Source organism: Staurois parvus, unplaced genomic scaffold (genome assembly GCF_062004578.1).
Source record: "Staurois parvus isolate SC_StPar_1 unplaced genomic scaffold, SC_StPar_1.0 ptg000051l, whole genome shotgun sequence".
NCBI lineage: Eukaryota > Metazoa > Chordata > Amphibia > Anura > Ranidae > Staurois > Staurois parvus.
In genome coordinates, this window is record NW_028317847.1 from 6,014,162 (window position 1) to 6,086,250 (window position 72,089).

The 72,089-nt window shown below is 42.1% G+C and overlaps 1 protein-coding gene across 2 annotated transcripts; it reads left to right on the forward strand.

The window, feature by feature from the left end:
• The first annotated feature begins 20,022 nt into the window (after positions 1 to 20,022).
• On the forward strand, positions 20,023 to 43,959 carry LOC149470207 (metalloreductase STEAP4-like). 2 transcript variants are annotated; one of them, XM_089666379.1, is made up of 7 exons: positions 20,023 to 20,157; positions 20,301 to 20,460; positions 30,139 to 30,269; positions 35,668 to 36,129; positions 37,150 to 37,677; positions 38,368 to 38,532; positions 42,030 to 43,959. In XM_089666379.1, the coding sequence occupies exons 3-7, from the start codon at positions 30,213 to 30,215 to the stop codon at positions 42,297 to 42,299; spliced, it is 1,482 nt and encodes a 493-aa protein (XP_089522505.1). In that variant the 5' UTR covers positions 20,023 to 20,157; positions 20,301 to 20,460; positions 30,139 to 30,212; the 3' UTR covers positions 42,300 to 43,959. The 2 variants fall into 2 exon arrangements, with proteins under 2 accessions (XP_089522505.1, XP_089522512.1); XM_089666386.1 differs by lacking the exon at positions 20,023 to 20,157 and having other exon boundaries at positions 20,276 to 20,460.
• Positions 43,960 to 72,089: the final 28,130 nt, after the last annotated feature.

A 72,089-nucleotide genomic window follows, 5' to 3' on the forward strand; every position in this document is an offset into this window, starting at 1 on the left:
GAAGTATGAGGTTTTCTTATTGTAGAGCTATAGGTCTGACTTAGCAGAGGGCATTTTGCATCTCTGCAGAGAGGCCACTGCTTTCACACAGAGAGCAAGGGTCCTTTTTCTGAATCTGCTGGCAGGGGATAGGCGTTTCTGGTCAGGTTGTGGCTGCTTTCTAAAGAAAACAAACTGCAAGAATTTGCACACCTTTTGCTTTGATGCACTTTGAAGTATTTAGATTATCTATACTCATTTATGCAGTTGTGGTGACCTGCATTTTTCCTCACTGGATTTTACTGAAATAGGGAGGTTGAACCTGTTTCCAATGCCATCCAAAATAAAAAAAATTGGTTTTCTTTTTGGATGCGCTTTTAGCAAGCCAGTATCCACCAAAACGGAAATATCAATAACACTTATTATGTATCTATATTGTATTCATGAAACATGTAATATTGTCAGATTTACACAGTACATGACATTTAATACATCATTTTCCAACATAAATGCAGACTAGGCTAAAGTGTTAATAAGTGTTAATAAACCCAGGACCCTGCATTCACTCTATCTGGTCTCCCACAGTACACAGAACATGGAAATGCAATTATTTTAGTAAATATAAACTGCTAAATACCTTTTCTCATCAGCAGTATATAGCAGTTTTATTACTTCTATCAGTGTCCAGCTGAGCACTAGCTAAAGCTTGTAGGGGGGGGTTTTCTTTCTGCTCTAGGATGATGGAAATCCCCTGACCTCTGTCTGGACAGTGCTGATTGGCCTTGTGCTAATCACATGCACTCTCCCAAGAAAAAAAAAACATCTCTAGCAATACACACCAAACTGAGCATGTGCATGCCTACGGTTCAGTCTGGAGATAAGAGGCGGTCACTTGAAAAAGGGGAGAAACAGGGAAGAAAGGATCAAACAGCCTTTTTACACAATGCAGAGGATTAACCCCTTAGGTTCCATAGTGAGTATAACAAGCATGCTTTACTGCATATACAGACTGATTTTACTGTTGTGGGTTTAGTAACACTTTAAGGGCCAGTTCGCACTACAAAAATGCACTCCAGATGCATTCCAGATACGTTTTTTCTAACAGTTCACACCACGCGCAGTTCCGGTGCAGTTTGGATGCAGTTTGCCATGTTCCAGATCGGTTCTGTGCAGAAAAAATGCAGCCTGTTCTACTTTTTTTTATACACCGGAAACTGACTGGAACTGACTGCAAAAGCAAAGAAAAGGTGGAAGTATTTTAAAAGCGTACTTGGAGTGTTTTTCTTTTCCATAAATTCATTCAAATTAGTTCACTTTAAAGTGTAACTAAACCCACAACAGTAAAATCAGTCTGTACATGCAGCACAGCATGCTTGTTATTAGTGGTGCACCAAAATTAAAATTCTGGTGCCGAAACCGAAACCGGAAATTCAGGATGCACTTTGCTGAAAACAAAAACCAAAATGGACAATTTTTTAAAATTAATATCATTTTCAAACACAATTTTTTGGGAAAAAAATACACTTTAATAAATAATAAAAAACAAATAATATATACCCCAATTTTTTTGTAAAATATGAAAGATGATGTTACGCCAAGTAAATAGATACCCAACATGTCATACTTTAAAATTGCGCACGCTCGTGGAATGGCATCAAACTACGGTACTTAAAAATCTCCATGAGTGACGCTTTTCTACAGGTTACCAGTATTAAAGTTACAGAGGTGGTCCAGTGCTAGAATTATTGCTCTTCCTCTGACGTTTGTGCTGTGTGGGACGGGGGCACTTTAAATTTTTTTATTATTTTTTTTCTTTACACTGTCCCTTTAAAGAAAAAATGTAATCACTTTTATTCCTATAACAAGGAATGCATGCATCCCTTGTGATAGAAATAAGTAGTGACAGGTCCTCTTTATGGAGAGATATTGGGTCAATAAGACCCCACATCTCTCTTCTACTATGTAAGAATTAGATTTAAAAAAACATTGATCTAGTGCTTTAAAAAAAAAAAGGCCTTGTTTACAAGGCGCTGGAACCGGAAGTGATGCCGCTACGGTCCTCCAAGGGCATAGAGATGAGTGGGGGGCATCTTTCCTTCACTTACCTCTATGCTCAGTACCGTTGTTCGGTGGTCTCTCAGTTAAGACTGAGAACTACCAAGCGGCGGGAGGTGGCGACAGCAGCGGGCAGGAGGCGTCGAGGGATGGCAGAGGCAGGCGGGAGGTGGCGAGGGACAGCGAGCAGGCGGGGTTGTTATTGGTGCTTATTTTCATATTGGCCAATGGCCAATAGGGGTGTTTTCGGACGAAAAGTTTCGGCCACCGAAATTTCGGTGTATCCCTAGTTCTAACCCCTCACCACTCTTTCAGGATCTAAAACAAAAGTTTCATCCTATATTTTATACTTTAAAATGGTTCTAAAGCCAGGAAATTCTCTACATTAAAGTAAAAAATGTCCCAGTATTTGTATTGCTCCCTCACCCCCCTTATACTTACCTTACTTGAGTCCTCACTCAATCCAATGCATTGCTCATCTCTAGCAGCACTCTCCTCTCTCTCACTCTTTGCATTCACAGGACAGAGAGGGAGCAGTGGAAGTCATGCTATCAATCAAATCCTGTGAGAAAAGAGTGGAGGGCAGTATTGTGCTGTCTGTGCCTATGGACTCACACAGCCGAGCTCAGGAATGAGACTGCAGGCACACCTTCATAGGAAGCAGCATGCTATGGGGACACATGGTGAAGATGAGGGGCCAAGAGCACTGACGGGGGAACCCTGCAGAGGAGGTTCTGGGCCGCAGTGATTCTAAGCCCCCCCCCCAAGCTCCAGTCAGCCAGACGACATGCATTTTTCACACTTGCATCTGTCACGATCGCACGGTCGCCGACACCAACATGCAACAATCGCACGACCGCGACTAACAGTAATACGTCACGCCTGCGGCGTCAGACCCCAGACCTTCTCACCAACTCGTGACCGAAGGACCTGCCGATCTAAAACCGCAGTGTGACGCGCGTAACAAGGCCCCACCCAGCTGCACCCTGCACAGCGATTGTCCAGCTAATGGGCTACAATCGGTGCCTGCAGCCTGAATGCGCTTGTTACTGGGTCGGGTTAATTACGCAACTAACCCTCTACTGCCACCACCACTTTTGTCGGAGACTGGGAAACTCCCGTTATCAAATATACACTATAATGATTGAAAAGTCGCCTTTCTAATACGGTCACCGCAGGCCGATTGGGCAGAGGATTAAACAAACACAGTAGCGTCTCTTCAAAGGCAGGAATTTGTGAATTGCAAGTAAACGCTTAGAAACAGTTTAACATTTTCAGAAAGAAAGATTTATTACTAAAAGAGTCAAACAGGTGCAATAAAATATTTACAAAGAAAATGTAACTATATATATATATATATATATGCATATAAAGGTACAGCAAAGAGATAATAGGAAGGAAGTTAAAGGGTTACGTTACTTGCCAATATACCTTGGTTTGTAAGCAGATCCAAGTGCAGAGCAGGAAGGGTCTTTGATCTCCTCTGTTACGATGTTAAACTCAGGAGATGTGCTTTTCCTCTTAGCTTACCTCCAGGCTTGCAGCCTGTCCACTACGCTGTTTTGGGAGGAGTCAGGAGAACTCTGAATTAGAACCAACATCTGTCATAATCCATGACATGAAACATAGGGGAAAAAAAACCCGACTTGAGGAATGTTCATTTCATTCTGACATCTTTACTGTTAGGTTCTGTGAGGTTTCAACTTCTTTCAAGTCCGGGGAGAAGCTGCCTTATCTGTTTTATGATGGGTGAGCATACACAAGGTCTGGGATCAGTGCTTCCCAATGCTCTGATGAGCTGGCCTTATCATGATTTTAGGTGAGAAAGGTTACACTTTCGCAGACTGCCTGGCACCGGACTGAGGATGCCTTAACTTGGGTTGACCCCCCCCCCCCCCATCTGTCAGGATATAACGTTTGCCTCTCAGGAAGGGAGGGGGTAGGGACTGTAGGACTGAGGAATACTTCCAATAAAAAGAAAAGGAAAAGGGGAACTCCGCGTCCAACTCTGATGGGCTAGTTTGCTACAGCATCCACAGTCAGTGAACAGTCTATGAGCTTGGTTTTGTTATTTTATTAGGGGAAATAACATGGATAGAGTATTATGGATTATGGGATTCCCAACTTGACCTCAACAACTTCCTTCCTATTTACAGAAATAGATCCTGGACTATTTTCCTCCCTGGATACAGTCGGTCTTTACGGATCAGTAGCAAAAGCCACTTACAGGCTAGGGACTGTCAGCCCCTCTCAAAGTTAGCTTAGATACATGTAGAGATGTCTCCTCTCTCCTGTAGAATTGCTCCCAGCTCCACAGCCTGCAGACACTACCAGCCCTGCTGGCTGCTCTGAAAATCTCCCAGGACAAGGATAAAGGGTTAGCCACAACTGTCCTTTGAAAGCTTGCTACACATGGCAGTCTTTCCCCTTGTGAATCCCTGGGTGTGCTGATGTACTCATGCTGTCTGTGATGGAACGCCGAGTCAGTGACTCCGTCAGAGAATCGCTTCCTCGCCATTGGGACACAGGACCAAGGTATTATAGCTGGGCATTGCACCCAAAGACTAGCTTAGATGCCAAACAGAAACTCTTTATTGAACAGAAAGCACAAGTTTTTATACACTCCAGAAATAGGGGCATTGCCCACAGGAACAATAAACACAAATCGTATACATTAGGATAAACATCTCGCATTGATTAGGTAAGAGCTTGATCACATTATTAAACAATGCAAATGGTAAACAGTACAGCCAACAGCTATCAGTGATCTAACTACATTAAACTAATCAACAGCCAGGTATACAGACAATGCTTTGATAATCAGGGAGACCACCCCAGACTGACTGGCAAAAAGCCCACACCCTGAATACACAAAGTCTATTACACAAGCTGACTTTCAGGTGTTTGCTTTCACTTTTATAATCTGTCCATCATAGGGCAAAACTCATACAATATTGAAAAAGGGGAATTATTTTATCTTCTTAGATTTCTTGAGGGAGATTGTTAATAAATATTTCTGTCCCAAATGGAGGAGCTTTATCAACCCAGTACGCATAAGGGTCACCATATTTCCTGTGAGCATTAACCTGTACAAGATTAATATGACATCTTTCCATCCACTCCATAATAGAAGATTTACTGTCTTTATGCAGATGATTAATCCAATCCTCGCACTCAGCATTCATCACGTTGTTGTCCATCATTAGAGAATGATCTTCTCTCTCCATGGGCCCTAATCAGTGGGTAGAAGGCTAGCCCCTAGTCCCCTCCAAAAGACCCTGTCAAAGTTGGGTCTGTCAGACTGCCCTCCTTGCTCCCACTGCTCCCAGGCCTTGATTCTGTTCATACCATGATGCTGAATAGATCCTCCTGAGTCAGCCCGAGCCCAGCCTTGACGCCAGCCCACGTAGACCTAGGGGACACCTCTCATGCCACCAACAGCCTCCTCACCTCTATCTTCCATTCCACTCCCCTGCCAGCCCATATTAATAGGTTGGCTTCACCACTCTACCAGGATCTCCAAACCTGGGATTGGTTAGACTCCCATAAACATGCAGATTTAGGTCTCCACCCCTTCCGCCCACCGGTTTCTGTAAGCTTCCATGGCCATCCAGAACCAGGTGGAGGTCATAGAGTCCCAACCTGTTAAGTCATTCAGCCTGACCTGCAGTAACTCGACCTAATTACAGACACACACAATTACCATGAGTCATACACAATACATTTACCTAAACTAACTCTAGTAGCACACTAGTGGATGCTACACATTTTGTTATTTTAAAAAAATATCTTAACCTTTACAATCACTTTAATTCCCTGGCACATCCCCCTTCTCCATGCTCTCTCAATCAACATTTACTATTTTTAATCTTTATGCTGCTAGCATTAGTAAAAAGATATGAAATTATATCATATTTGCTTGCATTTTCCTGTATTTCTTTCCTAACTGCAAAATATAATCAGCAAAATCTGCTGATATAACAATATCACATTAGTGCAACTTTTATTTAACCGTAGTGGAATGGTAATGTTTAAAGTGAAAAAAACATTTGTGTAAATTGTTAGGGTAACATTAAGCAACAGCAACTTTCTGTCAAGTTTGTGATGGCTACAAATTTTAATAGCATTGCGTTAACTGGCGTGAGAATTTAATGCTTGCTCAGTAATTGCAAACACAATAAATTTATATATTTAGGAGACCTATTCCAGACTTCCCACATCTGTGTAGCAACAGATCATATCTAAGGCCTTATGCTCAGGGGCAGTTTGAGGCATCCAGCATAAATTCAAGGCATATTTCCAGACCCAGGAGAGACAGCTTAGTTGACTTTTATTGTTCAAGTTACTTTGCAGTAAAGCAAGGAAACAGTAACCCCTGTAGTATATTCATGTGTTTTTACTAAACAAGAATGCTGTACATAGCAACTACTTACAATTGTAGGAAAACAATATACAACATTACATTATACAACAGAGTATAACAAATATGCATATAACACACATGCACACGTTACCTAACCTTCCTAGCCAATGAGCATTGACAATGATCCATAACAAACAGCGACCACAGGAAACTGTACCTTTGTCATGTCGATTTAGTGTCATCCACAGGTGAAGTTCCTTCTTTGGTCTTGTGAAGTCCCCTCTGGCACAGACCTTCTTTGGTGTTATGGAGCCCCTTTCCTTCTACCTAGGTCTTCTTTTTATGGAGTCCTTTCCTTCCATCCAGGTCTTCTTCTTGTTATGGAGTCCTTTCCTTCCACCCCAGTCTTCTTCTTGTTATGGAGTCCTTTCCTTCCACCCCGGTCTTCTGCTTGTTATGGAGTCCTTTCCTTCCACCCCGGTCTTTTTCTTGTTATGGAGTCCTTTCCTTCCACCCCGGTCTTCTTCTTGTTATGGTGTCCTTTCCTTCCATCCAGGTCTTCTTCTTGTTATGGAGTCCTTTCCTTCCATCCAGGTCTTCTTGTTATGGAGTCCTTTCCTCCCTCCCAGGTCTTCTTCTTGTTATGGAGTCCTTTCCTTCCACCCCGGTCTTCTTCTTGTTATGGAGTCCTTTCCTTCCACCCAGGTCTTCTTCCAGATTCCCACCTTGTGTTCTGCATATGGCTGTGTTATCTAATTTCTTGCCTCCCACCATTTCCTGCCAACATTTCTTCCTTTTTTAACTAGCCTTTAGACAAGTTAATTAGCATTTGAATAAAGAAACCCTTCTTGATAGTAGCTAAAATGTATTATTCCATATCAGTATTTATGCTAAAAAATAAAATCACCAAAATAGTCATGGCAACACATAGCCAACCACAGTAATGAACGGCTGTACACAGGTATATGTTCTGCTTGTGTGAATTCATATTCGCTTACAGGCATAAATCTCAGAAAGCAATACAACGACAGAAGGCGACAACAGATGCCTCAACCTGCCTGTGTGCTCAAGACCTAACAGTGATCTAATGCTTGCTGCAATCAGCCAGCAATAGATCATTATAGCAGTGATCTACTGCAGCAAGGAGTCCTTGTGCCATTTGAAAACAGCCCCTGGCCCCCAAATGTTTAAAAGAAAATGACTCGAGTTTTGCTTGAAATAACTAAATTGTTTAGGTTTTCTTGTAGTTATTTGTCACGTAGATGGACATCCATGTTAAAAAACCATTCCAGACCTCCCTGAGTGCATTGCTTCTGTCTTGAGGTTCTTGTAGGCCGCACTGTATTGCATTGTACACAACTGGCAATTAGTAAAAGTAGACAGGGCCAAGGAAGGACAGATTGGGAAGGGTGTAATTAGGTGTAAATGGAAAAATAAAGGATGCTGCGCAAATAACATTACAAGTGTAAAGTGTTAGAAAGGAAAGCTTACAAATGATGAACTATATAATCAGACACCTGTATTACTCCGGCTGTATAGGATACCTTTCACAGGAGCGCAGAATTAATGGGCGTTGATGGATTTAACAAACAGCCCTGAAAGAGAAACCTGTTTTATCTCAAGTGCCACATTGTATAACCAATGAAGACAGAGGCTCTTAGTACAGACATAATCCATGCAAGGAACAGATTGGCAGCGCTCCCAAGTATCTGCTTTGCCCTCCAATACTTTGTACTTTGCTGCCAAACAGATAACACCAGTGACAGGTATGCCAAGCAGGCAGATAATGATATCCTCTTTACCTATCTATCAGGACCTACAATAAGTAGGATAAAGGAAAACATAAGAGCCCTCTTTATTAAAAATGAATTCCAGGCAGATATAAATCCCACACTGGATACCATATATATTTTTTATAAAGCACTGTGTATCATAAATCTTTTTTTATCCTTTTTTTGCATTTTGATGCACCTGATCTCCTGCTGCCTCTTTGTAACCACTCCTTGTATACACAACATGGTATTTCTCAGGCGAAGAAAAAGATATCCAAGAGGCACTGGGATATTCATCTTAGTTCATACAAGGTAGTGAAAGGGAAAACAAATATTCAGAGAGCTTTATATATTTAGCTCAATGTCTAAAGTTTGGCTGCTCACAACAGAAAGAGATACCTTCCAGTGTGTATAAGCAGGTTACCAGAAAATGACATGTACCCGGAGGAGGAGCACCAGACCAAATGATAGAAGAATTCAAATTGATGTATTAGTTTGTGCTAAAAGACATCCGACATGTTTCAGGGGTTCATAAAACATTCCCCCATCATCAGAGTTTCAGTTATTATTATTATAATACTGGATTTATATAGTGCCAACAGTTTGCTCAGCGCTTTACAATATAACGGGAGACAATACAGCAACAATACAGTTCAATACAAGAGGGTTAGGAGGGCCTGATCCTGGGAGCTTACAATCTAGTTAAAATCAGAGACTTGAATTTACTCAAAGCAGGGCTTCCCCGTGGAAATTTATTTAAGAAAGTTGATTGTTGGACCAGAAGAGTTACTAGCCAGCAGCATCTGCATGAACAGCAGTAAAGGTTACATAGGAAAGCCCTATTTTGAGTCCATTCACTTTATGACATTAACTGAAGCCCCAATGAAGCGGGAGAGTTTTTTGGTCACAGAAACATGTTGGATGCTTTTACTGCAAACCAAAAAAATCAGTTTGAACTTCTCTATCATTTGGTCTTGCGTTCCTTCTGTTGGTACATGTTTTCCCGCTGCCACTTGAACCCGCAAGCCGAGTCGTCCACTCTTATTAACTAGAAGCAAAAAGGAAAGCCGCTACACATCAGATTCTTCACAAAAGTCCTTGTTTATTGTCTGAATCATCCCTAAACGGGGCAATGACAGTCCCCACCCTAGGACTACCCCTACTGACGTGTTTCATTAATTTAGAGCTAGAGGATAGTCCTAGGGCGGGAACTGTCATGCCTTGTTTTATGCCTTGTATACTCTTATTCAGTGTCCAATCAGCAAGCTAGGGGTAGGGCACTGACACCGCTGTATTATTTAAAGTGATTTTACACTCTTAGTTTTCAAGCAGTTTCAGAAGCTGGTTAATAACGTACTCAGTATGCAGCTTCTGGCTGTTGCCACTAGCACCAGTGGTACCACCCACAAGAAATAAAAATATATTTGAAATATATTTCTTAAATATTCTTCCCAAATATACTGCCATATATTTGAAATGCTACAATTTCGGTCATATTTAATATATATATATATATATATGTATATATATATACTGCATTTTGAAATGCATTTTCATTACAAAATATATGAAAAATATTTTTAAATATACATTTCAAATATACTGTATGTCTTTAAAAATACAGATCTACATTTTTGGAATGTATTTACAAATATATGTAAAAATATATGTTAGATTTTTTAAATATATTCTTCAGATTTTTTTAACATATAATAAAGTCATTTTAACATATATTTTACACACACACACATATATATACTGTATATATATATATATATATATATATATATATAAAGTATTTATTTATATATATATATATTTATTAAAATATATTTTGAAATTGAATACGGCCAAAATTGTAGCATTTCAAATATATGGCAATATATTTAGGAAGATTATTTTTAAAACATATTTCAAATATATTTTTCTTCCATATGGGCAGCAGCTCTCCATGCTACTTTTCAAGTTCTTCACCATCTTTCAGCAGTCCTTTTCCAGGTTGAATGCCTAGTGAGGTGGAGGAAATTACAGGTATAAACACAGACAAACCGAGTATTTTGAATGCTTACTTGCAGTATTTTTCCTTTCCATAAACAATATATTGTTCACTTGCAATGTGTATTTGAACTTGAATCTTGACTATTCCAAAAGATTCAATTCCCCAGAATAGCTCCCTTCCCTCTTGCACCTCAGAGCCCTCCTCTCTTCTGGGAGCGTCTAATTCCTGTCTGTGCTGGCCTAGCTCCTCTGCCCCTCTCCTCACCTCCCTAATAACCTTTTATGTAGCTACTGGGTGAAGAGAGAAGGAAAACACTATCGAGTCACTTGAGTGACAGATCTTAGTCTGCTGGGGCTGCTGACACCACATCCAGGATGATGCCACTTAGAAGCAGGCTCAGGGTTTTTAGAAGTCTACACAAGGGGTGTTTTTATGGGTAACATGCATAAAGTACATTATATACATGTATAATCTTACAGTAAGATTTTTTGCTCAAATATATGGTAGGGCATCAAGGTCTTTTTAAGGGTGTAAAGCCAAAATATGAGCAGTGGTTCCAACATTACTCATTATGAAGTGGGTACTATTTGTAGATAGAAAAGATATCCAAATTGGCAGTAACGATGTATTGTGCAATAAATGTAACTGCAAATATGATGTAATATTTCTTTGTTATTGGAAGATTAAGTGTACTTTTAGAAGCACTGCTTTAACCAACGCCCTTGCTCTTATCGTCTAAAATCTAATTAATCCTGTAGACTCACATAATCCTCTCCTACCTGTTCCTTGTCATTGGGAATACCAGTAACACACATTTATTATGCAAATTTGATACATGCTTTTAAAATAAGGGCTCATGCTCACAGGGTGTTTGCATTTTTCGTCTGAATGCCTTTTACTCCTGGCAGGAAAAAGCAGCTTGAAATGCATACTTAACCAGTTGCCGCCTGGCCCATAGCCAGCTGGCGGCCGGGCGAACAGCTCGTCCCTCCAGGTGGACGCCATATGGTGTCCTGTCCAGAACGAGCATTGCTCATGCCCACAGGGCCGCGCTGTGGCGCGATCTGTTACCGACCGTGTACCTCGGACATGGCTGATGACAGATCTGTGTACCAGCCCTGTTGCCAGTACCATGTGACCTGATGTGACCAATCACATCAGGTCACATGACAGTTGTATACAATGGATGACTTTCTTTCATTGTATACAAAAAAATACTGATCACTTTCCCAAAGTAGTACAATGTTACCATGGTAACATTGTACTACTTTGGTCATAGTGCAATATGAAAAAAAATCTAAAAAAAAATTTAAAAAAATGTAATAAAATATTAGAAACAATAAAAAAATTAAAAAAAATGAAAATTAATTATCAATTAATAATGTCCCTGATCACCGCCATGCCAGTTATATGATGACGCTGTACTGCACTGGTGACAGTATGTAAAAAAAATAATAATAATTTTTTTAATTTCTTCATTTTCTGAAAAATGACAAAAAAACTACAACTTCAAAAAACTCGCCATGCCTGTTATGAAATACGTCAGACTGTCTACTTTGCAAAAAGGGGTTATTTGGGGGATATCTGTACTGTTCTGACATTCTTGGACCTCAAGAAATTAGATTGGCTGTCAGTACTTCAGGACTTATCAATTTTCAGATATATCCCATAGTTTGTGAACTTTATAACTTTCCTACAGACTAAATAATAAATACGGATTTGGGTTATTTTCACCAAAGAAATGTAGTAGAATACATCTTGGCCTAAATTTATGAAAAACAATTATTTATATGCAAACTTTTATAACAGAAAAAAAGAAAAACGTGTTTTTTTTCAAAATTTTCGGTCTTTTTTTGTTAATTTAGCAAAAAATAAAAACCCCAGTGGTGATTAAATACCACCAAAAGAAAGCTCTAGTTGTGTGAAGAAAATGATAACATTTTAATTTAGGTACAATGTTGTATGACCGCGCAATTGTCATTCAAAATGTGAGAGCGCTGAAACCTAAAAATTGGCCTGGGCAGGAAGGGGGTAAAAGTGCCCTGTATGGAAGTGGTTAAAGCCGCGTATTGCACATGTTTAGGCACGTTTAGGCATGTTTAGGCGTAACAATGATTTGGCAGTGTATGTATTCCATTGCCCAGAAAAATAATTTATTCTGGTCATTGGAATGAATGAATGCTCAAGTGCTAAATGCACCTAGTGTATCAATTGTTTCTTGTGCCCAAAAACTCCTCTCCTGAATGTGCTGGTGATATTTTTTTTTTCAGCCTGTAAATGCTCCTCTTTTAATATGCCTGTGCATACCAGTGTGTGGATGGACACATAGGCTAACATAGGTGCATTTATGGGCTGGAAAAAATATCAAATGCTTGTAAAAAGAGGGGTTTTAAAGCTCCGTGTGCATGATGAGCCCTTACAAAAATGAACCAACTGTGCAACATTGTGCATGCATTCATACAAAACACCTCTATTGTTAATAAAATCGCTTAAAAACATTAGAAACTGTCCTATCCAGGCAAACAAATGGGGTACCACAATATAAGATACCAAGACTATTTTATTAATATGACTTGGGAGTTATTATAGTGGAGGTAATGTTCCATCCTATCACTCATGAACAGCATATGCTGAAATAGCAGTATGATCCCTTATGTACAGTGCTCAGCAGAAATGAGTACACGGGTTTTGAAAAGTAAGATTTTAATCAATATCTCAATGAACACAAGAACAATTTCCAAAATGTTGACAAAACTAGGTTTTATAGAACATTTGTTTAGTTCGTTATATGAAAGTAAGGTTAATAATATAACTTAGATTACAAAATCTTCAGTTTTACTCAAATAAGTTGATGCAAAAATGAATACACCCCACAACAAAAATTACTACATCTAGTATTTGGTATGACCTCTGTGATTTGTAAGGACAGCACCAAGTCTTCTAGGCATGGAATGAACAAGTTGACGACATATTGCAACATTGATTGTTTTCCATTTTTCAAGAACGACCTCTTTTAGAGCCTGGATGCTGGATGGAGAGCGATGCTCAACTTGTCTCTTCAGAATTCCCCATAGGTGTTTAAATGGGTTAAAATCAGGAGACATACTTGGCCAACAGTGGCCTTAGATGTGTGTTTTGGATCATTGTCATGTTGGAAAAGTGCACTACAACCAAGGGCACGGAGTGATGGTAGCATCTTCTCTTTCAATACTTCATCTGTGAATTCATGATACCATCAATAAAATACAGCTCCCTGACACAAGCAGCACTCATGCAGCCCCACAAAAGGACACTGCCACCACCATGTTTCACTGTAGGCACCATGCATTTTTCTTTGATGCCATACAGTTTTGAAGCCATCAGTCCCAAAAACATTTACCTTGGTCTCATCACTCCAGAGTAGTCCCAGTAGTCTTCTTAATTTTTTCATCATGGGCCCTGGCAAATTCTAGGCTGGCTTTTTTGTTCATGGGATTTAGGAGAGGCTTCTCCATGCATGCCATTTCTCTGCACTGTACGCCGTGTTGTGTCATGGGAAACAATCACCCTAGTTTGGCTTTCTACTTCTTTAGCTAACTGCAGTGAAGTTGCATGGCAATTTTCTTCAACCCTTCTCATCAGAAGACACTCCTGTTGAGGTGTTAACCTCTGTGTTTGGCCTGGACGTCTCTGTGAGATGATTGCAGTTCCATCTTTGTTACATTTTTGTATCACTTTTGCTACAGTATTCTGACTGATAAGCAAAGCTTTGCTCATCTTCTTGTGACCTTCACCTTTCTTTTGTAAAGCAATGTTTTTCTTTCTCAAGCCTTGTGACATTTCTCTTCCATGTGCTGACATTGCTGACAGCATGAAATGGGGTTTTCTTTGTTAAGTAATGCCCTTTTACAATCAACTGTCTGCTGGACACCTGTTTAATGAATAATTAGACTCACCTGTAGTTGAATTCTTGTTAATTAGCATTTTGTTGTCTAAAATTTAGCTTTGCTTCTAATGCAGGCCATAGATGGGTCAAAAATCGGCCGATTTTTCGGCCGAAAATAAAATCGGCTGATTTTCGGATCGTTAGTGGGCTTATTGTTCAGCCGTTTTTCGGTATTTTGCCAGATTTTTTTTATCGGTAAAGTTGGAAAAAAATCGTCCGATTTTGCCGATCGGCCGATTTTCACAGCAATGATGGGCAAATCGGCCGATCTTTTTAGCGATAAAAAAATCTGCGCATGAGCAGTGACCTGCAAGAGGAAGACAAAAAGAAGAAGAGGATGAAGAAGAAGAAGAACAAGAAGAAGAGGAAGAGGAAGAAGAAGAAGAGGATGAAGAAGAAGAAGAGGATGAAGAAGTAGAAGAGGATGAAGAAGAAGAAGAAGAAGTAGAGGAAGAAGAAGAGGATGAAGAAGAGGATGAAGAAGAGGAAGAAGAAGAAGAGGATGAAGAAGAGGAAGAAGAAGAAGAGGATGAAGAAAAAGAGGAAGAAAAGAAGAGGAGGAAGAGGAAGAATAGGAAGAAGAAGAGGATGATGAAGAAGAAGAGGATGAAGAAGAGGAAGAAGAAGAGGATGAAGAAGAGGATGAAGAAGAGGATGAAGAAGAGGATGAAGAAGAAGAGGATGAAGAAGAGGATGAAGAAGAAGAGGATGAAGAAGAGGAAGAAGAAGAAGAGGAGGAGGAAGAAGAAGAATAGGAAGAAGAAGAGGATGAAGAAGAAGAATAGGAAGAAGAAGAGGATGATGAAGAAGAAGAGGATGAAGAAGAGGATGAGGAAGAGGAATAATAGGAAGAAGAAGAGGATGAAGAAGAAGAAGAAGAGGATGAAGAAGAAGAGGATGAAGAAGAGGAAGAGGATGAAGAAGAAGCAGAGGATGTAGAAGAGGAAGAAGAAGAAGAGGAGGAAGAAGAAGAATAGGAAGAAGGAGAGGATGAAGAATAAGAAGAGGATGAAGAAGAGGATGAAGAAGAGGAAGAAAAAGAGGAAGAAGAAGAGGATGATGAAGAGGAAGAAGAAGAAGAGGAGGAAGAAGAAGAATAGGAAGAAGAAGAGGATGAAGAAGAAGAAGAGGATGAAGAAGAGGATGAAGAAGAGGAAGAAGAAGAGGATGAAGAAGAAGAAGAGGATGAAGAAGAAGAAGAGGATGAAGAAGATGAAGAAGAAGAGGAATTCCAGTCCAGCAAAAAATGTCCCTGCAGAGAGCTCCGCTATTTCTTTGACAGTTCCTTGACATTTATAGGGGTTGCAACAATGTATCTATTTGTTTCCGAATAAAAACATCTGTATCCTAAATGGATACAAATACATTGTTGCAACCGCTATACATGTCAAGGAACTGTCAAAGAAATAGCGGAGCTCTCTGCAGGGACACTTTTTGCCAGCTGTAGACGGGATGAAAATCGGCCGATTTTTTTTACTGTTGCTGGTAACGTCGGCCGCTTGAACGACCGATTTTTCGTTTTTTTATAGACAAATCGGCCAGTTTTCTCCCCATCTATGGCCTGCATTAGACTTTTATTGGGGTGTATTCATTTTTGCACCATGTCTTAAATGAATTTTTTAGGAAAAATCCTTTGTGTGTGCAAATTAACAAATCTTGTTTGCAATCAATGTTCCACATTTGTGGGAGTATTTTGCAGTATAGTGTTCCATAGAAAATGTTGATTCTGAAAGGAAAGTAAAGGTTTTCAATCAAATCTGTTGGGGTGTACTCATTTATGCTGAGCACTGTATATTGTGCTAGACATTCATCACATGGGAACATGAGGGAACTAAAATACAATTTCTTGATCGATATGACCTTTTCATGACATCAATACATCCACTGAGGACCAATCCAGCCCATCCATAATATGATATAATAGACATCAGATTGTTGCAAGATTAGTACACATGTAATTATTTTAAATCCACTAAACCACCAAAAGCAGCAGTGTTTGGTTGTAAGTAAATCGCACAATATGTCCACTAAAGAGCAATCCATCATTTGTATAATGTTTAATTATTTGTTATCTACTTGAAATCAGATTGTCAGCAGAATATTTTGCATGTACAGTATTTATATCTAAACCACATAATAATATTTGATTATGAGAAAATTATGTGTGTATTAGTAATCCCCTGAGCCACACTTTAGCATACTCATCTTAGTTAAAACAATGACATAATGAGGATAAGAGACCCCAACTAGATTCTAACCTTCTATTTAGGTCATACTTACCCTCTGCAACAGAGTTTTTCAAACTGAATTTGTGGGTAGGTCTTGGTACACAGATGAACAGCTGGAGGGTTCTGTGTACAAACATTACAGGAGAGTGGCTGGAGAAGTCCTATAAATGGTATCACAGGAGGGTGGCTGAAGATGCAGGGCCACCCAACTTGAAAAGCAGTACTCTGATAAAAATTAGGGAGGTGCTCCCTGCGGTTGCTGGATCTTCCATAGAAGTTGTGTGCTCTTAGGTTCCTGCTCAGATGCACGCACACAGTGACTAAGCCACAGAGGGACCGAAATGTATGTCCCCTGGATGTGTTCAGGACTTCAGGGGTGTGTGACCACCCAAGAGATTGCGGGAGTCCAAGGGATTGTGGAAGAAGCATATAAATGAGTCCACGTCTGCAACTGAACATGGTGAGTCAAGGGGTACTCCACTACAAGTATTCTTCATAGCTGTATCACTCCTTATGGCATGTCAACAAGGGTCATAAAGCAAAAAATATTATGTTACCACATCAAAATTATGTCTTCGTCCAACAATTATACACCTACTCATGGGTCACTCATGCCAAAGATACCAAATTCTGCTTGAATAAATGGTCTGTTTGTACAAGCAGAATCTGCCTTGACCAATTTGAGCAGCATCACCCAGCTGCATCAGGAGGAAATGTCTTGACACATTAGGTGTGTAGCACAACTTCCTTAGAAGTAGCTAGAAGATTTGGGTCCCCCTATTGTCCTGCACAGCCAGGCAACAAACATCTTCACACAGGCTTGCATCTAGAGTCAGAGATCAGTCCTTGAGCTTTGGTTTTGTTGTTTTATTTAGGGGATTTGAACTGGGATAGGGTTAGGGGTGCACAGGATGCCCAAGGGTACTGATAAGCTGAGGACAACTTTCTGGAACTATTTACAAGCCTTCACTGCAACACAGTCTCTGTTGGAGAGCTAGCCTTAATGCACCATCCCAGACCCTAGATGAATTCCTCTTCTTCACCCAGCAATCTAGAAGTATACCTGAACAGGGGATCTAGTGCCTGTTACTTTAAAAGTGGACAGTCCCAATTAGGCAGCGAATCTGGTTTACCAGAAGAGTGCTCTTCCCCTATCCATCCAGGGGGTGCTGAGGTATTGACTCAGATTCTCTCCTGTACCGCTGATGGGTTGGTGGCTGCTACCAGGCATTTCCAGCTGAGCCACTCCTTCCCTGTCATACAGGTGCTCCTTGGCCTGAGAGCCAGTGAAAGTCTGAGCTTCTGCCTTTCCAGTTCAAGGCCTGCAGGTAGGCCCCATCCCACTGGGCCTCCTTGCAATCTCCTGCCTTAAGCCTCACATCTTCCTCACAGTCTTCCACCCGAACTCTCCTGCAACTGAGCAGACTCTGACACTATAAGGGTGTCCCAGCACCGTGCCAAGCCTTCTGTTGGGAATTGACTAGGATCCCTCAAGAGTGCAAACCAGCCACTCCTCAGATCCCCCCACTGCCTCTAGGGCCTTCCTCCAAAACCCTAGAGCAGGAGGAAATTCCAGAGGAGCTGGCCTGCAGAGCCTCTCAGCTCCTGACCAGAATTTGACCTTCTGGCTATTACACCCACGCTGCTACTCGGCCTTCCTCACTATCAATCAAGACTCTAGCTACCCCTAGCTAAACTAGCAGGGTGTTAAAGGTCTATAAAAGTAAATCCATCCTTGTCATATGTATATGTTCCCTTCAAATGATGTCTGGATGTAATTCCTCACATAGCTCTTTTAGAAGCTTGCCCTAATGCAAAAATCCAGGAAGGAGAGGTTGGGATCAGCACCAGCTACATGGGCTGATTGCAAAAAGTGTCTATACAGGACTGCAAGATGTTAAACCCACCAATACTACATCTAAAATATTATATATCTCTTTAACCAATATATTTTATAAGGTCATTATTAGAAATGTTCAGTTTATAATAAGTCTATATAAATGTGTGGTTGGGAAGCGGTAAAAATGCATAGTTGATTTATGTCCCCAGTCTCTGAGCATTTCTTGTACCATAACCATAGTCTTTGACTATATAGTGTTGTGTGATTGCTGTCTCTGATAATGTATATTCACTTTGTTTTATGTGCGGCACTTTGATGACATTTGGGGTTGTATGTAAGGCCCCCATCTCAAGAAAGTTGACCACCACTGAATTAAAAGGACATTAAACTTGTAGTTAGGTTTTAAAATAATAAAAAAAACAGCTTTTGCCCTAATAATTACCTTCAACCTGGAGCCATCCCCTGCAGTAACTCTTCTCCACCACTAGATGTGGCCAGTCTTCTAGCCTCTTTCAATCCACTTCCTGAGAGTCAAGGCTGTCATGGACACACCCCCTGAGAGTGCATCATTATGCTGAGCTGGGATCACTGTACTACTGCATTAAGTTCCTGTTGCACTGCCTGAAGACAGCACTGTATATTTGTTGTAGCTGAGACTACATACAGTCAATACAGTGCACACAGCAAGTTTACCTGTAAAGTAGTAAATAGTTTGGTTGGGCCAGCCTGATCCAAGCTAACTATTTAATCTCTTGCTGACCACAAGCAGACACCGCCACGTACCTGTACATTACGGACTTACGTCTGGGTTTTGGGCTTACAAAACACACAGGACTCTGTATACAGACCGTGATCTGGCTGTTTCTTCTACCTGGACTCAACATTTAGTTCAGGGAGAAAAAACAGCCAGATCTGTTAGTAAAAGCAGCACACATTACACACATTACACTTGGTAGGCACACAGTTAACCTCTTGATTGCTCTCCTGATCACCCCTGTCACCCAGCTAGTGTCATTAGTACAGTGACATTGTACAGTACTATCAGTGATCACTGTAATAATGCCACTAGCAATGTCAGTGCCACTTAGTGTTCCTCCTGGCAAGCGTCAGTTAGCATCAGATTGCCAGCGACACTATTACAGTCACACTATAAGTCACTGATCACCACCATTATTAGTATAGCGTCTATAGATGTGTAAATTCCAGTACAGTATATACTGTATACCATAGTTTGTATAACTTTCACACAAACCAATTAATATACACTTATTGGAATTTGTTTTTACCAAAGACATGTAGCAGAATACATTTTGGCCTAATGTATGAAGAAATTCGATTTTTTTATTTTTTTATTGGATGTTTTATAACAGAAAGTAGAAAATATTAATAGTTTTTCTTTTCAAAAATTACTGACTTTTTTCATTTATATAATAAAAAAAAACAGTGGTAATCAAATACCACCAAAGGAAGGCTCTATTTGTGTGAAAAAAAATAATATAAATTTCATTTGGGTATAGTGTTGCATGGCCAATTAAAGTAGTACACTGCTGAATAGCAAAAAAATGCCATGGTCATGAAGGGGGTAAAAACTTCTGGAGGTCAAGTGGTTAAACGGACATTAAACATGGAGTTAGACTTTAATGTACTACACATTTTTATTTTTTGTTTTAGCTAGAGTTTTGTTTTAACGCTTTTGTATTTGGAAACTCATTTTATCCTTTAGTTACTTGAAGCAAACCTTTTGCCAAGTACATTTGTACAAAATATTTATTATAGCCCTTTTTTTTTTTTTTTGTCTTGTTTGATTTTGGCAGATGCTTCATTAGGCTCTGGTTTCCGGGTAGTAGGGACGTTGTGAAATCTTCAACCAAAATAAATAGACAGGATCAAGGATCAGCCAAGACTGGCATTAAACCACACTCAGCAGCAGCTTGTCTTTGAATACATTTCCCCAAGGCATCTTCAGATCTTATTAAAGAGCATCTTTCAGATGCAGGTAAATATTATCTGCTCACAATCTTTCTCAATAACTTAGAGAAACAAAAGTTCTCGGCCAGGAGCAGAAAGGGAAGAAAGTTCATTTATACATAACTCTTTTTTTTTATATTCTTTCTAAACTTTTGCCAAATCTTTCAACAGAATGTAATTTCCGTAATGTTGTGAAATCTTTGGCCAAAATACAATACACTCCGATCAGGGTTCAGCAGAGACGCAGACCCAGCGTGCACAGCGGAGGGACCTCTCCGAATATATCCTCCTGGGCTTTAGGTGTTTTATGAAACACATCTGTCACTTCTTGGTAAGTAAAGTCAATTTACTTTATATTGTTCTTCAAAGGACCCCGCAGTGTATATACTTATTTATTGTGAGCTAATATTGAGATGTTAAGAGGTATTTATCATGTGGATTTCCAATTCTGACATGCTTGCTGTACCATAATTGGGTTATTGTTTTAAATATATATATATATAAAATGGTCATGTATTATTTCTACTGGTTGTATGGGTTTCACTGGAATGCTTTAGCCTCTTCAAATAATAACTGCTAACTGAGACTGCTAACTGGAGTGACCATAGCTTGCATTAGCCAACCCAGTAAACGTGCACTTAGGATAACTAGGGCTCAACTATTGTGCAGCACTACTAAGAAGCAACCCCAGTATGTCAATACATATTAGTTTTAAGTGCAACTGTTCCTTTCCAGTGCAGAATTTCTGGCAAAACGGTCCCCTACCCCAAGGTACTCCACGTGCTAATCCTTTATGTAATCCTAATTTATAAATCTAAGAGTTTGTGTCATTCCCATACAAGTCAATGGGAAACCAAAACCAGCTTAAAGCAGGTCAATGAATGTCTGAATGATCTCAGAATTGTGTGAAACTGTTGCCATTGACAGAAACTTTAAAACTAAACCTCCCTGTAATTCTCAGACTTAACCCTCTTTGTAATTGCATCCCTAAAACTAAACCACCCTGTAACCCTAACACTAACCTTCCCTTTAACCCTCACACTAACCCTCCCTATTCTTCTGAAACTCTCCCTCCCTGTAACTCTAACACTAACCCCCCCTGTAAGCCTAACACTAATCCTCTCTTCAACGCTAACACTAGCCCTCCCTGTTCTCCTATTACTCCCCCTCCCTGCAACCCTAACACTAACACTAAGCCTCCTTGTAACCCTAGCACTAACACTCCCTGTTTTCCTAGCACTAACCGTCCCTGCAACCCTAACATTCACCTTTCCTGTAATCCTAACACTAATTCTCTCTGCAACCCTAACAGTAACCCTTCCTGTAACCCTAAGACCAATACTCTCTGCAATCCTAACACAAACGCTCCTTGTAACCCTAACACTAACCCTTCTTGTAACTGCATCCCTAACACTAAACCCCCCTGACAACCTTAACACTAACCTTCCCTTTAACCCTCACACTAGCCCCCCCTGTTTTCCTAACACTAACTCTCCCTGCAAAACTAAGACTAAACCTCTTTGCAACTCTAACACTAACCCTCCTTGTAATGATAACACTAAACTTTTCTTTAATTCTAACACTAGCCCTACCTGTAACTCTAACACTAACCCTTCCTGTAACCCTAAGATTAAACCTCTCTGCAACCCTAACACTAACCCTCCCTGTAACCATAACACTAACTCTCCCTGTAAACCGAACACTAGTCCTCCTTGAAAAACGTATAGTAGCCCTTCTGTAAATCTAACACTAACCTGCCTTTTAAACCTAACACTAACCCTCCCTCCCTCCTAGACCTACCTGTCATCTTGATATTCACCCTCCTGTAACCCTTACTTTAACCCCCACCCCCGTAACCTTAGCACTAGGCCTCCTGTTCTCTTAATACTCATCCTCCCTGTAACCTCACTTTAACTCAAACACTTAACCTCCTCCAGTGACCCTCACACTTAATCCTAACCCTCACGGTAAGCCATAGTATAACTCTAACCCTCCCTGTAGTCCTCATACTAAACCTCTCTGCAGTCCTACCACTAACCGGCACATTAACCCTATGTGTTACCACCTTTCTTTTCTCTGCTACACCCCCCCCCCATCCCCTTTACTTTGTTGGGCCACCAGAAGTAGGACGAGAAAGCCTTACTTAAGCTGCTAGTTGCTCGTTTGAGCTTACAGAGAGCAAAGGACTCTCCCTATGCCCTTATATACGAGTGCTGGCTACCTGAGCAGCCAATCACCAAGCTCCAATACTGTCATATGGGAGGAAAAGGGCTAAATCACATGCAAAAGATGAACAAAAGAAGAGTATGGAAAGGGTCATCAAAGTGGACTTGTTGCTTTGACCTACAAGGGTAAAGCATAGGTTTCCTTCAAGGCAAGTGTGTAATGCTCCAAATATGTCAACTAAAAATACTAGTTTCTTGGCTCCACCTTATGTACCTATTGGTTATTGATGTCACCAAAAGTCAACAATTTTGATATGCATATCTATTTCAGGACAGTGACTCAGGAAGTATCTAAGTCATTGGATCAGTATGATAGCCAGTCAACTTTCAAGGAGAGGTCGTCAACAGAAACCATCTTCTTGCTCTCAGTACAGGAGTTCTTTAGCTGACTCTAATGGCTCTAATATGGCAGTCATAGCACCGGCTAAAATAAACCACCTCACCTTCCTTTTGGGTATTCTATAGTTTGGCCCTGTACTTTGAGCTTAGTTGGGCAGATGGATGAGGAACGCACAGGAGGCATTTTATGTAACCAACAAAATTGAACAATAAAATTGGGAACTCTCTCACTTTGAGAATAAAAATGATTAGCAAGACAAATGTGTTTCAAAACAGTTTACAGGTTCTAAAAAATAAAAGATAACACAGCAGCTGGTCCCTGGGCTCACAGGTGTAGTCCGCTCATACTTCTAAATGGAAATGGAATTTATGGCTGGCATGAGGTTAGACAGGAGATAAGGATGTATGACTTTCACAAGGCATGCTGGGATTTCACTGTAATGGAAAAAGTTCACATCGGGCTCTGCAGTTACTAGTATCTGTTGTATCATCAAATGAAAATAGTTTACTTCTGAAAAAAAAAATGATTTATCGTATGAAGTAAAAAATTAATGGGAAACAAGGATCTTTTACAGTATTTTTCAGATAAATAAGGGAATTTTATCATTGGGTGTTAATCTCTATAAAATAGTTTCTGTCTATAGTTTGTAAATATTTCCCCATTACATATTCCAGCTTTACTTTCCTTCTGAGTATTCCTACAAAGCACAACGACTGCCCTGCTCCTTTCTCTGTGCACGTCTATGGATCTGGTCTGACCTGTTCAAAAATTATAACATTAAAAACCCAACAAAACTTTCACTTTAAAGGATAAGTTCACCTTTCATAACATGTTACATGTTACACCAGGGGTGGACTGACAACTCATGGGGCCCCTGGGCAATAGGGGATCATGGGGCCCCTGTGTCCTTGCCCAAACTCAAAAAAGCCTATGAAAAAGGTACCAGTGGCATCTCATGGGGCCTCCTACTGACCCCGGGCCCTCAGGCAGTGCCGGAGTTTCCAAATGGTTAGTCCGCCCCTGTGTTACACCCATATTCAGGGTGTAACATGTTACGAACGGACTTCTCCCTGCTCCTCCTCGCTCCCCGTTGTGACAGCTAGCAGGGGATCTTCTCCTCCTTGCTAGCTGTCATGCTTGGCTGCGTCATTCATTCACGGTGTTCTGTGAATGACTGAACTACAAGTCCCAACAGCCTTTGCAGCTGTCGGCTTGTAGTTCTCAATGAACTACCATGGCGCTGTGGTAGTTAATTCATTCCTCCTGTCAGTATATCTGCTTGCCCATATATCCCGTATGGAAAAGTAGATATACTGACAGGTCTGCAGGAGACCTGTATGGCACCAGCGATCTGCTGATCGCTGATGCAATGCTTTGCAGGCTCCAGAAACAAAGAATAATGAATGCACATTTTTTTACCTGCAAAAAAATGTGCATTTATAATTTTTTCTAAAAAAGTGAACTTATCCTTTAAATCAGCTAAATACATACCAGGTGCAAAATAAAGTAGACATGCATGCAGGTGCAGTCTATATTCTCTACTGAGGGTGGCGCTCGACCATAGCGGCAATGCATCAGAGGGAGGAAGTCAGGAGAAACTGGGTTTCTGTTTGGGATCTTCGATCACCTGGAGCAGTAATCTGGTTGGATGCATTGGACCCAGGTGACTCTTGGGTTAAGTCTCTGCCCCAGATTTTGGCATGCTTGATGTGAGTGGCTAGTGTAGGGACAGGATACCCGTCTGTCAGGGACAGTGCTAGAGATAGGGAAAGGTTCCGGTGGAGTAGGGAAAGAGTAGGGACTACATCAACTTCTCACAAAACTTCTCCTTTGGGTTGGACCAGCCTGGCCACACTCTGCTCCTCATGGCAGATGCTGTCGGCAGCTCTGAATCTATACACCACTGTCTCTGCTCTGAACTATAGTAAGTGCCCTGGTCAGGTGAGCCTCCTCGCCTGGCCTATTTGTACTAATTTATTACTTCTGTAATACACCGTTTTTGGCAAATCAGGACCCTGTGTGCTTACTGCCTGCTGCACCTACCCAACATTCAGAGTGGAAAACAGACAACAGAGTAGAAAAGCCTGTCTTCTGCTTACTGTAGAGAAAGACCTTTGCCCTGTGTGTGCTGAAGCAGTGGTCCCTCTGCAGAGATCTGACATTTTCCCTGCTGAGTTGAAGCTAGAATTCTCTAATCAGCAAGGAGCATTGCTCATTGAAATGATATAGATCTGATTTAGCAGCTTGCGTCTCAGATCCAGATCTCCACAGAGAGACTGCTGTCTTCAAACATAGTGTAATGGTCCTTCTCTACAGTTCTTATGATAGTTCAGTTGTGCTTTATAGTTAAATGCGAGCAAAATCCCCCCCTTGGGAAGATTTCTTTTCATACCCTTTCCCAGGGGGGGAAGCAAAAATTGAGCAAGTCATCTATTATCTGCCCATTGCAAAAGCAGTTTTGATGCTGTCTGTATCATTAGTGAAGAGATTGTCTCTCTGTTCAGTGACAAGTGGCCACTGGGACTGGAAGTCAGGAACCCCACTGCCAAGGGGAATAGGAGATGATTAAAGCTTGACAGAGGTTCTAATCTTTCCCAAAACTAAAAACTGTTTGGTTGGAGATCCATATTAAAGTGTATTTCCATTTTTTTTTGTTTTAGTTTTGGATATACAGTCAGGTCCATAAATATTGGGACATCGACACAATTCTAACATTTTTGGCTCTATACACCACCACAATGGATTTGAAATGAAACAAACAAGATGTGCTTTAACTGCAGACTGTCAGCTTTAATGTGAGGGTATTTACATCCCAATCAGGTGAACGGTGTAGGAATTACAACAGTTTGCTTATGTGCCTCCCACTTGTTAAGGGACCAAAAATAATGGGACAATTGGCTTCTCAGCTGTTCCATGGCCAGGTGTGTGTTATTCCCTCATTATCCCAATTACAATGAGCAGATAAAAGGTCCAGAGTTCATTTCAAGTGTGCTATTTGCATTTGGAATCTGTTGCTGTCAACTCTCAAGATGAGATCCAAAGAGACATCACTATCAGTGAAGCAAGCCATCATTAGGCTGAAAAAACAAAACAAACCCATCAGAGAGATAGAAAAAACATTAGGCGTGGCCAAAACAACTGTTTGGAACATTCTTAAAAAGAAGGAATGCACTGGTGAGCTCAGCAACATCAAAAGACCCAGAAGACCACGGAAAACAACTGTGGTGGATGACTTCACAACAGTTGGTCAAATCAAGAACACTCTCCAAGAGGTAGGTGTATGTGTGTCAAAGTCAACATTCAAGAGAAGAATTCACCAGAGTGAAGATGTAAACCATTGATGAGCCTCAAAAACAGGAAGGCCAGATTAGAGTTTGCCAAACAACATCTACAAAAGCCTTCACAGTTCTGGAACAACATCCTATGGACAGATGAGACCAAGATCAACTTGTACAAGAGTGATGGGAAGAGAAGAGTATGGAGAAGGAAAGGAACTGCTCATGATCCTAAGCATACCACCTCATCAGTGAAGCATGGTGGTGGTAGTGTCATGGCGTGGGCATGTATGGCTGCCAATGGAACTGGTTCTCTTGTATTTATTGATGATGTGACTGCTGACAAAAGCAGCAGGATGAATTCTGAAGTGTTTCGGGCAATATTATCTGCTCATATTCAGCCAAATGCTTCACAACTCATTGGACGCTTCACAGTGCAGATGGACAATGACCCAAAGCATACTGCAAAAGCAACCAAAGAGTTTTTTAAGGGAAAGAAGTGGAATGTTATGCAACGGCCAAGTCAATCACCTGACCTGAATCCGATTGAGCATGCATTTCACTTGCTGAAGACAAAACTGAAGGGAAAATGCCCCAAGAACAAGCAGGAACTGAAAACAGTTGCAGTAGAGGCCTGGCAAAGCATCACCAGGGATGAAACCCAGCGTCTGGTGATGTCTATGCGTTCCAGACTTCAGGCTGTAATTGACTGAAAAGGATTTGCAACCAAGTAATAAAAAGTGAAAGTTTGATTTATGATTATTATTCTGTCCCATTATTTTTGGTCCCTTAACAAGTGGGAGGCACATATGCAAACTGTTGTAATTCCTACACCGTTCACCTGATTTGGATGTAAATGCCCTCAAATTAAAGCTGACAGTCTGCAGTTAAAGCACATCTTGTTCATTTCATTTCAAATCCATTGTGGTGGTGTATAGAGCCAAAAATGTTAGAATTGTGTCGATGTCCCAATATTTATGGACCTGACTGTATATAGTGAAAGGACAAGACTCTGTCACTGTGAGAAGATAGGAAAATGTGACACAGGATTCGCATTTAGGGTAAATGCAATGTTCCAGACTAATGTTTCTGGGCAAAGAAAGCTGTGGATTTTGTTTTCTCTGGATTCTGCAGCTCTGGATTGGAACATTCAATCCTGTGTCCGGGTTTTGCTAGACACCTGAAACCTGTCTAAGTATACAGGTGTGCAGTGTCATTATATATTCAGTTTTGAGGATGGCTCATAGATCCCAGTTTGGAGACCGCACGTAATGGGGTTGACAGAAGCTCTCATCAAGAGGTCAGAGGACCCAGTCAGAAGCCAAGAGACAGAGGTCTCAGTTCCAGTAGTCAGGTCAGCTCCTATTGAGGTGTCAACAGAACCCCAGTCCATAGGCCAGAAATGGGCCATGCAGCAGGATGCTGTGAGTAAAGGAGAGCTAGACAACACAGTCTGGGAGACTGGTAAGAGGTGCAGCGTGGTGCTGCTATTGAAGCTGAGTGAGCTTATGAGGCAGGTGGCTCGCATTTTATAGTGTGTGTATTTCTGCTGAGGCTGGAGAAGATCACCTGAGTGAGAAGTCATTTGTTTGTGAACTTTTGCTTTCTTTTAAATAACAGTGGGCTACCAAGCCCTTAAAAATAGTTCCTGTCTACCGTGGACTTAAAAAAAATAAAGCATTTAGAAGTGTATTTATGGGAATGTTTGACCATTGGGATGTCAGACGCGAGGACCTGGCTCGCAGTCTCCACTCTAATTCATCCCAAAGGTGTTCTATCGGGTTGAGGTCAGGACTCTGTGCAGGCCAGTCAAGTTCCTCCACCCCAAACTCACTCATCCATGTCTTTATGGACCTTGATTTGTTCACTGGTGCACAGTCATGTTGGAACAGGATGGGGCCATCCCCAAACTGGTCCTACAAAGTTGAGAGTATGAAATTTGTTCAAAATATCTTGGTATGCCGATGCCTTGAGAGCTCTCTTCACTGGAACTAAGGGGCCAAGCCCAGCCCCTGAAAAACAACCCCACACCATAATCCCCCTCCACCAAACTTTACACTTGGAAAAATGCAGTCAGGCAAGTACCGTTCTCCTGGCAACTGCCAAACCCAGGCACGTCCATCGGATTGCCAGACAGAAAAGCGTGATTCATCACTCCAGAGAACACGTCTCTACTGCTCTAGAGTCCAGTGGTAGCGTGGTTTACACCACTGCATCCAACGCTTTGCATTGCACTTGGTGATGTAAGGCTTAGATGCAGCTGCTCAGCCATGGAAACCCATTCCATGAAGCTCTCTACGTACTGTTGTTGTGCTAATCTGAAAGCCACATGAAGTTTGGAGGTCTTTAGCAATGCACTGACCCTGCTCTGTCATTTTATGCGGCCTACCACTTTGTGGCTAAGTTGCTATTGTTCCCAGTTGCTTCCACTTTGTTATAATACTGATAACAGTTCACCATGGAATATTTAGTAGCAAGGAAATGTAATGGATGGACTTATTGCACAAGTGGCAACCTATCACGGGACCACGCTTGAATTCACTGAGCTCCTGAGAGACTCATTCTTTCACAAATGTTTGTAGAAGCAGTCTACATGCCTAAGTGCTTGATGTTACACACCTGTGGCCATGGAGGTGATTGGAACACCTGAATCCAATGATTTGGAGGGGTGTCCCAATGTTTTTGGCAATATAATATAGAATTAAAAAATTAAAATAATGTTTTAATTACCCTCTCTGTAAGGTCCGCTGAGAGCTTCTAATGTGAGATAATGCTCTTCAATTCTGGTGTTGTGCCTTTGCTCCCCTTCTCTTTTGTGCCATTTATGAAGCACTGCATGGTGGTCCGCTGTTCTTTCTGAATGCTGGAGGTAAGCTTTAGCTTCAGGTTGAACATGAGTTCAAACCAACCCAACAGTTTGGAGAACGGTTGAAAAAACTGGCCAGCTTTGCCAGTTCTCCTGCCTACCTGAACCTCCTGAGGCAGCCAGAAGCCCGTCATTTAACGTTGATAGCACTACCACCGTTAGAGAGATTCATGCTGACTTGTTGGAAATCTTAAGCCCCTTTCACACAGGGCAGAATCCACTTTGCTCTGCACAGCAGGGGATCAGCAGACAGATCCAACGCTGAGCATAATTGGAGGATGACAGTTCTGTGTCCACTTGGGTTATGCAGAGCGGATATGGACAAACCCCACTCTGCTCTATGAGCGGTCATGGGTAATGGACCTGCTGTCTGTTTACATGTCACTGCCCTTCTATCCGATCTGCCCAGACAGAGGGGAACAGATCTCCTTCCATTTTTTTTGTGGATCAGATCGAATTAGATATAGGTGGGTGTAAAAGAACACAAGCCTATAGCAATACATAGACCATCCAATCAGGTCTGCCTAAGAAATGGACACACGAACCTGATCAGATCACCCACGTGAAAGAGGCCTTGAACAAACTGGTGGGAATCCCAGGTGACATCATTGACCAAGCATGGTCATGGCTAAATTTGATCACTGATGTCACCCAGGATCCCCCGGTACCCTTGTTTACAAACAGAACAAGACCAGTGGGGAATTATCATTTAGCGGCAGTATTTTTTTTTTAACATTACTTTTGCAGGAGTAAATTGTACTGATGCACAACTTCATGTGCTGGTTTAGGGCATCTCCCAAGTATGTTATACAAAGGATTTGTGTAGTTTTAATGTTGGCTTTTAACTTCAATGGGTGAGTTTGACAGGTCTGTTAAACTCGACAAATCACCTGTGAGACTCGACAAACCAAATTTATTTTGCTGCAGCATGTGTATGATTCCCTTCTGGATGCCTTGTTGGGCTTTGGTTCAGTAGTAAAAATGTGGAGAAAATGTTTGTTTCTGAGGCTCGTCTGAGCAAGGCCATACAGCATAAAACAGCATCTCCAGGAAAACTGCATATCTACCTTATAGCTGAACATTAGTCCTGCCAAGTAGGCCTGTCAGGTGGCAGAGACGTGTAAACTTCAAAACTTAATGGACGGAAATACAAATCCATTGGTAGGTAAAACCTCTCCCATATATTTATTTTGTATGCGTATTATGCATTTACTTGTAGTTGAGTTTCAATGGTAGATAATTATAATTCTTCTATCTTCCTATTTACACAATTTTAATTGTGTTCCTCCCTTTGTTTCCCCAGTTTTAACCTGCTCAACCTGCCAGTTTTTTAAAGGATACATCATTGGAAGGTCAATATAGCTATAAGAACTCTGCATGCCCAACACCTGGACAGAAGGAAGCACAAACTGCAAAGAAGAAAGTAAAAACAAGGTATATAGGGCTTTTCTGGCAATAAAGCATGTATAGAAGTGTCGTTTTTAGACCTGCTATCTACTTTATTACTTTTTGGAGTCAGTCCGCCCAAAAATAACAGCATAGGGCTTGTTGTGAATGGAGGTTTACAGACGGCATTTGAAACAAGATTCTAAAGCATCTCATATATACAGTTGTGTCCAAAATTATTCAACCCCCAATGCTGTAAAGGGGTTTAGGGACTATAGTGTACATTTGGAATTGTATTCAGAATCAAATCCTACAAGGACGTTGTAACTACCCAAATGCAACTAAAATGACATCAATTGTTTATGTAATACAGTAGTAAATGGTTCTTATGTGGTTTCTTCATTGCCACAATTATTCAACCCCTTAAAGACTACCACTCTGAAGAACAGAGGTTCATACAGGTGCTTTCCATCAGGTATTGAAAACACCTGTGGATGTCACCGAGCAGCAATCAAGCATAATAAGCACCAATTAGGCAGCTTTAAAATGACTGTGATACTCAGCTCCTTCTAGACATTTACTGGTGTGGTTACAAACATGGTGAAGGCAAGAGAATGGTCCAGGAAGACAAGAGAAGAGGTGATTTCTCTTCACAGGAAGGGCAATGGCTATAAGAAGATTGCAAAGATGTTAAACATACCAAGAGACACCTTAGGAAGCATCATTCGCAAATTCAAGGCAAAGGGCACTGTTGAAACGCTACCTGGTCGTGGCAGAAAGAAGATGCTGACTTCGACTGCTGTGCGCTACCTGAAGCGTAGAGTGGAGAGAAGTCCCCGTGTGACTGCTGAGGAACTGAGAAAAGATTTGTCAGATGTGGGTACAGAAGTTTCAGCCCAGACAATAAGACGCACACTGCGTAATGAAGGCCTCCGTGCCAGAACTCCCAGGCGTACCCCCTTGCTGTCTCCAAAGAATAAGAAGAGTCGACTGCAGTATGCCAAAAGCCATGTGGACAAACCACAAAAGTTGTGGGATAGTGTTCTGTGGACTGATGAAACAAAATTAGAACTGTTTGGGCCCATGGATCAACGCTATGTTTGGAGGAGGAAGAACAAGGCCTATGATGAAAAGAACACCTTGCCTACTGTGAAGCATGGTGGAGGGTCAATCATGCTTTGGGGCTGTTTTGCTTCTGCAGGTACAGGGAAGCTTCAGCGTGTGCAAGGTACCATGAATTCTCTTCAGTACCAGGAGATATTGGATGGAAACGTGATGCAGTCCGTCACACACCTGAGGCTTGGGAGACGTTGGACCTTTCAACAGGACAATGATCCCAAGCATACCTCCAAGTCCACTAGAGCATGGTTGCAGAGGAAAGGCTGGAACATTTTGGAGTGGCCATCGCAGTCACCAGACTTAAATCCGATTGAGAACCTCTGGTGGGACTTAAAGAAAGCAGTTGCAGTGCGCAAGCCTAAGAATGTGACTGAACTGGAGGCCTTTGCCCATGAAGAATGGGCGAAGATACCCGTAGATCGCTGCAAGACACTTGTGTCAAGCTATGCTTCACGTTTAAAAGCTGTTATAACTGTAAAAGGATGCTGTACTAAGTACTAAGATTGAATGTCACTTGGGGGTTGAATAAAACTGATAATGCTGTGAGCACAGAAAAGACATTTGTGGTTATTTCATTATAACTGTTATGTTATATTTGTCTGACCTACAAGTGCCTCTTTAATGTAAATGTAAGCAAGATGACTGAATGATCAAAAGCAATGTCAAACTGGCCAAAACACTCAATTTCAGTGGGGGTTGAATAATTTTGGACACAACTGTATTGTGTATCCTAAAGTTATATTAAAGCATACGTGTAACCAAAACTTATTTTATTGTTTTGGAAAGCGTTGGGTAGAGTTAAAAACCTCTGTGTTTTTCTATACTGTGTAGCCAGTTGGGAACATTTTCAATTTTCTAAATGGGTCAAAAAAACTATTGAAACATTAACATAGAATAATATGGAAACTTATTTTGTTCTTCTTTTATAGGGATTACGATCTCCAGAAATGAACAGGAAAATGCAGAGCAGAAGGGGTCAGGGATTGGATGGGGGGGGGGGGGATGGTTGGTAAATAGGTAGGGGGGAAGGGGATGAAATGAAAAAAAAAAGAAAAAAAAAACTATTGAAACACTATAATTTGGTAGATTAAGGGACAGCTACAACCCATTCAGCTGTTTTTCCCTACTTTGGATATTTTTGCTCACTTTACCTTTGCTGCAAATGCAATCAAAGTGAAATTTTCTTCGCTCAGAGAAACATAAAACCTGACAGTGGTGCTAACACATCTTATCCCTGTCTAAAACAAAAGAACACTTTTGGGGGGTATTTACTAAAACTGGAGAGTGCAAAATCTGCTGCAGCTCTGCATCTAATCCAATCAGCTTCCAAGATTTAATGTCAAAGCTTAATTGAACAAGATGAAGCTAATAGCTGATTGGCTACCATGCACAGCTGCACCAGATTCCGAGTGCTACAGACTTGGTAAGCCACCCCTTTGTCTGGGATGGCCCTTTAAGAGAAACATTTAGAAGGTAGGAACCACCCCCACCTAAAAGAGGGGGATGTGAAAAGCGGTTACATAATGAACAGAAAGCGATACTCAAAAATTTCCACCTCCACCCCCAGCCACAAAAGTGCTGTGCATGGCTCACTTAGGGCCACCCCATTCCCTGCAGCGCTACTCCACTCTATACACTGTGCTGCTTAATAGATACACAAGAATGCTCCGCATATGCACTGTGCTGTATGTTGAATACTTCAGGTTGCTTCTTAAAGTACTTGGTACTGTGCATGTGTAAACAATTCTGGACTCCACCTGTACCCTGTGCTGTTAATAACATACCCTTCATGGCTCCAATGCATACGATGTTGCATGTGACATACTCTGGACTGTTCCCCCTGCACACTGTGCTGCACATGGCATACTCTAAACTTACCTCAGTATACTAATCTGTAGGTGACATGCTTGGGGCTGCCTACCCATTGAAAGTACTGTGTGTGACATACTCTTGACTGTCCTACTCCAAACTTTACGCTACACATGACCTACTCTAAGCTGCCCCACTCAGTATACTGTGTTGTATGTGACATAATCAGGACTGCCCCACCTGTGCACAGTGCTATATGTGACATACTATTCCCCACTCCTTGCATTGTGATGTACATGACATACACTGGACTGCCCCAGTCCATGCACTATACTGTATTTGACATACTCCAGTGTGCTTCTCTCTATACACTGTGTTGTATGTGACATACTTCAGTTTGCCTTTTTCTGCATGCTTTGCAGTACAGTGCACAGAGAGGGTAAACCCTTCCACAGGTTTCAACAACAAAATCATTTTCTTTTTTTAGTGTGTTTGAACTGACTGTTATAAAGGTATATATGGACTATATGGCAAGAGGAAAGCAAAGGACTAACTTTAATAAATGTCATAGATGCTTAGACCAATTTTGGGAAGATTCTGTGAAAATATGGCTATCGCTTTTATTAACCTACACAAACAACTTCATAGTTGTATAAGTACAAAGATGATTACCGATGACAGATAAAAAAAAGGTACCTGTCAAAATGATTTTCAAACTTGTTGACAAATCTTTTTCTAGACGTGATTGTTTGTCTGACATTTTATCAGTATAAACAATCATTTAGCTTACAAGGTAATTATAGTGATTAAGTAAACCTGACACAAAAATGGGCAATTAAAAATGAGTCTATGACAACAAAAAACATAAGCAGAGGTTACCTTGAATGAAAACCACTTGTCAAAATCATCAGCAGAAACAGGTTTATTGGCAGCTGAGGTTCTTTAAAAACCTTAACTTTTGCCTTTAAAAAATTATCTTGGCCCCACTCTTCTACCTTCTGAGATTTTAAAGTGGTCCTTTTATGTGATGATTGACTCCATTGACTTAGGCTGGACATAGTAGAGTGGAAAATCCAGATGACCACACACCAGTGTCACATAAAACTGTCCTTATTCAAACGCTCAAAATGATCATGTTATTTAACAGACAGCATAAATAAACCCCAGGGAAGCCTATTGATGCTGTCACAGTCAGGGATCAGGCTATGAGACCAGTAGCTATAGTAGTAGAGCGGCTCCTACCGACCAGCAAGATGAGTACACCATCAGGTTACCCTGATGGAAGGCAGGGGCTTACCTGAGGTTGGAGATGGGTTTTGCTGCATGTTAATACCAGGTCGCGATCCTCAAGATCTCCCCATCAGAATGTGAGCAAGCCAGGGTCCAGTAGCAGGTATAGCAGGTAGGGATCAAGCAGAAGCATGGTCAGTAAACAAGCCAAAGGTCAGTAACAGGCTGTTGCAGGTTGGGATTAAGCAGAAGCGGAATAAGTCAAAGGTCAATAACATATGGTAATGAAAGTAAGGACAGTTGCAGGTACTCAAAGGAGCAAGATATTGCTGGAGAGAGCACAATAATTTGGTAAAAAGTACATACAAAGGCATGGCTTAAACAGAAAGTTTATGGAAATAACAAAGAATTCAAGGTTCACAAGAAACAAGGTACAAGGCCATTGGATGTCTATTAATAATATTATGATGCATCATCACCTAATGGCATGAAACACATCAGTAAGCTTCCCTGGGGTTTCTGCGATGTTGTCTGTTTAATACCATGATGATTTTCAGACTTTAAATAAAGAAGACAGTGTTACGTGACATTGGAGTGCGGTCATTTGGTTTTTCCACTCTAGGACAGTGGAATAAATGTTGCCATTAAAAGACCAGTTTAAAATTTAAGAAAGTAGAACAGTGGGGCCAAGATCAATTTTAAAAGCAGAAGTCTAGATTTTGATGTCCTATGCAATTCCTGTGAGAATTAGTTTCATGCGAAACTTTCATTTAAATGGGCTGAAATCACACTAACTTGCACCAGAAGTAATGCATGCGCTGCTTTGCAAAAACACACTGCACCAGGGGCGGACTGACCATTTGGAAACTCGGGCACTGCCTGAGGGCCCGGGGTCAGTAGGGGGCCCCATGAGATGCCCCTGGTACCTTTTTCATAGGCTTTTTAGAGTTTGGGCAAGGACACAGGGGTCCCATGATCCCCTATTGCCCGGGGGCCCTATGAGTTGTCAGTCCGCCCCTGCACTGCACCAGATCACATGGTACTGTAGTACCATGCAATCTTATACAGGCAAACGCATTGTGTTTGCGATCTGCATTTGGAATGTCGTAGGGATTACATTACACCCAGTGAGTTTTGAACGTGATGCAAGAAATGGACACAGAAAGCTACGGTGTGAACGAGCCCTTAAAACAGAATCACTCTATACAAGGAAGTTCTTATCCCCATGTTGCATGCTTGCAGAGCAAAAAAGACAACCTGTAACATTATATATGTGTGTCTTTTTCAGACAATGGAAACCAATGAGACTGACCTGACCCCCCTAAACTTGGATTCAACTCAAAAGAACAACAGCATTTGTATTTTTGGAACTGGGGACTTTGGCCGATCACTTGGATTTAAATTGATACAGAGTGGCTTCCATGTGATATTTGGGAGCCGAAACCCTGCAAGGGTTAATTTGCTTCCCAAGGGGATGGAAGTGCTCGGCCATGCTGAGGCGGCACAAAAATGCCCACTGATCATTTTGGCCGTACAGCGGGACCATTATAGTCCTTTTCTCAGGGAACTTGAAGATGTTTTAGATGGAAAAGTCCTAGTGGATGTCAGTAATAACCTGAAGATAAACCAGTACCCAGAATCCAATGCGGAATATCTTGCCCAGCTGTTACCAAGAGCTAAAGTCGTAAAAGCATTTAACACGGTTTCAGCATGGTCTCTGCAGTCTGGAACCCTGGATGCCAGCAGTCAGGTAACCATTGACTATCACCAGAAAGCTGACACTTATATTTAGATTATTGCAACAAACAGAGCATGTTGAAAGTGTTTGTCTCTGCTCCATAGGAGTTTACATTCTAATGTTTTAACCACAGTCATACAGGGCAATACACATGGTGGCCAGTCTAGGCAAAAGTCAATTACCCTACTGCTGTGTCACCATAGTCAGAGGAGACCCACGCAAACATAAGAACAACATATGAACACCCTGGTGGTAATTGAACACCAGCACTGGGAGGTCACCATGCTTCACTGTACCCTGAAGGCCATTGAAGGAAAACTCCACTAATTTAATAATTGGACAAATACAGTGGATATGGCTGGCACTTACCTCTACAAGCAAGGCGTGGTGGAGTGAAAGACCTGAAAATGCATTTCCACTAAGGGAAAAATATATTGGAAGGATTTTTTTATTCCATAAACAACTTTATTGAAACTTCACTACTTATTATATACAATACGAAAAGGACAAGTGGCAGTAGGCACAATACAATAGAAAGTACATTATCAGCCTAGCAGCTTCAATGCCGCTCCACTGCCCGCATGGGTGAAGTTGGCATACAACAGAGAAAAACAGAAATAGCATACAAATGCAAATAAAACCAAAGTAATAGAGGTAGGATGGCTAGACTGCCTGTAGGAAATATCAAAAGGGTGGAGCAGTCCACCTTGATGTCTCTCCTTAATCACATTCCCTAGTTTTTCTTTCTGGAGTCTAGTCTCCAAACTTTTTCCCTAATGAATGTTATTATCCTTATGAGGAGATCCTTCATGTCCTTCTAGTCCTGAAGAGACAACCAGTCTAAAAATTCCTGGCTCCCCTCTCTAGATTGCATTCTCCACATATTCATCCTGCAGAGAGGTAAAAAAGGTCCCACAGCACCATTTATAGGCTATGTTTACATTAACAGCTCTGCAATTAGAAACTATAGAAATTAATATGCTTTTACCAAAATTCTTCTTTGCATACTAATGTGTGAATTTCCTACTGCAGGTTTTTGTGTGCTCAGATGACAACACAGCCAAACAGAGGGTAATGGACATTGTGCGGGCCATTGGGTTGACACCACAAGATAAAGGGTCGTTACTGGCAGCTAAAGAAATAGAGAATTACCCCCTCCAGCTTTTCCCTATGTGGAGACTCCCAATTTACCTATGCGCAGGACTAACCGTGCTTGTGTTTCTATACTGTGTCATAAATGACGTTGTCCACTCTGCGGTTGTCCTTGGAAAAGATATCTCCTTCCGACTGGCCATCTCAATACCGAACAAGGTCTTCCCCATCGTCTCTCTCATGCTGCTGGCCTTGATCTACCTTCCAGGAGTGTTTGCCGCCATCATTCAACTGTATCGTGGCACAAAGTACAGCCGCTTCCCCAATTGGTTGGACCGTTGGATGTTGTGTAGGAAGCAGCTGGGGTTGGTTGCCCTGTCCTATGCCTTTCTCCATGCCATTTACACTCTGGTGATTCCAATTCGATATTACGTAAGGCACAGGATAGCTACCAACACCATTGCACAGGTAAGTTGGTTGAATTTTAAAGGAAATGTATACTAAGAGAAATGCGGGGGCTACCTTTGCTGACCTCCTTCATAGAATACTAGTTGCCTGCATATCTTGGGCTTAAGTACTTTCTCGGTTGTTGATGTGTGACAAACCATGAAGCTTATCTGGTCTAATGAATCCTTATACACTATGAGTACATTAAATACAGTTTCAAATGTGACAGATATATACAAACTCTGTGGGACAGTGTATCAAACACTTTGTGATATTGACTACCATAGAGAATCCATTATTAGAGTTCCAGATCTTCTGGTTATAAACGAACTTCATAGAGCTTAGTGCCCTTTTTTAATATTCAAATTTTTCATTTGTATCACTTTTTATTAATACAGAATTATGCTATTGGAGCGCTCTTCTTATGTTTTAACCAATATATATACCTAATGAGCCAGAGCAAATTTTACATCTCAGTTATGGTCCTGTTGCTTCAGCTATAACTTTGTCAATACTTAAGATAACAAAAACCATACTGTACATATACATATAGTCTTTAATTTGGCACAAACAAGGCTTGTTCTTGGCTACATTGTCTTATATAACTATTTAATTATCTATGCAATCTATAGACAAAAGGAGTAACAAAAAGAAAAAATCTCAATGCTGTATTGATTGAAGCATGACTAAACTGTGAACCATCTTCAACAGGTCAAGAATAATGAAACCAGCCCCTTCTCAACAGTCATGGCCTGGCGGTCAGACTCATACATAGCCCTGGGAATTCTGGGATTTTTCTTCTATGTACTTCTGGGAATAACGTCATTGCCGTCTGTTAGTAACGCTGTCAACTGGAGAGAATTCCGCTTTGTCCAGGTATAATAGAGATAATTCTGTCTTCTTACACAGTGACAAAACCTAAGCCGATCATACTGTACAGCATACAAATTCTGCCATATTATGGCTGATCTCAATCATACTCTTGGCCATGTCCAATAACAGGTCAAGGACAAAACACAAAGGCCAGAGCAACCAACCAGAACTATACGTGATATACAGCGCAAACAATCTCTATCACCTATCAAAGCTATCATCTCATGTCTGTTCTAGCAGGACAAGGCAAAACCCAATCCCCTAAATACACACCTTTATCTATTTGCTACTAATAATACAGAGGCTGCCTGTCTCTGCAACCACCAGTCCATTCACACCTGCTCCAATAACTCCAAGGGATGTTTTTTTAAGATTCATTGCTTGATAACAGAAGAGGGGCTTGGGCACACAATACTTAAAAGTGATTAGAACACAACAATTAGAGAACAATATTCTCCTTACGTAATTGTGAGTATTGGACATTCGAAGGCCTCATAGCTGGGGACCATGAGGCAAGTTACTTTGGGATCTGGTTACCTTGCACCTGTGTACCACTACTGGTATTCAGTGTGATTCCCAGAACATTGCACAGTCACAGGGATCAATTTAGTGTCATTACTCACAAGTCCCCAGGACAGCTGCCACCTTTCAGCTTCCACCAGGGAGTGAGACAGTCCTTTTCCAGACCAAAACACTTGTGGTGAGATCTTGCAATCAGCTCCTTGGAAAATCCATCCAGGCCTTCAGCCTTAGCACTGTCCATGGGCTGCCTGAAGGTAGCTTTGAAACTCTCCTGAGGAGAAGGAACCAAGCTATCCAGTGCTTCACACTGTTTATCACCTTCCCAGCCCCCTTCTGGACACTCCTCTCCAGGGATTGGCTGGAGCATGATAAATAATCTGGTTGGCTATTGAAATCTCCCGTCCTGGAAGCTTCTTCCAGGGGTAGGGGAAGCAATCAAACTTCAAGCCTGGGAAACCCTTAACAGGCCAAAAGAAACAATTACTGCTCCCCTGATTACAGTCATTTACATTTTTTCCAAAAATGAAATGTCCCCATGCTAGGGGGGTGCTACACTACCAACAGTAATTAAAGTGTAAATCCACCTTAGTATATGCAATGTGTACCGATCCTTATTGGATAATATGCACAAATCTTGTTTTCCCACTCATGATTTTTAATTTGATTTTTTAAATATTTTTTATTGGATATGTTTTATAGCAAAAAGTAAAAAATAGTGGGTTTTTTTCAAAGTTGTTGGTCTTTTTTTGTTTATAGCGCAAAAAATAAAAAAATTCACAGGCGATCAAATACCACCAAAAGAAAACTCTATTTGTGGGAAAAAAGGACATAAATTTAATTTATGTACAGCATTGTATGACCGCGCAATTGTCAGTTAAAGTAATGCAGCGTCGTATCACAAAAAATGGTCTGGTCAGGAATGGGGGGGGGGGGGGGTAAATCCTCTGGAGGGCAAGTGGTTAATCTAATAATAAACATTAAACCCAAAACCAATGTAATATATTGCAGCTTACCAATTATTAGATGTGGTGGCTGCATTTGTTTTCTATTTTTTTAGGCTTTTTCCCGTCTGTTTTCACCTGGTAGTCTAGCTAGTACCCCAGCACCTGTGTTATACAGACACCACTCTGGACGAATGAGCACAGGGGCAGATTTAGACAGCAGCATTGTCAGTTTGGGGGGAGAGGAGTATTAGAGGTACTAGCAGATTTAAATACACTAACAAATTGAAGGTTTTACATAAACAAATACATTATTTGATTATTGTAAGCACCCCTGTCAGTGTTTTATGGTTTGTCTCACCCCTGTAACTGCAAGGGAGCTTCTCTGTTGAAATACAACTGACTTACTGACTGGATCGCCAGATGAAAATAGACAAAAGAAAGCCTGAAAAAAACTAATGTGGCATATCTAAGAATTGGTACGCTGCAATATATAAAAATTTTTGGGTTGAATACTGCTTTAAATCTACTTTAACTTAAATATATCGAAACCCAAAACCAAAACTGTAGTACAGTATATTGCAGTTTACTAGTTCTTGGTATGGTGGCTGCATTTGTTTTAAATTTTCAAGCTTATTTTATATTTTTCACTTGGTAATCCTGCAAATAGCAAATTTCCTGTCCCTGGGTGGCTACATCACTCCTCCACTGGAGGGAGCTATGGTTGTCACCCTAGGCTGATATGGACTACAGACATGTCCGTATCTCTTCATTTCCATTACATGGGGGAGGGGGGCAGGGCAATCGGTGGTTTATAGAATATAGCCAGGAATTAAGATATTCCTCAGCGCAGCTCATGGAAAGTGACAAGCACATTGAATTTCCGGCAGGATCAATAGGTCATTTCTGTACTTGCTGAAAATGTTTGCTGGAAAAAAAGGAAAACGAATGCAGCCCCATCATCTAAGGACTGCAATCTGCAATATATGAAATTTTTGTTTCTGCTTTAGTTATCCTTTAACCGGCCTATAGCAAATTGACGGCCAGGGGGGACACTTGCCGTTGTGACTGAGCGTCATATGACGTCCTGTCAAAACGAGCTGCTCACGTGGCCTCAGGGCTGCGCAGTGGCACGTTCTGTCACCGGCTGTGTCCACGAGACACAGCCGATGACATCCCACTACACCGGCCCATTGCCAGTGTCATGTGACCGCTGTGACCAATCACAGCAGATCACATGTCAATTGTATACAATGGATGGCTTCCTGTCATGCCATCCATTGTATACAATTATGCTAGCTGTGACTGGTCAAGGCAATCACATGATACAGACAGGGCCAATCACAGCCCATCTGTATCATGTGATCAGCTTTGCCAAATCACAGCTAATCACAACAGAAAACTGAATGAATCAGTTTCATTCATTAACAATGATTGCAAATATCAATGAAATACATTGGTATTAGCAATCATAATGTGTTATCAAAAAAAAATCCTGATCACTTGCCCAGAGTAGTTCAATGTTACTATGGTAACATCATATTGCTTTGGTCACAGTGTGCTGAAAAATAAAATAGTAAGAAAAAGAAAAAATTTACTAAAAAAAAAAAAAAAAAAAGAAACATTTGAAAAAAAAAAATACAAATTCAATTATTATTATTTTCACCAAAGAAATGTAGCAGAATACATTTTGACCTACATATGTGAAGAAATGTTATTTATTTTCAAAATTTTATAACAGAAACAAAGAAAAGTGCATTTTTTTTCAAAAGTTTCAGGTGTTCAGGTTCAGGTGGTGATTAAATACCACCAAAAGAAAGCTCTATTTGTGTGAAAAAAATGCTAAACATTTCATATGGGTACAGTGTCGCATGTCCGCGCAATTTGTCATTCAAAGTGCGACAGCGCTGAAAGCTGGAAATTGGCCTGGGCAGGAAGGGGGTATAAGTGCCCTGTAGGAAAGTGGTTAAATACAGATTTTATTTCCCTTTATTCTACTAAATAATTCCTAACAATGTGATTTTTTTCTCTTTTCAGTCTAAGCTCGGCTACCTCACCCTGGTGCTGTGCACAGGACACGCATTTGTCTTTGGCTGGAACAGGTTCCTGAATGTGGCTAACTTCAAATGGTATATGCCCCCTGCCTACACGCTGTCTCTGGTCATCCCCTGTATCGTGCTGATCCTCAAATTCATTCTCATAATCCCGTGTATTGATAAACGGATTACCAAAATACGGCAAGGATGGGAAAGAAGCTCCACAGCTCAAGAAGATAAGAAGTTTAAAAATGGCCATGTCACTATATAATGATCTGTACAATGTACTGTGTGTCTGACTGGTGGACTGAGTCTCTATATTATGGAGGTGCATCAAAAATAATTTTTTGACCACTTGCGGAGTGCCTCTACCTGTGGTGGATGGGTGGTGGGTGACAAGAGTCTTCTACGGCGCGCTCATCCGCCCCAGACTTCACCTCTTTGCTCCTCTAATGAATTGAAGAGACCTGTTACACAGCGAGAGTGCTTATGGTGGAGTGACAACACCACTGCTGCATTGCAAGGCAGTGGCTGAGCGTTGTCACCTTGTTAAAGGAAAGGCCAGGGATCATATTATTAATATTATTATACAGGATTTATATAGCGCCAACAGTTTGCGCAACGCTTTACAATGTGAGGACAAACAGTACAGTTACCATACAATTGAATACAGGAGGAATCAGAGGACCCTGCTTATTAGAGATTACAATCATATGGGTAATTATGTAAATTTGAATAGCAAAAACAAAATAAAAAAATAATATGGCATTACAGTAGTTGCAAACCCTTATATCCATTGAATTGACTAGTCTCAGCTGATACTATGAGATGAAACAGATCCTCCTACATACGTTGTACCTGTTTATCTGAAGAGTATTCTTTACAGCCTCCTACAGCACACGTTGTACACAGCATTCCTTAGCTCCAGAAGGCAGGGGGTGGGGAGCTGATGTTACACACATAGCTAAGTGTAGTCTGAGATCTGAGTGGAGGGAATGAACACACCCCGCTCTACACAGTCTCACAGGGAAACGTAGGGATGTTGGGGAGGGGGGGTGTCTCCTGGGATTGAAGAAACAGCAAACATAGGGCACACGGGCCTAGTGTGTAAGGGTGTGGGGCGTGGATAAATACTGATGTGCAACGTTAATCTGCAATATGCTCTTTGGTCAGTAGATGGTAGCAAAGTACAAGAATCGATTTTGCATTGAGGTTTACTATGACAAAAACTAATGCTTATTTACCTTATATAGTTTAATGAATGCTAATTTAGGGGCCGAGTAGGACCCTCAGAAGGGTCATAGTGAACTGTAAATACAGGTTTGAGTCTGCAATTAGGAAATTACTTACTGCATCACAAATTCTCTGGGAAGGGGAGGAGTTCCGGTGCAGAGCAGGAAGTGAGAGGGGTCTGTGTCTGGCTGGTGTATGCTGAGGACATCTGGAGAATCTGTGTGGAGCCTGGAAGAGGATTTTAGGCTCACAGTGGAGTCTGGCGACGGCACCTAGTGAAGATTCACCGCAACGAGACCGGGAAACAAGTGACTGTATAGTCTGGTTCTGGAGTGGACCAGTGGATCAGGAAAAAGCACCAAGAGCCTGCCAAGGCTTTGCCGCACCACATCGCACCACACGTGTTCAGTGACATTTCGGATATACCAAAGAGCTACAAGAGACATACTCCACTTTCCTCTGGCTTACAAATAGTATTGCGCAATACTTAGGGTGCACCCCGACGTTATATCTTGCTCAGGAACATTCAGGCGCAGCCAGGCTGCTTTCTGGACATTGGGGAAAAGTCTGCAAGTACGGGGTTAGTGTTAGACAGTATTATTCTTACTGTATGGTTATGCGCTGTTATCATTCTGTTTATGTATGCTCAACTACATGATCACTATAACTGTTCAGTAAACGTAATTGTTGTAAAAGAACCGCTGTCTGTGTGGCATCGTGTACCCTCTGAATCTGTGGGCCCAGCCCTCGGTTCTCTGTCAAGTGCATTACCAAAAAAATGTTTAATAAGAAATAAAAGTAGGTGTTGTACTCACAAACAGCAGTAAAGTCAAAGGCACGTCATAAAAGAACAGCTGGGTCAACACCGCGCTACGTGACTGTCCGCAATAGGGAGTGTAGAAATCCAATAGACTGACGCGTTTCGAAGACTTGCCTGTTCCTCAGAGCCACCTCAAAACACGTCAGCCTATTGGATGTCTACTCTCCCTATTGCGGACAGTCACGTAGCGCGGTGTTGACCAAGCTGTTCTTTTATGACGATCCATTGACTTTACTGTTGTTTGTGAGTACAACACCTACTTTTATTTCTTATTAAACATTTTATGGTAATGCACTAGGCCTGTGCACCCTCTGTTTGTTTTTTCTTCATTCAGTTTATTTGGATTTCCCCGGTCTTTTGAGGGATGCAAGGTGTGCATGTTCCAGGACATTCTTGATGTGGTTGTAGCCTGCATCGAGTCCATCCTCAAGCGCAGGAGCATTTGTGTTTGCTGGTCCTTTGTCTCCTGGAATTGTCTGATGTCGCATAAACTGTCAGACGTGACTCATGCAGATAGCAGAGGAATGAGAGAGAAGGCAGAGATCACACTCAGTGCTTTGGACAATTATATATTACAGAAGGATATGCTTTGTTCATTTTTCATTGCAGAGGTTTACAACCACTTTAAAGGTTACAAGATTCATGTGTAGCAATATAATAAATTGTATTTTTTGTACTTTTAAATGTGCTTTTCCTAAATAGTCATTTTCCTTACAGATTTAGTTCATTAGTTTATACACTTGAGCTCTAATGTTTCCAATTGTGCACATTTCATAACGTCTCCTGTTATTAGAAGTGGTCAAATCTAGCAGAGTTTCACCTCTGCTTCATTGACTGTTTCATTGACCGCAGTGTATTGTAGAACAAAAATCGACATGCTGTACTAGAACCACTAGCATCATTGTCCTGAGTAATAGCTGGATAGTTTGAATTGTCCATAATAAGGCCTCTGTTTTAACCGCTTGCCGGCTGCCCTATAGTAGAAGTACTGCTACATGGCGACAGGGCTGCACAAAATCACATGTATATATATGTAATTTGCATTTCTGGGTAGGGTGCGCCCGCTCGTGCACCGCCTTACCGCGCCACCATTGGTGGTTACGGATGTCAATCACCTGGTCCCAGCCGGAGAATCCCGGCCGATCACCTAGTAAAACTGACTGGGGAGAGACCTGTATGTAAACAACACAGGTCTCTCTGCTGCCAGCAATGACATGCTGCTGTGTATGCAGAGAAATACACAGCAGCATGTTTCGCTAGTAAAGCACACACACAGCACATGTTGTAAAACACACACAGCACACAGTTAGCCTTTTGATTGCCCCCGACGTTAACCCCTTCCTGCCCAGTGTCATTAGTACAGTGTCAGTGCTTTTTATTACCACAGATCACTGTATTAGTGTCACTGAGGATGTCAGTGACAGTTAGTTCCTCCCCAGTGTCAGAATGCCCGCCGTAGTCCCTCTATAAGTCGCTGATTGCTGCCATTATTAGTATAAAAAAAAAACAATTCCAGTATATATACCGCCATTTCTAGACGCTATAACTCACGTAAACCGATTAACATGTATTGGGATTTTTTTTAGCAAAGACATGTGGCAGAACACATTTTGGCCTAAATTTATTATGAAATCTGATTTACATTTTTTTTATTAGATATGTATCATAGCAAAATGTCAAAAATATAGTTCAAAACTGTCAGTTGTTTTTGTTTATAGTGCAAAATATTAAAAAAAGCAGAGGTGATCAAATACCACACAGAAAGCTCTATTTGTGGGGAAAAAAGGACATAAATTTAATTTCTGTGCAGCGTTGCATGACCGCGCAATTGTCAGTTAAAGTAATGCAGAGCCGTATCGCAACAAATGGCCTGGACAGGAAGGGGGGTAAATCCTCTGAAGGGCAAGTGGTTAAAAATTGAATTTAAAGTGCTAGTAAACTCTTTCATATCTGCAGTGAAGTAACTGATCCCAGGTGATACACAGAGATAAAACAAATTGTCCCACATAAGTTGTACCTGTTTATCTGAGGCTTTCTTCAACGTCTATTCGAAATGCAGAATTTACACAAGATCTCTCAGTTCTGAAAATCAGGGGGCACGGAGCTAAAGTTACATGAGTGAGGAGAGCTTAGAGAGCTAATTGCAGGGAAGGGACACCCCCTTCGCACAGCTCACAGGAACAGAGCTGAGGCTGTCACTCACAGGCTGTGCCTTCCCTGTCACCATTTTTCTCTTGGTGTCAGGGAGACTCGTCACAAGTGACTCATGTGGATAGCTGAACGAGGCAGTGGACATAAATAACACTTAGTGCTCTGGATCGAGCATGGACTGACCATTTGGGAACTCGGGCACTGCCCGAGGGCCCAGGGTCAGTAATGGGCCCCATGAGATGCCCCTGGTACCTTTCATAGGCTTTTTTGGGTGTAATTTGAGTGTGGGTGAAGACACAGGGGCCCCATGCTTCCCTATTGCCCAGGGGCCCCATGAGTTGTGAGTCCGCCCCTGGGATCGAAACAAGCACACACTATAGAAGAATATGCTTTGTTCATATTTCATGTCTGAGGTTTACAACCACTTTAGGCTGGGTTCACACTTGCTTGCAGTCTGCAGGCTGGTTGAGGGTTCCGCAATCCTACCTGTTCCCTCACCCACAACCACCTGCAGCCAAATCGCGCAGCTCTTACGAGACATGTGGGGCTACCATTCATTCTGAATGGCATCCCCATTCATTTCATTTGTGGGTGCATGAAACGATGGGAAATTGCATGGTCAAAAACACCATGCGGTTTCACTGCGGCTGTGTTTTTAAAAAAGTGTATGCACCTTTTTCCTGCGGGAAATGTGGGCCCGCCAATGGCTCTCATTGCTGTCTCAGCCAATGAGGAAGGAGAGACCCCGGCTCTCATGCACATCGCTGGAACGCAATAGGGCTCAGATAAGTAATGGGGGGGGGGGTGCTGGAGAGAATCTGCACACAGAAAGTTTTTTACTTTCATGAATAGAATGCATGAAGGTAAAAACCTCGAGCCTTTAGCACCACTTTAATAGAAATCATTTATTAAATCATTACATGCTTTTGTTTTAAATGCAAGCAGTGTTAACTTATCAACCTCCTGCCATCCTCTGTTCTGCAGAGCTCAGAATGGGGAAAGGAGAAGCAGCACAAGAAGCCCATTTGTTCATATTCTAACATGCTGATAGGTGGAGTGATGAGCTCACAACCTTGCTGCTTCTCCTGTACTGTCCAATCACAGGCTGGGGGGGGGGATAAGACCTGTAATTGGTTAACTACAGTGGAGCGAAAAAAAAATCAGGTTTTCTGTCTTTTCTAGACAGGGCTTTGCTGCCAGCTAAAGCTGTGTAATTCTCAGGCCTGGATCGGCAGAGAAAGAAATATCTGGCAGGAAAACCAGCTTTGATATATGGATTTAATCTCTGCATTTAGCTATTTGCCTAGAGTTCAGCATTAAGCATTTATACAAGCCCCCAACAAAGGTCCAATACAACAATTATTTTCATTGTATATATTAAAGTGTTACTAAACTCTGGACCCTGCATTCACTATATCTGGTCTCCTCGGACCCTGCATTCACTATATCTGGTCTCCTCGGACCCTGCATTCACTATATCTGGTCTCCTCGGACCCTGCATTCACTATATCTGGTCTCCCCGGACCCTGCATTCACTATATCTGGTCTCCCCGGACCCTGCATTCACTATATCTGGTCTCCCAGGACCCTGCATTCACTATATCCGGTCTCCCCGGACCCCGCATTCACTATATCTGGTCTCCCCGGACCCCGCATTCACTATATCTGGTCTCCCCGGACCCCGCATTCACTATATCTGGTCTCCCCGGACCCCGCATTCACTATATCTGATCTCCCCGGACCCTGCATTCACTATATTTAGTCTCCCACAGAACACACAACATGGAAATGCAATTATTGTAGTAAATATAAACTGCTAAATACCTTTTCTCATCAGCAGTTACAGCAGTCTTGTGACTTCTATCAGTGTCCAGCTGAGCACTGGTTACAGCTTGTAGGAGGAGTTTTAATTTTGCTCTAGAAGGATACAGAACCCCTGACCCTTTGTCTGGACAGTGCTGATTGGCCATGTGCTGATCACATGCACTCTCCCATGAAAAAAACACAGAATATGGAAATGCAATTATTGTAGTAAATATAAACTGCTAAATACCTTTTCTCATCAGCAGTTACAGCATTTTTGTGACTTCTATCAGTGTCTAGCAGAGCACTGGTTAAGGCTTGTAGGAAGAGTTTTCTTTCTGCTCTAGGAAGATGCAGAACCCCTGACCTCTGTCTGGACAGTGCTGATTGCCCCTGGGTAATCACATGCACTCTCCCAAGAAAAACACAGACTATGGAAATGAAATTATTTTAGTAAATTTAAACTGCTAAATACCTTTTTTCATTAGCAGTCTCCTGACTTCTATCAGTGTCCAGCAGAACACTGGTTAAAACTTGTAGGAGGAGTTTTCTTTCTGCTCTAGGAAGATGCAGATGCAAAACCCCTGACCTCTGTCTGGACAGTGCTGATTGCCCCTGACTGATCACATGCACTCTCCCAAGAAAAAAAAAAAAACTCTCAAGCAATACACACCAAACTGAGTATGTGCAGAGTGACTCCACACTATGTCTTATCAGGAGATAAGAGGCGGACACTGGAAGACGAGGAGGATCAGAGAAATCAGGATCAAATAGTGTTTTTACACAATGCAGAGGATTAGCCCCTTACGTTCCACAGTGAGTATAACAAGCATGCTTTACTGCATATACAGACTGATTGTACTGTTGTGGGTTTAGTGGCTATGCAGCATCCATGCTGTCACAGTTTTCACAGATATTTTTATATTCCAGTTAGTCCCAAACATAACCTTTCTATCCTTTCAAAACACAAAATAGGGATCTGGTTTCATTGTCCAGTCATAACTTTTATGAAGTTTCTGTTATACCCACTATATCATAATCTGTAAATACATTATATCTTCAAACTTTTTTTTTTGCTATTAAATATACATAAGGCATAATGAACAAGCTATGTATTCATAAAGGCAAGCACGGGCTACATGTAATGTGTTTATACCATCACTGCACTGTGCATAGTGTTCGGGTACATTCTAGGTCGGGTGTCGGCAACCCGCGGCTCCGGAGCCGCATGCGGCTCTTTTTCACCTTTCCTGCGGCTCCGGAGCACACTGCCCACCAGGTGATAGGCAATAGGGTCGGCAAGCCGCGGCTCTTTTAATGCAGCTTTTCTATGTGCCGGGCGCCCGCTCCCCTCCCTCCTCCAAACATTGGCTGTCAGGATGTAGGCGGGGCAGCGTGACGAACTCCTCTCCTCTCACAGTCCGCCCTGAAGACCAGAACGGCGCGGGAACACAGCTAGAGGAACGCGCGGAGCAAAGGTAAGTGAATTGACACAATATGGGGAATGAATTACTATAGGGGGGATGAATTACTATGGGGGATGAATTACTATATGGGGGATGAATTACTATGGGGGATGAATTACTATATGGGGGATGTATTACTATATGGGGGATGAATTACTATATGGGGGATGAATTACTATATGGGGGATGAATTACTATAGGGGGGATGAAATACTATAGGGGGGATGAATTACTATATGGGGGATGAATTACTATGGGGGATGTATTACTATATGGGGGATGAATTACTATATGGGGGATGAATTACTATGGGGGGATGAATTACTATGGGGGATGAATTAATTACTATATGGGGGATGAATTACTATGGGGGATGAATTACTATATGGGGGATGAATTACTATATGGGGGATGAATTACTATGGGGGATGAATTACTATATGGGGGATGAATTACTATATGGGGGATGAATTACTATAGGGGGGATGAATTACTATAGGGGGGATGAATTACTATATGGGGGATGAATTGCTATATGGGGGATGAATTACTATGGGGGGATGAATTACTATATGGGGGATGAATTACTATGGGGGATGAATTACTATATGGGGGATGTATTTTCAGTTTTAAAAATGTTTCTCTCAAAATAAATTTCAATCGTGGCTTTGGCGAGATTTGGCTCAGTTGAAAAAAAAGGTTGCCCACCACTGACCTAAGGCTATGATTGTGATTATGACGATACACTGTGGCCCTGATTAACCCTTTTGCTTACTGGGCCCTTAAACCCCCTTCATGACCAGAGCGCTTTTCGCAATATATGCAGTGTCGGATTTGTTTTAAATGTTGCAATGGTTTTGCGGCTCCCAGTCTTTTTTTCCCTCTCGGAAACGGGTCCAAGTGGCTCTTTATGTCTTAAAGGTTGCAGACCCCTGTTCTAGGTGAACATTGATATGTGGAATCTCCCATAACTGTCTTATTTTTCTCAGGTACACGGGGACTGTGGGCAGGAGATCTCTGCATTGGAGTTCCTAGGTTTTCATCGAATGTACAAATCTACGCATGCCCAAAAAACATAGGACATGTGCAGGGGTGGACTGCCAACTCATGGGGCCCCCGGGCAATAGGGGATCATGGGGCCCCTGTGTCCTTGCCCAAACTCAAAAAAGCCTATGGAAAAGGTACCAGGGGCATCTCACGGGGCCCCCTACCAGGGGCAGACTGACAACTCATGGGGCCCCCGGGCAATAGGGGATCATGGGGCCCCTGTGTCCTTGCCCAAACTCAAAAAAGCCTATGAAAAAGGTACCAGGGGCATCTCATGGGGCCCCCTACTGACCCTGGGCCCTCGGGCAGTGCCCGAGTTTCCAAATGGTCAGTCCACACCTGGTCATGTGTATTTTGTTCCCTATGTTCTCCTTTGCTGCTGTTTCCCCCCCCCCCCCCCTTGCATTTGCCAGTAATTAATTTTGACAGCTGGGAGTAGCTGTTTAAACACAATCAGGTGCTGTCAAAAGACAGACCTTGTTCAGACAGAGATACAAAGAAACATAATTAGGCTCCATGCACACTAGTGGTTTTTTTCTGCTCATAGAAGCTAAACCATGTTATCCTATGTGTCCATGCACACTACTTTAGGCTATTAGCACATAGGAGCAGAAAAAAAAATAGTTTTTGTAGAGTTTTTTGGGGCGTTTTTCCAGCAGAAAAAAACCGCTACTAAAACGCTAACAGCTTTTTTCTAGCTTTTTTTCTACATGTACTGTAAAAACACAAAAAAAAAAGCTAACGCTCCTAAACACTTATAAACAATACTAAAATGCTACTAAAAAACGCTATTACCAGCATTTTTTACCCAGCGTTTCTTTTAAGCATGGAGCCTTACTGTTGCAGTTTTTCAGTTTCATTAATGTACAGATCAGGCTTGGTTCACATTGCTGCAACCTCATTGTGGTGCGGTTTCAGTGTGACTATGCAGTGCGACTTGCAACTTTCATGAGACCTGAGGAGTCTATGGCATTGATGTTGCATGAAAGTCACATCAAAGTAGTGCGACAACCTTTTTAACAGTTGCTGCTACTTGAGTCGCATTGATTGGAACGGTCGCACTTTTGACAATTTTCACACAAAATTTGATGTTAATCCGCTGCTCCAGATTCCTGTCACTCATTTTCCACCAACAGCACAACGCACGTGTTTGATTTCTTCATCTACTCCATATAGACTGAGTCAACTGGTCTGCAACCCAGGCGAGTGCAAGTTGGAACATGCCAGCTCCCATATGGAAGAAAAATATATTTGAATTATATTTTAAAAATATTCTTCTCAAAATATATTGACATACATTTAAAATACTACAATTTTGGCCATATTTAATATATTTTAAAATATATTTCAATAAATTTATATATATACTGCATGTTGAAATGCATTTTTATTACAAAATATATGAAAAATATTTTTAAAAATACATTTCAAATATACTGTATTTCTTTAAAAATACAAATCTACATTTTTGGAATGCATTTACAAATATATGTAAAAACACATGTTAATATGACTTTTTTGAATGTTAAAAAAATCTGAAGTATATATTTAAAAAACTTATATTTTTAAAAATATTTTTCATGTATTTTGTAAAATATAAAAAATGCATTTCAACATGCAGGATATATATATATATATCCACTCAGTCGTATCCGACCCTTGGCGATTGCATGGACCGTCACTCGTAAGTGATTTTTTCCGTGAATTCTCTTAGCAATTATTTTACAGGGTAGGTTGCCAGGTCTTTCCCCAACCCCTACCATGCAGGAGATCCTGCATGGCCAGGGATGAAACTAGGACAATTTAGTCAGAAGCCAATTAACCTACCAGCTTGCCTTTGGAGTGTAGGAGGAAACCGGAAACTCCATGCAGAAGGCACCATGGTTGGGAATTGAACCCATGATCCAATTACTGCAAGGCAGAAGTGCTAACCACTAAGTCACTGTGCTGCCCATATATATGTGTGTATATATATATATATATATATATAGTTATTGTAATATATTTTTAAATATATTGAATACGGCCAAAATTGTAGCATTTCAAATATATGTCAATATATTTGGGAAGAGAATTTTTAAAATATATTTCAAATATATTTTTCTTCCACGTGGGAATACACTCGAGTGTGAATGGCTGTGTGACTCACCACCAAAGTGCAATGCCGCGGGCATTCCGGGAATTAAATCGTATATGAGCACACACATAGAATACAACAAAAAAAATATTTAGGGTAGCTTATGCTTTAAAAGAGAGCCCGCTGTCCACTGAAAACGTGTCACAGGAATTCAGAACGAACTGCACTCCTGTGATCCCCAGGAGATGTATAGTAAAGAACAGCTTTGGCTATGCTTCTCCTGGCATTTAAAAAAAAGACATATTTCCCTGATATATGATATACTATTTAAATAATGTGTTCACAGTCAAACTTTTTTTCTATTATTTTTAAATACATTAACCATTTTGCTTAACTGAATACATTACACTGATTAACCTATTCTAAATCATCTTCATATCAGATAACTGCATCTATTTTCCCATGGAACACATAGGGTACCAGCAGGTCCTAAAGGAACCTATTTTACAATCCCGTATCTTATACCTTTAGGATTTATTAATATTCAGCTCAAATTCAGAAATTTAGTTTCTTATCTCTGACCTACTCTAAATGTGCACCATGGGAAAATATTATTCCCTCTGACCACAGAAAATGGCTAAAATCTACTTTTTCATTTAATCCTGCTGATACATTCCATTTTAGTTTATAAACCTATTTACTTTCCAACCATAAGAGGATTTTATTTTGACCCCCCCATCCCCAGGGTCTAAATGTAATTGATCTACCTCCTGTGCGAAACATTCATCTGCTGTACCACTGTGTTCCAAATTAAAGCAGCAACCAATCACAGATCACATATTGCCTGTGAGAATGTCATATTGGTGTTCATTTATGTTTTTTTTTCCTGAGGGTTTTGTTGTTTTTTTCTATATAACACGCATGGCATCACTTTAAACTTAGTAATAGATGACAAATTCCGATGAGCAGTCTGCTTTATGGTTTAAATGCTCTTTAACAATTTTGACACCTTCATACCTTTATACAATATAATTATATTTGAAATAATCACATTTTTGGCACTTATTTGGCACCTCAATCTAGATGGGTCTTTTTCTTTTCTAAAATGGTTTCTTACCAATATGTTTTCCTAAAAGACTTTGCTTTTTCTAAACGTTTTAAGTATTTTTTCCCTCACAAATGGATCCCAACCCTCTACTGGTCTGCAAAATTGTCCAATGCGTGGTCATTATTCTTCTATCATCTGCCTGGTTACATTTCTTATCTTACCTTCTTCCTGCTGCTGTTTTATATTCTTTTTATTTCAGGTACTTATATAGTGCCATCAATTTACACAGCGCTTTACATCTAAGGTCCCAAACTCACATTCATACATACACATACTAGGGCCAATTTAGACAGGAGCCAATTAACCTACCAGCATGTCTGTGGAGTGTGGGAGGAAACCAGAGTGCCTAGAGGAAACCCACGCAGACACAAGGAGAGCATGCAAACTCCAGGCAGGTGGTGCCATGGTTGGGATTTGAACCAACAACCCTAGTACTGCTAGGCGGAAGTGCTAATCATTTAGCCACTATGCTGCATTTTTCAGTGTATTTGGCTCCTAAATATGCTCCCTCAGCAACATCCTGCAGTAAAGAGTTACATATGTACTATTTGTTTGTTTGCCAATTTACTTTTTACTTTACTTATTCTGCATCAGCACTACCTCCTTTGTCAAGAACTCCATGATGGCACATTGCTTCTGCTTGCAGTCCAACATTTACTTGCAATGAAAAGAAGAGGAGTTACTACAGAGGAAGAGTTACTCTACCAACATGTGAAATTTTATCGACCTATGTAAATTAAAAAAAACGTTTTGTCCACTTTTGTATTACTTTTGGTACAGTCTCGTACATTCATAGCTGGAGTCTGGCTTTAAAGCGGAGTTCCACCTAAAAACAAAAACTGTAGCTGCTGACTTACAGCCACTTACCTGTCCCTAAGTCCAGCGGTGTCCTCACCACTGCTGGATTCACCGGCTGTCTTCTCTCCCTGGCGCCGTCATCTTCAGTGTGGGCACCCAGTTGTGACAGCTTATGGCTTCACACCCGGGTGCCCACTGCGCATGCGTGAGAATGGCTTTGTGAATGGCCCCGTAGTCTTCTGGGACCTGTCACGTGTCCCAGAAGACTACAGGGAGGGAGGACAACTTCCGCTTCCAATCGCCTAGGCGACAGCAGCGGAAGTGGGAGTGGGTACCGGGTACCTTTCAAATTCGGGTGCCCACTTCTCCCCCCCCCGCTCCCCAAAGGTGCCAATCCTTAAAGGGGAGTGGGGGAAAAGGGCTTAAAGTTGAACTACCCTTTTTGGGTGAAGCTCCGCTTTAAGCAGTGAAAACTACAGTACTTCATAGAGACGAGGATGAAATTTGCTATGGAATACAGCAAACTTTTTTTGTTTCATATGTTCACACTATAGAAAACAAATACAATTGTAGAACAAGCACTTATTGCAATTTGCATTGAATGTTACAATTTACAAAGGAATAGAATATTGTTATATGATTGTGTAAATAAGCTGTAATAACAAATTGTATATTTAACCCCTTGCCTACAGGGCACTTATACCCCCTTCCTGCCCAGGCCAATTTCCAGCTTTCAGCGCTGTCACACTTTGAATGACAATTGCGCGGTCATGCAACATTGTACCCATATGAAATTTTTATAATTTTTTTGAGACAGATAGAGCTTTCTTTTGGTGGTATTTAATCACCTCTGGTATTTTTATTTTTTCTTAAACCAAAAACCACTGAAAATTTTGAAAAAAAAAATGTTTTTTTCTTAGTTTTTGTTATACAATTTTGTAAATAAGTGATTTTTCTCCTTCACTGATGTGCGATAATGAGGCTGCAGTGATGGGCACTGATAGGCTGCACTGATGGACATTGATAGGTGGCACTGATGGGCACTGATGAGGAGGCACTGATAGGTTGCCCTGATGGGCATTGACAGGCATCACTGATGGGCACTGAAAGGCAGTACTGATACATGGCACTGATACATGACACTGATATATGGCACTGATAGGCGGCACTGATAGGCAGCACTGACTGGCACTGATAGGTGGCACTGACTGGCACTGTTAGGCAGCACTGAAAGGTGACACTGACTGGCACTGATAGGTGGCACTGATTGGCATTGATAGGTGGCACTGACTGGCACTGATGGGTGATATTGAAAGGCAGCTCAGATGGCCACTGATATGTGGTATTGATGTGCACTGGTATGCACTGATATGTGGCATTGATGTGGCACTGATGGGCACTGGCACTGATGAGCACTGACAGGTGGCACTTCTTGGGCCACACTGATCATCAGTGCCCTGATGATCAGTGTACATGTCCCATCCGCGGAAAGCCGATTACCGGCTGTCCTCTCCTCTCGAGCTATCAGCGTGACAGCTCGAGAGGAGAGAAATGCTGATAACCGGCATTTCCGTGTTTACATGTGATCAGCTGTGATTGGACAAAGCTGATCACATGACAGAGCCGACATCTTTGGCTCTATCCGTGATCCGCGATCGCTGCGCTGCACGCTCCCTGAGCCACGCATGCGCAGTTAGAATGGTAGGACGTCATGTGACATCCTATCAGAATGAGAGAACCACTTTGCGCCCATCATTGTACTATAGGGCGGGCGGAAGGTGGTTAAAATGCATTGGTGTGTTCCTTTTTTTTTTTGCTCACTTTTTATTTACTTTTAGCATCAGCAGGGACACTAGGACACTTAGAACAGATTTGACCAAACTGTGTTTAGTTTTATACCATCATAAAAAGGTACAGTATATTGATTGTAGGGTGAGTGAAAATTAGTGTTTAGTTTACCTGAAATTTCAGCAAAACTCATGTGATTTTGGTAAAGTTTTGCAATTTTGGTAAAATGCACTGGAGTCCACTGAGAAAATAAAATGAAGGGGTTTTTGGGTGCTTTTAAAGGTTTAATTCACATTAGTGGTACTGTGTACTGCCCTCTGAAAAGTGATCCACAGTGGAATTCTTTTCAGCGGGCAGTGTGGCAACAGCTACTGCCATCTCTTGAATACATTACACTGTTTTTTGTTTCTTAATTGTCAAATAGCAATTTTACATTGAGGGACTGTGCCGCAGCTGCAAGGCGAGTGTTTGGCCCGTGGTTGCTGTGTGGCCCCTAAACTCAATGGATGAGTTTTACAGGCTGTGCACCCCAAGCTAGAAATTCTGCAACTGCAGCATGTGTACAGTTGTGTCAAGCTGTATCGTAACAATTCAGGTGGACAACAGTAAAACTGTGGTGCAGCCAATTGTTTTTACCACCCCACGCCAACCTGTGTGAAAGAGTCCTAAGGGTGCAATAGGCTTTAAATGGCATCTGAGGGTTACAAAAGTTCCTTTGCCTTTCCTGGACCTGTTCTTTTGCAAAGAACACCCCCCATCACCACCACCACTGTCACCACCCCTATTATTATTCCGCTTCTTTTCATAGAAAGGGATAAAAGACAAAAAAGTCAAATAAAAATATAAATAATATTGTATGGTATGCAAATGAGGAAGGTGGAAAAAAAGTAAAAAAGGAAAAGAACACTATATTAAAAAACTAAATTGCTCCAAATAACCGTCTACCCTCTTTGCTTTTTATGTGGACCAGTCATGCAATCATAACAATCAAATATATTGCATCTGTGAATGTTACCCCGGGGCGAACTGACAACTCATGGGGCCCCCGGGCAATAGGGGATCATGGGACCCCGGTGTCCTTGCCCAAACTCAAAAAAGCCTATGAAAAAGGTACCAGGGGCATCTCATGGGGCCCCCTACTGACCCTGGGCCCTCGGGCAGTGCCCAAGTTTCCAAATGGTCAGTTCGCCCCTGGAACACATGTATGTGGAAGAATTGTGAGTGCACTCCAAAAAAATGCCACATCCCTCTATATAAATTCAAATATGTTGTTAAACTTTCAAGGCACTCAATATCACAAGTTAGAGTAAAAATCTAATATACATTTTATTTATACAAATAAAAAGGATAAAAACCACAAATTTACAGCTTTAAGAACATAACATCATACATAGAGTGTACACCATAGCTTGTCATAGAAGATATGGTAAATATGATGTGTTTCCATTCACCCGACGCATTTCAGAGGTACACAACTCCTTCCTCAGGTGTATCAGGAATTCCACGTCTAAAAGTGACAATTATTGTATATGGAGAAAGCAGTAATATGCAAAAACAACAAGTATAGGTATCACCGATCCAGCCAAGTAGACCAAAAGACATATAGATGACCCAGTCAGCCTGGAGGGATGGGAGGCACCCAAGGATCTCTGGGGCCGAGAAGATGTCAGTCCTTCAAACACAGAAGCATGGTGTAGCATGGAGCATAGAGTAATGTCTGAAGCCTCTTTTTTTGGTCTGAGAGGCTGCAGGCATTACTCTATGCTCCATGCTAAGCCATGCTTCTGTGTTTTTAGGACTGACATCTTCTGGGACCCAGTGGTCCTCGGGTGCCTCCCATCCCTCCAGGCTGTCCATGAGCCTTGGTCATCTATATGCCTTTTTGGTCCACTTTGCTGGATCTGTGATGTCTATACTTGTTGTTTTTACATATTACGGCTTTCTCCACATACAATAATTGTCACTTTTAGATGCGGATTTCCTGATACCCCCGAGGAAGGAGTTGTGTATCTCTGAAACACGTCAGGTGAATGGAAACACATTATATTTACCATATCTTCTATGACAAGGTATGATGTACACCCTATGTATGATATTATGTACTTAAAGCGGAGCTCCACCCAAAAGGGGAAGCTCCACTTTAATACTTTGTCCCCTGCTCCCAATTAAGGATTGGGGAGCGGGTACCCAAATTTGACTTGTACCCGCTCCCACTTCTGCTGCGATCGCCTAGGCGATTGGAAGCAGAAGTTGTTCTCCCCCCTCCCTCCCCGTAGTCTTCTGGGACATGTGACAGGTTCTACAAGACTACAGGGCCATTCACAAAGCCGCGAGCTGTCACAGCCGGGTGCCCACACTAAAAATGCCGGCGCCAGGGAGAGAAGACGGCCGGTGAAACCAGCCATAGTGAGGACATCGCTGGACTGAGGGACAGGTAAGTGGCTGTATTTTAAAGTCAGCAGCTATATATTGTATATTATATTTTTACTCTAAATTTTTATATTGAGTGCCTTGAAAGTCCCATGGTGGGGGGGGGGGTAGCAACATATTCGATTTAACACATGTATGTGGTCCTTTTTAATGTTTATATAACAAATTTGGAATTTTGCGGTGTGTGTATATATATATATACAGATATATATATACAGATTTTTTTGGTGGCCATCTTTTTTTCTGTGTTCCCTTGAAAAGTCCTTCTGCTACAAAAAGATACTGGGAGAGATGTACTAAAACTGGAGCGCTCAGAATCTGGTGCAGTTTTGCATAGTAATCAGCTTCTAACAGCTTGTTCAATTAAGCTTTGGCAATAAAACCTGGAAGCTGATTGGTTTCTATGCAAAGCTGCACCAGATTTTGCACCATTCAGTCTTTCTTTCTTTTTCGTTCCATATTTTTCATCAGTTCAGTCACGTTTTTTCAAAGAAAAAACGGATCAGTTTTTACATTGGTTTTTACATCAGTTTACATCACTTTTTATATCTGTTTTTTGTCTGTTTTGTCTTTTTACAATACAAAAATAGGGCTTTGATCCAGAAACCAGATGTTGACAGATGCGGATGTAAACGAATGGAAATGGATGATTGTCCGTTTACATCTGTCTTTCCATAGCGACACATTGATGTCTGTTTTTCCTCCATCAACAGATGGATGAAAAATGGACAAATGGAAAGCCCGTGTGAAAGGAGCCTTAGTAAATAGCCCCCACTCTTTCTATATAAGTTGCAGGATGTGGGAATGCTAGCATGGCATCTTCTCTTCCATTTTTTTTGTACATAAAGCTCTCAAAAAGATAACCTGTAAATAACAAAAAAAAGTTTTTTTTTTCCCCCAAGCAAATTCCGCCCAAGCAGCTCAATGAGTGTAACTGAGAGCTTCTGCTTTGACAATACTGGTTATTTTGCTATGAAAACTGAAATTATTCCCCTCATTTGTAATAAGCAAAAGCCCCACAGTATCTCCAAAGAAGGGGAAAAAGAACAGAACAACAATAAGATGAAAGGCACTGGAACATTTTCTTCTGACTCTTTTCAGCAGTCAAGCAGGACTCCAGGAAAAGCCATTTGACTTGGCTTTGTCATATTTTTTTTGCCTTAACTACAAACTTAGCTTAGCAGCTCCCTGTCCTGCTAGGATGACTTCAGGACTAACATGCCAAATACGCTCTTCCCTTCATTTCCTAAAGGCTAGAGATACAAATGCTGATTTTGATCATGTGGTCATAGTACTAAAATTGCATGCTATGTCGACATATCAGACTGGATGTCGCTCCATTTCCTCAAACTTAACCTATCCAAAACCGAGCTCCTGGTCTTCCCCCCACCCCGCGCCCCCCCATCCTCTCCATCACTACTAACAACGCCACCATCACTCCCACCCCACACGCCAAAGTCCTGGGTGTCACCCTGGACTCCCACCTCTCCTTCCTACCCCACATCCAACTGCTATCTAGATCTTGCAGGCTCCACCTCCTCAACATCTCCAAGATACACACATTCCTCACCCCAGACACCACCAAACAACTCGTGCACTCCCTCATCATCTCATGCCTGGACTATTGCAATTCCCTTCTCACTGGCCTACCCAAACGAACGCTATCCCCACTCCAGTCGATCCTAAACTCAGCGGCCAGACTCATCCACCTCACCAACCGCTCCACATCTGCCTCCCCCCTCTGCCAATCCCTTCATTGGCTCCCGATTGCCCAATGCATCAAATTCAAACTGTTAACTCTGACCTACAAAGCCATTTACAATGCCGCCCCAAACTACATAACTGACCTGATACCCAAATACTACCCTACCCGTGCCCTCCGCTCCTCATGGGACCTCCTGCTCTCTAGCTCCCTGGTCTTTTCCTCCCACGCCCGATTGCAGGACTTCTCTAGGACTACCCCAATCCATCAGAGTGTCACCTACCCTCCTCACCTTCAGGCACACCCTGAAAACCCTCCTCTTCAGGGAAGCCTACCCCAACCTCACCTAACACATGACCTCACCTAACAACTAACCTCCTCCACTCCTCCCACCACTCCATCCCCCACATCCATCTCCTCCTGCATCACCTTCCCCTCCCTCCTAGATTGTAAGCTCGAAAGAGCAGGGCCCTCGAACCCCTCGTGTAGTGTATTGTTACTGTCTTGTCTCATGTTCTGTCCCCCTTGCTACTGTACAGCGCTGAGCATACCCTTTGGCGCTATATAAATACTGTATAATAATATTAATATTGCCTTTATTGCAACACATTTGGGGGGATTTACTTAAAGTGGTAGTAAACTTTCATATATAAAAAAACCTGCATCACATACTAGCACATTATGGAATACTTATCATAAAACAAAGCCCTTCAGTGGCAGCTGTCACCGCTGACAGGTCTTCCATCTTCACCCTGCCTTTTTTCTGGGTTTGTGAGCTCTGGCCGTTTGAATGGTTGAGCCCCCGATGACGTCACAGCCGTGGAACAGAGCTCGGAAGAGATGGCTTGAGTATGTAGTCTCTTGAGGGTGCATGGGCCAGTGATGTCACCGGCTGCAGAAATTATATCTGCCAGTGATGTCATCAGCTGCAGAAAGGATATCTGCCAGTGATGTCACCGGCTGCAAAAACGATATCTCCTAAAGGGTGCACATTTTGGAAATATTCCTTGTAAATAGAGGTAAGCCTTAATATAAGCCTACCTGTAGGTACAAGCAGGGGCAGACTGACAACTGGGGTCCCTGGCAATAGGGGATCATGGGTCCCCTGTGTCCTTGCCCAAACTCAAAAAAGCCTATGAAAAAGGTACCAGGGGCATCTCATGGGGCCCCCTACTGACCCCGGGCCCTCGGGCAATGCCCGAGTTTCCAAATGGTCAGTCCGCCCCTGGGTACAAGTGTACCAGCGGTGTTTACTATCACTTTAAACGGGTGCACACAGAAAGTGGTGCAGCTATGCATAGTAACTAGGGCCAGAAAAGGGCTGGGCAAGAGGATCAACTGCCCTGGGCGCATTGGTCTACTGTAGGGATAGTGGCTCCTTCCTTTTGTTTGCTGACAGAGGCAGTGATTTTGATAAGCGAGTGGCTGCTAGGCGTAAGACCCCCTAAGCTTGCACATCGTGAACAGGGAGGGTTGCACTTTGGCATCTTTGCCCTTTCCATTGGGTTACCTTCTCCAAGCACTGATAGTAACCAATCAGCTTCTACCTTCAGCTTGTTCAATTAGGCTTCGACTATAATACCTGAAAGCTGATTGGTTACTATGCACAGCTGCACCAAATTCTGAGTGCACCAATTTTACTAACTCCCCCCCTTGTTTTTTTATCAAGTCCATGGGTGGTTTTAGAAGCTGAACTCTAGGTTCATATGAAAGCTCCACATTTATACAGCTCTGTATTCATTAATACACTCTTAAATTATTTTTTTTTAATGCAAGCAGTGAGTACAGGAATTTGGCCTGGTATCAGGTTCTTTCAGTCCCTGTACAGCAGAGGTCAGACTAGGAGAGGGAGAAGCAGCACAAAGAGCCAATCAGTTGTATGCAATGTTGATGTGCAAACAACAAACATGCTGAGAGGAGGAGAGAACAGATAGACAAAGAGATGAGCTCACCAGTGTTCTACTTCTCCTTTTACCATCCAGTGGGAGAGGGACAAGACCGATAAATTAGTGAACTTTAGCAGAAAAAAGTCAGGTCTCCCACCCTACCGAACATGGCTATGTTGTGTGGCAGAGCTGTGTAAATCTCTGGACTGGATGGACACAAATACAAATCCTTGGCAGGAAAAGCAGCTCCCTTAAATGTATTTTAGTTGTGTATTTAACTGTTTTCAGCTTAAATTATGGGATATATGTGAGCATTTGTAAGAGACCATTAAATTTGTGACTTGCCAGGATCCTGTGGAAAATATAATTAGTCACTAATTTCTGTGATTTTCTGTACAAACAAATGATCTAGTTTTTTAATTTCTTTTTAACTGACAAATTACATGATCAAAATGGGAGAAATTGGACATGAAAGTGTGATATTAGTAAAAGCTCTCTTGTTCTAAAATCAAAGGCTGACCATAGCTCTAGTCTCCTGGTGCCCAACTTGTGGCCCAGGGGCCACATGTGGCCCTTTGGCACTTAATGTGTGGCCCTTGAAGCCGTTTCAAGCAGTAGCTTTTTTAAAGGGGGCTGTAGGAAGCACAAACATGGAAGCAAGGATTTGTAATATTAAAGAACTGCAGTTTCATACAGGTATGTAATTCATCTCCAGTCTCTGACCATCTTGTGTTGCATGTCTTCAGTCTTCAGTTTTCTGTAGTATCACATTCATGGAATAGTATGTGTGTTCCTTTGATGATGTCAGGAGCCGTACTTGAGGTACCCCATATAAAGACAGTTGACCACAACTGCTCTAGTCTAATATATACCATAGTGTCACCTACACTAGGAAAAGATCCCACATGCATTGTCGATATCTATGGTGACATCCACCACAAAGTGTTTGCTGGTTCCCACAGAAGTGAATGCACCTAGTTCAACGGTGAACATGAATTTAGTGCAGGATGGACACTTCTCTTTTGCTTTGTCACTGACAAGTTGTAGGACTCATTGGATTTTTGTGTATCTCAAAGACACCAATGGCACAATATTCCAGCCAAAGTTATTAGCTCTGACCCACAGCTACATCGTTTGCTAATCTAAATGAAGTCCTTTTATTTGATTGAGTCTTCATAATGTGACATTATAGATGTGGATTATAAAATATCACATGACACTTGATAGGTAGTATCTGAAGAGAAATCACATGACCCCTTCTAGGTGATAGCTGATAAGAGATCACATGACCTCCTCTAGGTGATAGCTGATAAGATGACCCCTTCTGGTGATAGCTAATAAGAGGTCATATGACCTCGCCTAGGTGATAGCTGATAAAAGATCACATGGCTTCTTGGTAGTACCTGAAAAGAGATCACTTGACCCTTTTTAGGTGATAGCTGATAATCAATCACATGATCTATTCTAGGTAGTGGTTGATAGAAATCACATGACCTCTTTCTAGGTGATAGCTGAAAAGAGATCACTTGACCCCTTTTAGGTGATAGCTGACAATGGATCACAAGAGTCATTCTAGGTAGTAGTCCATTGGAGATCACATATCCCTTTCTAGATGATAGCTGATGAGGGATCACATGAAGAGAGATCACATGCCCCAATATAGATAGTAGCTGATCAGAAATCACATGATCCAATCTATGTAGTAGCTGCATAAGGGCTGACAATTGATAAGAGATCACGTGATCCATTCCACACAGTAGTCAATAGGAGATTACATGACTCCTTCTAGGTGATAGCTGATTAGAGTTCACACAACCCATTCCATGTGATAATTGATTAGAAATCATATAACCCATTCTTGGTAGTAGCTGATAAGAGATCTCTTCTAGGTGATAGCTAATACCAGATCACATGACCCCTTCCAGGTGATAGCTAAAAAGAAATATGGCCCACTCTAGTTAGTAGATGATGAGAGATGGCAGACCAAATATAGGTAGTAGCTGAAGAGAGATCACTTGACCCGTTCTATGAAGTATCTAATAAGAGATCACATGACCCATTTTTTGTAGTAGCTGGTAAAAGATTACAAGACTCATTCTGTGCATTGACAGTTGAGAGATTACATGAACCATTTTAGAAAGCAGCTGGTAAGATATTAAATGACCCATTCAAAGTAAGAATTGCTTAGAAAATACATGGCACACACATGCCATAGTTGTGTATGACACACTCCACCCCTCTGTACCTATACCAACTGCTGCAGATTGGCAGTTGATAGTGTGGGAACACCAGCTGTCAGAGAACTGCAGCTTTCCTCCACCAGTACAGGCTACGTTCAATCACGTAAAAAAGAATACCCCTCAGAAGTAGTTCTACTTTGTAACTTTTTACCATTGTATTTATTTAAATTTCCGCAGTAAAATATAATTCATAGTAAGAAGCCTGACATCTCTGTTCAGAAAGTCTCTCCAATAACTGGATGGAGAGCCACGGATGGCGCCAGACCAGGCTGAAGAGGCCATTAAACTTCTGCCGCAGGGTTCTGGCTTGCCAAGTTCCTCTCACCATCCAGCCGGTTCATTTCATCTTTATTCCCCTTTTCCGCGTCTCCCTTTGTTTCCTATCATGTTGATAAATATTTTGGATATGATTTATCTCTCAGTAAAAGTGAAATGTGTTTTGGAAAACCTCTCAAATGTCAAACAAATGCAATTTGTGTATTGTTTGAGCGATTTTACAGCGGCGGATGAGCCGGGACACTACACAGTAGACTAATCCCAGATGCTCAGCAGGACTTGCCCAGGGCAAGAGTTCATATTTATGAGCTATCAGCGGTGGTTATGTGAAAAACCGGGGCATTATGAAGAGAGAAAATCTGAATTAAAGAACCAATTAACCTGAAGTACAAACTGACTGGTGCTAAAGAGTTAGAACATTTTGTGAAGTATAGGTCAAATTTTACGGGCTCAACAGATCCAAAGAAGCTGGAGGTGAAGCTGTTATTATCAGGGGACATTTTATGGCACACATTAAGTTATCTGGTTGGTGATCTTGTTAAAAAGGTGATTGGTTAGGTAAATTTAGCTCCTAGCTCCACTGTAAGCAGTTGAGCTGCAAGTGATTATTTTGGTTTGTTGGTGTTTTTAGGGGGTTCTGGAAGATAGTGAATTGGGAGAGTCAAATCAGCAGCTAAATAGGTCCTGGAACAGAAGGGTTCTTGTCCAGTAGAAGAAGATCCCAGCCTGAAGGGCTACTGCCATTCTCAGCAGTCCAGCTGTGTTTCTACTACTCATGGAAATCTCAACTTTGCTAGCTGGGGGCCCTCTTTTGCTAATTTTTGCTGAAGCTGACTGAGGGACTTCTTCGGGGATCTGGTCTGAAGACGTCATAGTAGAGGTGTCTCAAAGATATTGGAAGGAGGCATTAAATAATCCAAGGACATTAGTGAATACAGACAGGTGGGAGAGATTGATGACTAAGTGCTAATACTATCCCTCCTGCATTAGAGTTACTTAACCACTTGGTAACCACGCTATAGCCAAATGACAGCCACATCACGGTTACCCAGCTCTGGGAGGGCATCATATGATGTTCTCCCAGAACGCGCCCATCCGCACGCCCCAAGGGGTGCGCACCCGGCGATCTCCATGATTGCTGTGTCCTACGGACACAGATGATCACATGATGAGGTAAAAGGCCAATTACAGTGGCCTTTTACCACGTGATCAGTTGTGTTGAATGACACAGCAGATCACAGAGTAAATACAGTTGCCGGTTATTGGCAGCACTTTTCTCACGCTGTCAGAGCGTGAGGAAAGTACTGCCGATAACTGGCAGCTGTCACAGAGGAAATCGTCACTGATCATCAGGGCACTGATGACCAGTGCCCTGATGATCAGTGCCCTGCAGTGGCGCCCAGTAGTGCCACCCACCAGTGCCCAGCAGTACAGCCCACCAGTGCCCAGTAGTGCCCATCAGTAACTCCCACCAGTGCCCAGCAGTGCGAACCATCAGTGCCCAAAAGTGCCACCCATCAGTGCTGCCCAGCAGTTGCGTCCATCAGTGCCCAGCAGTTGCGCCCATCAGTGCCCAGCAGAGCAACCAGTCAGTGCCATCAGTCAGTGCTGCCAGTCAGGGTTGTCAGTCAGTGCCGTCAGTAAGCGCCGCCTGTCAGTGTCACCCATCAGTGCCCATCAGTGCCACCTATCAGGGCCCATCAGTGCCGCCTATCAGTGACCATAATTGCAGCATATCAGTGCAGCAGCATCAGTGCCTCCTCTTCAATGCCCACCAGTGCCACCTCATCAGTGCAGCCTATCTGTGCACATCAGTGCAGCCTATCCGTGCCACCTCATCAGTGCCCATCAGTGCTGCCTATCAGTGCAGCCTCATCAACGCACATCAGTGAAGGAGAAAAATTACCTAATTGCAAAATTTTTATAAAATAAACAAAGAAAAACTCTTTTTTCAAATTTTTTGCTTTTTTTGTTTATAGTGCAAAAAATAAAACACCCAGCAGTGATTAAATACCACCAAAGAAAGCGCTATTTGTGTGAAAAAAATGATTAAAATGTCACATGGGTACAATGTTGCATGACCGCGCAATTGTCATTCAAGGTGCAAAAGCTGAAAATTGGCCTGGACAAGAAGGGGGTTTAAGTGCCCCATAGGCAAATGGTTAAAGGGGACATTGTTCATTGTGTTCCAATTTAGATCAGCCCATTATTTGCTGCTGCAAGGACTGTGCTCAGATTCATAGGAGGAAGATTAGTGTCCTCATGTTACTTCTTCATGTTGCTGGAGTATCCCACAGTTACCTTACACCCATTCAAGTTCACGTTTGCAATAAAGCATCAAAAATAATACCCCTAGACTGATCATTGAGCCAAAGGAGTGACTGTGACTGTGTGCCTGGCTGCTGGTGCATCTACTGGGAAAGAACCTTGGGACCTAAACAGCGGGTCCTTTAGGAGGTAAGCGCTACAGAAGCAACCACAGGTGACTTCTTTTTGAAGGTCCCAGACTTCACTATTTACTGAGCCTGGAGCAAGTCTGCAGTGCTGCCAATGAAGTCACAGATTCACGTTAAAATGGACATTTAGTAGCTCCTGGCATGGCACAATATACAGCAATTTTATTTCCATTAACACTACCATTATCATTTTAAAGCCATATTATTGTGATGTGTACTATAGATTTGTCTTTGGTAATAAGGACTTCCTTTACCTGGAGGTCATGTACTGTTTCCAAAGTACGGACCCTTTTTCAAACAGAAAGACTTTATGAAAAAAAAAAGTCACTCTTGAGCTAAAGTCAGGTGACTTCGCCTGGGCAAAGGTATTGTCACCATTCTGCTGATCTGAGACTGAAGTGCTCCTTGTTCTATATAAGACTCTACACAAAGCCAACACATTTTGTAGGGCAGCACTTCTCCTGTTATACACATCAAACAATCACCACGGTCACCTTGGGTTGCGTTGAGAATGGATGTATCTGAGATTGAAGGACCACACCATGATACTATAGTCCTGACATAATTGTATTCCAATGTACAAATTAGATGGAAGACTGTACACAAAACCAATGCAGTTCAGGAGCCAATGCTTTCCCCTTTATCCAGGGTTTAAAGCAGAACTAAACCCTCCTACCCTTTACAGCCAAGAAAGCTGCCATCTTAACCTTTGTTTGATCTGCAGATGCTATGGTGCTGCACATGTGATCAGTTAAGACACCAATCATTTGATGCTAACCGACACAAAACAGTCAATAGACCTAAAAAAAGTATTTTTCCTGTCCACATACATTCATTTTCCCTAAGCCCTGATAAATGGAACAAGCCTTGGCTTTGATAAAATTGTGTCTGAGATATAGTATCAAGGTGTGGTCCATCAGTCTCATATCTACTCGTTCCTATCACAACCCAAGGTGACCATTGGGATCGTTTGGCATGCAGAAGCCTTCAGCCAAGTGTTCAACACCTTATACAAATTCCACCTCCATACGACTGGACAGAATTCCAGCATTCCAGCACAACCTTTCCTTCCCTCTTATCATTCTGCTTCAGGAAAAAGAAGACTTTCCTTAACTGACACGTGGAAGGAAACCAGAGTATCTGGCGCTAAAAGTGACCATACCATTTCTGCAGATTTTTCAGCTGCCCCTTGAGATTTATTATTATTATTATTATTATACAGTATTTATAAAGCGCCAATAGTTCGCTCAGCGCTGTACATTACAAATTTAGGAGTAGATTTATACTAGATATGGGACAGATGAGTGCTAGGAACCCTCCTGCTATAACAGGGACCCAAACACTGCTTACTTTTATTTAGCTGTTAAAAGATATACAGTGAATGGGTGTTTAAAGTGGTCAGTAGTTGAATGAGTGGTCCACAAATTGTTCTTGCACAGGAGTTGTTTGGTGCCTCTGTCCACCACTACCTCAAGGAAATCCAAACAAGAATGGGAAGAAAATACCTACTCCATGTAGATAGTATGCTTGGTGAGTCTCTGATCCCACCTTGTATAATCAGCTTTTATCATTCACCCCTTTAGCCTTCACTGTCACTTTTGTGCAGATTTCCATACATCTGTGCATTTCTCCGATATTAGGTAGTCTTGAAGCTCTACAGAGATGCTGAGTATCAGCAAGAAATGTATACTTTCATGACAGCTTCCCTTTAACATGCACACATGAAGGCAGGTTTCCTATTGCTAACTTAGCTGGTGATGCCCCAGCCAGGAGGGTTAGAGTTAACTATCTTTCCCAGGTTTCTCTTGGCGGGTTACTTGGGTCTGACCCACTGGTCCTGTGGCATTATAAAAGGGACATAAGTCTGGATCCTGAGGGTTCCCTGTTGTTGCCGTAACCAGAGTCTGTCCTGCCAGTTCTGCTTTGCCATGCCGAGTCTGGAGTTCTTGTTAAAGATGGCGATGGCGATGGCGATGGAAGCCTACCACAGTGTAAGGGGGACTACTGGGGGGATACCAGCTCTGGATACTGCCAAAATAGATTAGCCAAGGATGGGATTTTGCCTGTGCAGGTATGCTGGGGCAACTACAAGCCTGATTTAGGGATTATAGATGTTAGGGTAAGATTGTTACTGTTGTTATCTGTAATGACTAAATTATTCCAGGAAAACTTTTGAAATTTTGTCCTTGCTTAGTCTGAAGTTAGTAAAGGAGTGTATGTAACTAACCAGCACCACACATAGTTTACAGAGTAAGTCAGTAGGCACATTGGGGTATGAAGACAGAAAGTGGTTACCAAGGGTAACGGAAGCCAACAGCCTGTTCAAGCAGCATGTCATTAAGCGTGTACTTGTGGCAGGTGGAATAGCCTATTGCAGCGAGGAAGTTGTTCTCGACACTTTCTCCTTGAGTGGTCCATCTCCCATAGTAATGGGATCAGATCAGTATCCCAGAGGTCCCCAGCCTGTGCAGAAGTAGGCAAGAACAAGGGTTAAGTGAGTACATGCATGGAAGACGTGGGGCCCCATTCCTTTACTAGTAGTGAGGTAGCAGAGATACGCTGGACAGATGGAGTGGGCATAGGCTCAGGGTGTCCCTCCTTAATACAGCAGTCTACAGTGAAGTTGTACACATGGATGAGAGAGTTAACTGAAGGACAGTTTATTGCTCAAGTGTACATGATGTACGGCCATCTCTAAAGTTAGAGGTCTGCCTTAATGTTGAGTATTCCCTAAAAGCAGCCTTAGCCTTGTCACGGGCATTGATGGATATGACACAAAGTAAAGGTACCCCATGAGCTAGAGAGTAACCCTATTCAAAGTGCCTAGCGTAGCCCCGAAGAACCCACCCAAGGCTAGACCTCCTGTGTTATCCAGACTTGGTGCTCAATGAAGAAACGGAGCATGGAGGGGGTACCACCCACACACCCTTACAACATACAGCAGAACACATTTTATTATTATTACCTGTTGATCCAGCCATAAAATCTGTTGTTTTACTTCCTTGAACAGGGTGACAACGCTGCTTGTTCTACAGTGAACTACTGAGGCACCATTGTCATCCTGTGGACAGACTCCTCTTAAATGGGCATGTAATTTTAAATGGCCTTTAATTAAAACATATGTGAACCCTTATCTTGTATAGCAAACCCATTCAGTTTAAAATACAAATGAAATGCAAAATGTTTGTGTATATGTTTAAAACAACATCATAAAATACTTTTTTTCTTTTATTATACGTGATCACATAATCTCAGTTCTCAGCTGCATAAAGGACTTGGAGAGGTGGGGGTGCAGAAACAACAACACACTGATCTTCCCAGTAAATGGCTGTACAGGGGGGATGTCAGGCTGTTCTCCCAGCACAGCCAGAAAACTGATCACACTGGGACTGATGTGCTCTCATGACTAGCAAGGTCAGTTTGAAATAGAAGAGCAAGGGGTCTGGCGGGAACACCAGTGATTTTACACAAAGGAAGTAATATTAAAAACAGGATACTTTTCAACAAGTACAACGTATATGGTACAACAGACACATATCAGGAATATGAAATGATGGGGTATGTGATGGAGGTGTGGGCGGGACAGAACGCACACAGAGAGCATTGGGCACACAAGGTTTTTATATTGAGGGATGTGGGACACTTGATCGGGGCAACCAGGGTAACGTCTGGGGCACACAACAGAGGGATAGTTCAGGCAAAGATCATCCAGGCCCACAGCAGGGGCAGCTCAGGCCAAGGTAGTCCGGGCACACAATGAGGGGCAAGTCAGGCAAAAATAGTCCGGGCACACAGCAGGGGCAGTTCAGGCAGGGATAATCCGAGCACACAGCAGGGGCAGTTCAGGCAGGGATAATCCGAGCACACAGCAGGGGCAGCTCAGGCCAAGGTAGTCCGGGCACACAATAGGGGGCAAGTCAGGCAAAAATAATCCGGGCACACAGCAGTGGCAGTTCAGGCAACGATAATCTGGGCACACAGTAGGGGCAGTTCAGGCAACGATAATCTGGACACACAGTAGGGGCAGTTCAGGCAACGATAATCTGGGCACACAGTAGGGGCAGTTCAAGCAACGATAATCTGGGCACACAGTAGGGGCAGTTCAGGCAAGGATAATCCAGGCACGTAATGGGCAGTTCAGGCAAAGATAACTGGGCACACAATGGGCAATCAGGGCACTTCGCAACATGCGGCTTGTAGGGACACACAGCAGGTGGCTTCCAGGGACACTCAGCAGCAGTCAGCCTGCAGAGATACTCAGTAACAGGCAGTGTGCAGGGACACTCAACAGCGGTCAGCTTCCAGGGACACTCAGCAATGGCCAGCTTCCAGGGACACTCAGCAGCAGTCAGCGTGCAGAGACACTCAGTAGCAGGCAGTGTGCAGGGACACTCAACAGCGGTCAGCTTCCAGGGACACTCAGCAACAGACAGTTAACAGGGACACTCAGCAACAGACAGCTTCCAGGGATGCTCAGCAGCAGTCAGCATGCAGAGACACTCAGTAACAGGCAGTGTGCAGGGACACTCAACAGCGGTCAGCTTCCAGGGACACTCAGTAATGGACAGCTTCCAGGGGCGCTCAGCAGCAGTCAGCGTGCAGAGACACTCAGTAGCAGGCAGTGTGCAGGGACACTCACAGCGGTCAGCTTCCAGGGACACTCAGCAGACAGGGTGCAGGGACACTCAGCGGCAGCTTCCAGGGGCACTCAGCAGCGGACATCGTGCAGGGTCATTCAGCAGCTTCCAGGGACACTCAGCAATGAACAGCTTCCAGGGAC

What these genes read in the sequence shown, in the direction of transcription:
- LOC149470207 (XM_089666379.1), top strand. Translation starts at nt 30,213, where the DNA reads ATGCCCAACACCTGGACAGAAGGAAGCACAAACTGCAAAGAAGAAAGT. An exon ending in CCCTGGATGCCAGCAGTCAG is followed by an intron (nt 36,130 to 37,149) that starts GTAACCATTGAC and finishes TTCCTACTGCAG; the next exon opens with GTTTTTGTGTGCTCAGATGA. An exon ending in GAGAATTCCGCTTTGTCCAG is followed by an intron (nt 38,533 to 42,029) that starts GTATAATAGAGA and finishes TTCTCTTTTCAG; the next exon opens with TCTAAGCTCGGCTACCTCAC.